General features: G+C 47.5%; 3 non-coding genes across 3 annotated transcripts; 2 read left to right on the top strand and 1 right to left on the bottom strand.

The window, feature by feature from the left end:
* The first annotated feature begins 18582 nt into the window (after positions 1 to 18582).
* On the top strand, positions 18583 to 18654 carry TRNAQ-UUG (transfer RNA glutamine (anticodon UUG)). Its single transcript has one exon. It is a non-coding gene; the product is annotated as a tRNA-Gln (tRNA).
* A 1583-nt stretch (positions 18655 to 20237) lies between these two features.
* TRNAQ-CUG (transfer RNA glutamine (anticodon CUG)) lies at positions 20238 to 20309 on the top strand. The gene has a single exon. It is a non-coding gene; the product is annotated as a tRNA-Gln (tRNA).
* Positions 20310 to 29086: 8777 nt separating this feature from the next.
* Positions 29087 to 29158, bottom strand: TRNAQ-CUG (transfer RNA glutamine (anticodon CUG)). The gene has a single exon. It is a non-coding gene; the product is annotated as a tRNA-Gln (tRNA).
* Positions 29159 to 53732: the final 24574 nt, after the last annotated feature.

The following is a 53732-nucleotide window of genomic DNA, read 5'->3' as shown; positions in this document are numbered from 1 at the left end:
AAAGTCCCCCCACACCCCTCCCCTCCAAGACTCTCCCTCGCTCCTCCCCTCCTAGACTCCCCTCTCACCCCTCCTCCTCAAAGCGTCCTCCCCGCTTCTTCCCCCTTCCAACTTTCACCTTCATCTCCCCCAACGTTCTGCCTCGCTCTTCCCCCTCCTCAAATAACACCTCACTGTGCCTCACCCAATCACCATCAAACCTTTTGTCCGCACCATTCTTCCCTTTCTCCAAGCTATTCTGATATCTCTGACACACCTTCAACAGCTCTCCCTACCTCTTACTCCTCTTGCACATCTTACCCTACCCCTCCCCCCCTGTTCTGTATCCGATGCTGCCCCTTCCTCTTCATTAACGGTATGGACCGCAAGCATCCGGGGTCTTCGCTCAAACTTGACTGATCTCTCCATACAGGTTGCTTCTGACAAACCAGACGTGATCTGCTTAAGAGAAACTTTCCTCCTTCATGATGTCTCTGATTCCTTGGTATCTCTCCCAGGTTACTCCCTCCTCCGGTATGATAGACCTGAGCCTCATCCTGGAGGTGGGGTTGCTATCTTTATAAAAAACTCTCTTCCTCACTCGCCCTGCACTGCCCTCTCTCCACCTCAACCCCAGGAATACCTTTGGCTACGGCTTCCCCTTCGCTCCCACTGTGGGAGATTTCTATGATTATTAGGGTCGGTGAGGTTTGCAAATGATTAAAATGTACGTCAATATAAACTTTGTTCTTATAGCATGCAAGAACGTGGAGAAACGAGCCTGGACCCATTGTTAAAAGATAGAATGTGTTTTACTGTGCAGTTTGGCAAAGCCTTGGAACCGAAGTGATGAGGCAACATCTGCAAATAGTTTCCTTGACCCATAGATGGAGAACACCAGGCTCGAGTGTTTACTTAAGCCAAAGGTGGAGGCATTAGTCAGAGAGTGGAATTGTGTAGGACAGAGAAGGTTGACATAAGCAGGGATAAGTGACCTATGGTATGCCTTGAGTGACTGTTAATGAAGAGCAGATGGGTTTTGGCGCCAGCCGTTCAGTTCTGTGTTGATCTCTGAATTACAATTCCACCACATCAAAGGAGCTCCTTGCTACTTAAGCACCATGCTCCGAGGGAGAAAAGGAACTGGTCATCAGAGGAAGCAAGACGGGAAGGGAGAGATTTCTTCAACCAAGCGTCGCGTTATATCTTAGTTCGATTTTGTGTAACAAGTTTTCCCTCTAACTTCGGAATAAATCTCGGCTCGGAGCTCCTTGAATCTGAGATTCGTCTTGAGTGATTTCCTTAGATCAGGGTTCAGTAAAAGTTCCCTGACAGTTTGGTGGCCCTACGGCGATATCAACTGTGAAGTTCGACGAGAAGACCATTCCAGGTCCAAGGTGAGCGTGCTTCTTGTTGGTCTTTACAGAACGATTTAAAAAAAGGACCTACTTAATTACTGTTAAATATTTATTAGCTCAATTATTGTTAATATTTATTTTAAAATGTGGTCGATGGGCAAATCCACAAGGCACACCTGGTGGGTAGCTCCATTCAAGGTGTGCAGAAAGTCCTGTTGCATGTATATCCATATAGAAAGGGTGCCATGGAATTTTTTTTTGGTCACAAATATCCACTAAAGATTTTTGGTCTTTAGAAAGGGTGCTGTGCCCTCGTCATCCATGAAGAACCACTGATATGGTGTACTACAGTATAATTATGTAAATAAAGGTCGACCTGAGGTGTATACTGTACATACATATTTTATATATAGATTACGATTTTTTGTTACGATTATTCGATATTTTTACGACTTTTTGTAAATACGTATACTAATCAGTCAGGATGTGCGTGGCTTGATAGCCCCGCGGGCGGTTTTGATGCGCGTCTGCATTTTACGCACATTCGTGTGCGTGATTGGTCAGATCTGCACAGAACTATTGCAATTCGAGTGGACTAGACTCTTACGATGTTCTGACAGAAGACGAATGATGAAGTGCACCGTCAATTCATTTTTTGGACAGTCATGTGAGGTCTGTCTGTCAGTCTGTATGAAATATGCGAAGTAGATGGGTTTCGGTGCGAAGTTTTATCATTTCGCAGCGTTTTGCATACATAATTTGTGAAACGAACAAGTTTGGGAAAGCTGTCTGGAGTGATGTGTGAAAGTGAATGTGCAGAGTATTGTGTGTGCATGGCATTGTATGAGTGAATGTACCTAGATGAATTTGCTAACCTTGAAAGGATGACAGGATGAGACAACCCACTGGGTGTTAATTCAACGGCATGACAGGGATTTGAACTGGGCTCACGTGCGTTCGTACTCACATAAAACTACTGATATCTTTGAAACGGCTGGTTCGATTTTTATAAAATAAATTTCCTTTTGTAGAGCAGGACCGTGAGCCAACAAAGATATCCATCGCGACTTTGATAGACTTATTTTGCGCCAGTAAATGCAATTTTACATAGCGATGGCCATCGTGCTGCATAAATTATCCGCAGCACGTATCATGACGTCACTCCGTGATGCTCAAACAGGGACGCAAAGTGCGTTCGCACGTACCGTCAAGCTCAGTGACCGCTTCGCGGGTCGAAGGGTGGGTAAACGCTGAGCACACGTACATGGTGCGTGCGGGTCGCACGAATCAGTGCGGGCAGCATGAATCAGCACAGGTAATGCACGTGAATCATTGCTCCGCGGTTCATTTGACGCGGACGGGACATTTCGTGCATGCACCGGCACATACATAGGTATCCGCGGCACGTACATAGCACACGTACATAGGCGCACGAACCTTGCACGATTGACATGCCCGTTTAACGTGCACGAGATGCGTGGTACCTACGTATACATATAGATATTTTTTGATAAGTAAATAACTCTATGCGATATAATTTAATGTTCTCTATTAAATGGTGTGTATCGTGTGTGCATGTGTCAATGCAGAGCACGTACACGGTACGTGCGGGCGAAACGTATGTCAATCATAGTACACGTACGGCTTCGTACGCCCCCCCCTCCCCCACCCCCGCTCTTTGTGTAATATGACACTTTGACCTGTAATCATCCCTATATCTGAATCCCGATTAGGAAAATATACATTTTTTTGAGGGTTTTATTCCAGCGGCCATGTTGGATGACAGTTAAATTTTACCCGATCGGTATAAAAATTGAAATTCCATAATTTTTTTTCCTTCTTCGTCATAAGTCTCTCTGTCTGTCTCCACTCATTGCTACATTAATTCATTTTAATTCAAGGTGATGTTTGTGATATCATTACGTTATCACACCTGTCACACAGGTGTCACACACAGGTGTTATCACACCTGTCTTTTGTCATCAGTATTATTAGAGATCATCTCTCCTGTTCTTTTTTTTCCTTCTCTCTCTCCTTCTTTGTTTGCCCCCTCTCTCCCTCTCAATCTTTCTGTCTCCCTTTATCTCTCTCTTCATTTCTCACTTGAACTCACTTGGGTTGAGGCTCATACAAGAGCTAATGAAATGAAGTGTTGACCCAATAATGTTTGGTATAATGTTTTCAATCCATGTTTTGAATGCTTCCTGGGATGCAAATGATTCCTGGGGTTGAATGCAAATGCTTTCTAGATCTTGTCTTTGTCTCTTTCTCTCTTTCTTCATCCCTTTCTCTTCTTTTTCACTACATCTCTCTGTCTGTCTCTGCCCATTACTCCATCACTTCATTTTTCCTTCTCTCTCTTTCTCCTTCTTTTCCCCTGTCTCACTTTCATCAATCCTTCCCCCTTCGATTCACATCCCATATCCACCTTTCATCTCCCCTCATACCCATCTTTCCCCCTCCTCTCTTCCCTTAATCTCTTTTTTTCTTCCTCCTATCTCTCCCTCTCTGTCTGACCCCTCTCCCCCTAAATTTTAAGTAGCAAATGTTTTTAAGGATGTAAATACAGATGTCTTTCTCCTAGCGACGTTTTTTTCCCCTCCTCCTCCCTGTCTCTCTCCCTCTATCCCTTACATCTCTCCATCCCATTTCATCCATCCATCCCATCCCATCTCTCTTTCTTTGTCCCAGCTTGGTATGTTGTATGGAGATTGGAAACACTCCTTTCCCCCCGCCCCATCCTCCCCCCCAGCCTCACTCCTCCCTTGCCCTACCCCTCCTCCTCCATTGTCCCATCCTCTTCCCCCCTAGCTTTCTCCTCCCCCATTTCATCCTACCCCTCTTCCTATCCCTCCTCCTACTCCTCCACCCCACCCTTTTTCCTCCCCTCTTCCCTCCTCTCTTCCCTTGCCCTTCCTTCTTACCTCTCTTACCTGTCTTCTACCTGTCTCTCCCTCCCCCCTCTTCCTTCCTCCCCCCCTTCCCTCCCTCCCACCCCCCTCCTCTCAAACCCTTACACTTTTTCTCTCCTGTTTTTTTTTTCTATCCATTTTTTTCTCTCTCTTTGTTTTTCTTGATTGTTGTAGTTTATACAATTGTTGATTATACCACGTGGATGTAAAAAAATATAATGCTTATACAGGAAATGTTTGTCTTTTCAAATGGATGAATATTGTATGATTATGATAATGATTTTAAAATCATGACATTGTTATGATTGACAGGAATGAGATCATGAAGTTTTCGGTGTAAAATGATTTCACGGGCTTAAAGGACAGCTTTTAAGCCCTGTAGGATCAATTGTGCATTGCAAGTAATAGAGTTAAATAGAGTTTCAAAATTTGAGCATGATTGGATTAAAATTGGCAAATATTATGAATTAATTGTCATTTGTTGGTGGAACATTTCAGGAGTTTCACAAAATTTTAATTGTCAAGAGGTTTGGGTACCATTCATATTGAGACATTTTTTTCCCCAATGAATTGTTCCATATCTGTCTGATCAATTCTGGCTGACTGTCTCACGAATGAAGGATGAGTTGCCTTTAGTGGTTGCAAAAGTCGAATTTTGTGATGACCAGGCAAAATTGAAAAAATATGTCAGATATGACCCTAGGACAGAACAGTGATTCGTCAATTGACATGAGGTATGGGTCAGAGGTGACGACCAATGATCATAGATCTCAGTCAACAGATAAAGCTATTCTGACACCATTGGGGAAAGGGCTTATGCATGGAGTCATCTAAATGATTCATTTGATTTATTGATGAATATTGATAAATTGATTGATTGATGTAAGTGAGGTCTCAAGAAAGAAAGAAGCTTTGATATATTTGTGAGATATTATCAATGTGAAGAAAACCTTGGAAATTGAGCAAGGTGGTGAGTCTATATATAGATATATATATGCGGTTACTATTCTGTGTGATTTCCCCTTCAACAGAACGGGATATCTGCGGATTCACCCATTTGATACTGACCCATTTGGCTCATCTGCAATACCGATCTGTGAGATTGGGTTGTGGAAAAGCCACAGGTGAGAGAGACTCTCTGGAAATCAACGATTGAACAGGTGGAGAGAACCTTCCTGGAAGTACGAGTGGAGCTTATAGGAACAAGCTAGGCAACAACGCATCCAACGCTACTTTGATAAAAGGTGGAACAAACCCAGTAGATTTTATTTATAGTACACATAGTACAGGTGTATACAAGTGTATTCCAAAGTGCAGATCCTAGTCATTTACCTGGTACATTGAATGAATACTGAGTGTTATTCACATACAGGCAGAATAGGGAATGGAGCCTGTAAGAATACACAAGGACAACCAGATATTCCACAAAAAGGTACTTGTACATATTATATGTACGACCATTATGGTGTAGAGGCCATTAGGGGGGCTGAAAATTGGTATTTGTGGACAAAGGGACATGCTAAGGAGTTTCCAAAAGATGGTACATTTGAGCGAAGTCGATTGGAGAGATTAGGACAAGATTTGAAAGCCAGGAAGAGACAGAATCTAACGGTAGACTGGCTTGCATTCCATCATTGGGATGTTTAATCCAGGAAATGGGAACAGCAAGAAAGGATAACGAACCTAGAACTTAAAATAAAAAGGATACAGGATACATTGGAGGGGATAAATGCACAACTGCCCTCGAATGTAGGAATAAAAGTGACAGTTGTCCCATCTGATTCCCACTTGTCTCCCCAAAAAGAACAGTACAGAGAATTTTCTTATGTTTCAGGAGATAACCAGAGATCGCAGTGGCAACCCAGGGATCCAGAGATGCAGCCCAGCAATACAAGTGAACAGGTGGACAGACCAGGCAATGACAGAAACCGATGTTTTAAGTGTGGAAATATGGGACACTGGAGACGACGTTGTCCATATTCAAATAGGAAGACTAGTTCATAGGGCAAACCAAGATCAAGGGTACCAGTGCTTACCGGTACCTCAGATAACTATTAGGCCTTCATTGCTGCAGATCCCAAATGACGACTGGCCTCAACAGATTAGATCACTAGACCAACATGAATAACTGTCGACGTTTCTTGTGTCTGAAAAGTTTTCGGAGCAAGAATGATTTTTTGCTTGTTAGCAAAAAAATAATTAATTGATTGAATGCCGAAATTGGATACTTTTTGGAACATAGAATTAAAAGATCCAGGATTAGAGTTAATTCTGGAAGTCTCATATTTGCCAAATATAAATGTGGGTTTAGGGAGCATTTTGGGCAAAACAATTTTTGAATTTACAAAGTTTGGAACAATTGCTTTGCAAATTTTTGCAAATTTTGCAAAAACATTTTTGGAAACTAAGTGACAAGAGACACATGATGATCAGGTGGGAATTTTGGACTATTGTTTTGCATAATTGATAGGTCAGTGGTCGACTGACATGTAAATGGGTGTGTTGTCAAATTTGGATAAATTATTGTGGGAACCGAAAGGGTAATTTCAATGTGACATTATAGGGGTTTTCTAAGAATAAACTTTTTTGTCTATTTGTGTATTAGCGTTTCTAAAATTAAAGGACAAATTTTATGAAATTGAAATAAAATTGACACCCATCTTGGTCTGCAAATAATGGTTCCAACACAAACAAATATACATAATGCATGTGTGTGTGTATTTTTTGTGTGTCAGTCTTACAAGATTGTTGAAACCGACAATGTGCTTGTCTGGAAATAGATAGTTTCATGTGGATGGGATCGGATATCCAGAGAATCCGTAAAATAAAATAGAAATATAATTTGATTATGAAAATTATCTCTTTTGTCAAGGGAGATGGAATATAAAGATTTGATGTGCTGAGTTATGAGCAGCCATTAATTAATAGTAAAGAATAATTGTGAGTAATTTTGGGATTCCATTTTTGATAGAATTTATATGAGAATAAAAGCTATTTATGGATATGAGCTTAATACAAAATGTGCGAGTAAAAAATTAGCCAAATTTGGAAGAGGTCTTATACTGAGTTACCAGAGTACTCTGTTCACGGATTTTTGATATATATATAAACTTGAATTTTATCAGCATATAAATTGTGCTGTATGTATGGATGTGTATTAGGCATAGATGATCATAAAATAAAATAAAAATATCGTAAAGAAAATCTGGCTGAGTTGATCTATTGTGAGTTTCTATAAACGGAATGCATTGTGAATCTTAGACCAAGGGGCAGACATGAACGCGCTGTTACGTCATTTAACCTCAGAACGCGATGTTACGTGTATCTGCAACTTATTTTGATAATCTGCAACACTTATATTGGCATACTCGTGTCAGTAGTACTCACTAGTTGCATAGAAAAAGATTAGAGATAGTTAAGGGGGCGTAAAAACACTTACTTGGATATTTTCTACAACATAAGAAGTAGGGGTTTCAATAAGTGGTGGCTGTACACATGGGATTCATCAAATTAAGTTTTGGAGTTTAAACAAAGTCACTGGTTAACAGATGGGAATGGATAGTAAACAATTCTTAGATGCTGGGTAAATTAAGTACGATATTACTAAGACTTATAAGAGCTATTGTTCTTCCTTACAGCAGTGGAAAAAATTAGATCCAACATAATGAATCTATAAATGAATGTGATAGGGATAATATCCTCAATTTGTATTAATTATTTGATTGTGGGTAAAGGAATTAATTTATCGTAGTGGATTGTTAACAGCAGCCTGAAATGCCCTGAGGGTGTGCATCCATATAATCAGAAATCCCAGATTTGTTTTTAAAACAAAATTTTGGTAGAGGTCTTATGTGGACGAATACTTGCTTGGTAGATAAAAACGGTACTGCATGTTGGCAGCCACTTCTGTGGACATTTAGGCCAAACGAATTGAGAGAAAATTGTAATTCAATATCTAATTTACAGATGGCTATTTGTAAAGTGAAAAGGGAATTTATTAATATGGGAAACATTTTTCGAAGGTTTATTAAAGTATTATAATATGACATTTGGTAAGAAAAACTATTGGGAATTTTTTTTTTAGATCTGTTTATAAAATGAATTTGTTGACCCTTTGAAGTTAATTCTTCGAATCATTGTTTCACTAGCATTTTGAGTTCAAATTGGAAATAGTTTGGTAGAGTTTTGGTTAAAACCTTTGGTTGCGGTATTTTGGAACAAAGTGATAAACCATAGGAAGTTGATAAGAATAGAAACAAATATGGACCCAAAATAGAAAGACTTTTATGATGATATGAATATCGAGATTAAAAGATTGAATCAGGTAATGTTGCAAATGAGTACAGTAGAGTTAAGATAATGGCATAACGAAAATGTTATGAATTGTGTCAGTTTTACAAGATCAGTGAACTCATATCACCATAAGCTCTTTAAAAAAAAAAAAAAAAAGTAGGGAGGACTATGATAATGATACATTATGCATAGTTTTTTGTTAAGCATAATTTGTTGGGAATTAGACATTCCTGTTTGTGATTTTAATCATATACATTCATTTATTAATGCTTTTTTTTTTGAGTCGTGTTAAAATAACTGCATGAGTTTAATTTTTCAAATTATATTGATCTGAAAGCAATTTTAAATGCTATTCTTAGTTTAGTAGTTAAATACATACCTGATTTGAATATTATTTGTGTGAAGCATATAAATGAATATAACTTTTTTGAATGTTTTAAGGAAAACAACAAATTGTTGAATGTGAACTGTTATAAGAAATACATGATTAGTTAAAATATGGTGAGTTCATATTAAGATGTACTCTATCTGATTCAGTGTGTGTGGAAAGCAGATTCAGATGTGGCTGAGTAAAAGGATAAGACCAGATCACATCTCAAAGGGAGTGCTAACGGAATTGGGAAGAAGTTCGAGAAAGAAAATTTGTGGCTAAAAATGAAGTTAATCTTGGCATACACCCTCCTTCTTAAAGAATGATGAAGACATTCTCCTTTGTAAAATTGGAGACAGACGCTTACCTTCACCAAAGAAAATTTATGTGACCATTTGCTTGGATCACACTGCAACATATGGAAAAAAGGCGATCACTTATTTTTGTTCAAATGCCTCAAACATTCATCAAGTCAGCAATTGCGGGACGGCGACATCTGGCCTGCGATTTCTACTGGATGCGGTGACGTGTGTCATTACTCCACCAACATCCGGAGAGCCAGTGTGGAGCTGTAAGTGGACGGCTGTGCTTTTCTTCCACAACAGCTGTGCACGATTCTGCTGGAGGCTCCTGGTATGAACAATGGACAACTTGAACACCATGGTCCTAACATCGTTGTGGATGCATCCGGCATCTCTGTTCCACATTTGCTGGTCAACCAACATCACATCAACACTTGCTCCATGCTCATGATGAGGGAGGAGGCAAGTCGACTACAACTGGACGAAGGCCTTGTTCAAATCTACATCTACTATGGCTCACAGCAAGAGTGGCAAGGATGCTACATGCAGAGCAGGGTCAGTTTGTGACTCCGCCCAGCTATCACAACAGCGGAAAATCCTACGCGAAATAGTGTAGGTGCTATGAAGACACCAGAAGAAAATGTTTCATACTTGAATGTCAAACAAGTGATCAGCCTCTTCTCTTCTTTTCAAACACAAAGTCAATATTTGTTTGAAGCAAAATGTATTACCAAATGTTGCAGATGCCTTATTATTTTTAATGGTGAATTGAAATTGTTGTGGTAAAGGTGAAGTGTTGTATGCTTTATGCAAATTAAATGAATTGCATTATCAATATGGAAAGAGTCAATGAACAAAGAAATGTTTTGTGATCAGATTCTTCCAGGATGACGGTGTATGCCTCATGTATGGAAAAATTGGATTACCAAATTTATGGTTAGAATATTTAATAGGAAGTTGATTAAATTGTTAATTTAACCAAAATAAAAATTGAGGGAATGTAGGAGATTTCTATGATTATTAGGGTCGGTGAGGTATGCAAACGATTAAAATGTACGTCAATATAAACTTTGTTCTTATAGCATGCAAGAACGTGAAGAAACGAGCCTGGACCCATTGTTAAAAGATAGAATGTGTTTTACTGTGCAGTTTGGCAAAGCCTTGGAACCGAAGTGATGAGGCAACATCTGCAAATAGTTTCCTTGACCCATAGATGGAGAACACCAGGCTCGAGTGTTTACTTAAGCCAAAGGTGGAGGCATTAGTCAGAGAGTGGAATTGTGTAGGACAGAGAAGGTTGACATAAGCGGGGATAAGTGACCTATGGTATGCCTTGAGTGACTGATAATGAAGAGCAGATGGGTTTTGGCACCAGCCGTTGAGTTCTGTGTTGATCTCTGAATTACAATCCCACCACATCAAAGGAGCTCCTTGCTACTGAAGCACCATGCTCCGAGGGAGAAAAGGAACTGGTCATCAGAGGAAGCAAGATGGGAAGGGAGAAGATTTCTTCAACCAAGCGTCATGTTATATCTTAGTTCGATTTTGTGTAACAGGTTTTCCCTCTAACTTCGGAATAAATCTCGGCTCGGAGCTCCTTGAATCTGAGATTCGTCTTGAGTGATTTCCTCAGATCAGGGTTCAGTAAAAGTTCCCTGACACCACCTTTTGTTCATATGTGTGTTGAACCATCCACCAAACAGTGATGACTCCATCTACATCTCGCTGTCTGATAATATGGACTAACTTCTATCTACCCATCCCAACTATCTCTTCCTCATATGTGGTGATTTCAATTGTCACCATGCCAGACCCACACAACCACTGTGTCATATGCAGCAGCGTCTCTCTCAGCGCCAAGCCACCATCGTCCAGTCGCTCGATCATGAGTTGTTCTTGCATCCTTTTACCAAGACACGTTTGCATAATACTTGCAGCCAACACAGAGCTGTCACCAGAGTGAGAGAGTTTTCATCTTTCCTTCACGAAAATCCCACTCTGTCTGTTCTTTCACTTTCTCCCTCTCGAGTGTGTCTTGTCTCACCCCAAACCAAACATATTGGAGTACTCCCATTGGTTGCCCTTGCATGGTCACAGCAAGCTAGCGGATGTGATTGGCTACCTGTTGCTCCCCAACCGTTTGTCTCAATGAACGGACTGATATATTCAAGCTATTCTCATGAAATCGTTCACCTTAACCTCTGTCTAACTATTGTATGAAGCATCACCCTTCATACAATGCACATCAAATGAGGCAATTCTTAACCCCCCAAACAGTACTTGATGCACAAAATCCTTGTCTAAATCAGAACACGTCCCACGCTATGCAAAACTGTCTGTCCATTAAAAAGGCAATTTCGACCATCCCCCTCTGACATAACAACACCTGCAGCACACGTGTATACATATATATTTTTTCAAACATGTTTCATTCTTAATCGGGAATTCACTTTGGAACTGGTGACGTTCCGTCGTTATCTCTTACAGTGCCACTGGTGTCACAGTTGCTTCCGGATTCATACAGTCACATCATTCCAATCACATTATTTAAAGAAATTACTTCTTTTTTTCACACAATAAAGTCGAGTCTCGGCAAGAGCGACAACACATATCATGGGGACTGAAGATTGGAATCTTTGAAGGATGAATGTGAATGAGGAAACCACCAACATTAGTGGTTCCATGGTGTAATGGTTAGCACTCTGGACGTTGATTCCAGTGATCCGAGTTCTAAATCTCAGTGGGACCTTTGTTAATCTTATGTCATCTTTAAAAAATTGATGGGAGCGCCCTGAAGCAGAAAGATCTTCAATACATTTGTTGCAGCAGATTCTAATTTGTTGGATGAGGGAACTGCATGGTGGATGTCGTTTATGTCGAATTTCAGAAGGCATTTGATAATGCACTGTCACAGTATAATTTTCCCTTTGGTTTCTTAACATCTGAAAACTTTTTAGCTTTGGTTTGACATGGTTTCCCACCTGAGGTTTTGAGAGCTTTTGCCATTGAGGTTCAAAAAAGAATGGAATCCGAATCCGAAAGGCTCAGATGTCTTTTCTTCCACGCCAAATTGGAAACCCCGACTTGATTCAAATGCACGGACAAGGCGATGCAAGCACGCAACCATTCACCGGGAACTATCAACCAGACATTCTCTTCCCGGACACACAGCCGGCTTCATCAGCGGCAGCAGTTTCAATCAAGCTGCCGCCATTCTGGCCGAATGTCCCGCAGCTGTGATTTACACAAGTCAATTCCCAATTTGACACCTAAAACAGAACTACCAAGTTCACAGAATTCAAATCCATTGTTGGCTCCTTGTCACCAGAGTATGCGATGGATGTGAGACATTTCACACCAACCTCCAACCAATGCTCTGTAAACAACTTTGAAGGTCGTGCTCATAAAGCGTACAACTCCCTCTGAGCACTGCTGGTTTCAACAACTCCTCATAAGCTGAGCATTTCAGAGATCAAGGACCCACACAACCACTGTGTCATGTGCAGCAGCGTCTCGCTGAGCGCCAAGCCACCATCGTCCAGTCGCTCGATCATGAGTTGTTCTTGCATCCTTTTACAAAGACACGTTTGCGTAATACTTGCAGCCAACACAGAGCTGTCACCAAAGGGAGAGAGAGTTTTCATCTTTCCTTCACTAAAATCCCACTCTGTCTGTTCTTTCACTTTCTCCCTCTCGAGTGTGTCTTGTCTCACCCCAAACCAAACATATTGGAGCACTCCCATTGGTTGCCCTTGCATGGCAACAGCAAGCTCCTGGACGTGATTGGCTACCTGTTGCTCCGCAACCGTTTGTCTCAATGAACGGTCTGATATATACAAGCCATTGTCATGAAATCGTATACCTTAACCCCTGTCTAACTATTGTATGAAGCATCACGCTTCCGACAATGCACATCAAATGAGACAATTCTGAACCCCATGTAACGCTACTTGATGCACATAATCCTTGTCTAAAACAGAACACGTTCCACGCTATGCCAAACTGTCTATCCATTAAAAAGGCAATTTCTGCCATCCCCTCTGATGTAACAACACATGCAGCACACGTGTGTACATAGATATTTTTTCAAACATGTTTCATTCTCAATCAGGAAGTCACTTTGGAACTGGTGACATTCCGTCGTTATCTCTTACAGTGCCACTGGTGACACAGTTGCTTCCGGATTCATACAGTCATATCATTCCAATCACAATATTTAAAGAAATTACTTCTTTTTTCACACAATAAAGTCGAGTCTCGGCAAGAGCAACAATGCATATCGTGGGGACTGAAGATCGGAATCCTTAAAGGATGAATGTGCATGAGGAAAACAACAACATCAGTGGTTCCATGCTGCAATGGTTAGCACTCTGGACTTTGATTTTTGTGATCCGAGTTCAAGTCTCGGTGGGACCTTGTTACTCTTTTGTCATTTTAAACAAATTTATGGAAGCGCTCTGAAGCAGAAAGCACTTCAATACATTTGTTGCAGCAGATTATAATTTGGTGGATGAGGGAACTCCATGGTGGATGTCGTTTTTGTCGATTTTCAGAACGCATTTGATGACGCGCTGTCACGGTATCATTTTACCTTTGGTTTCTTAACATGTGAAACCTCTTTAGTCTTGCGTTGGCATGGTTTCCCGGCAGGGGTTTTGAGCGTTTTTACCATTGAGGTTTAATGAAGAATGGAATCGGAATCTGAAAGGCTCAGATGTCTTTTCTTCAACGCCAAATTGGAAACCCCGACGTGATCCAAATGCATGGACAAGGCGCTGCAAGCACGCAATCAGTCACTGGGAACTATCAACCAGACATTCTCTTCCCGGACACTCAACCGGCTTCATCGGCGGCAGCAGTTTCAATCAAGCTGCCGCCAGTCTGGCCGAATGTCCCGCAGCTGTGATTTACACAAGGCAAATCCCAATTCGACACCTAAAACAGAACTGCCAAGTTCACAGAATTCAAATACATTGTTGGCTCCTTGTCACCAGCGTATGCGATGGATGTGAGATATTTTACTCCAACCTCCAACCAATGCTCTGTAAATGACTTTGAAGGCTGCGCTCATAAAGCGTTCAACTCCCTCTGAGCACTGCTGCTTTCAACAACTCCTCAAAGCCGAGCATTTCAGAGATCGAAGACCCACACAACCACTGTGTCATATGCAGCAGCGTCTCTCTCAGCGCCAAACCACCATTGTCCAGTCGCTCGATCATGAGTTGTTCTTGCATCCTTTTACTAAGACACGTTTGCATAATACTTGCACCGAACACAGAGCTTTCACCAGAGTGAGAGAGAATTTTCATCTTTCCTTCACGAAAATCCCACGCTGTCTGTTCTTTCACTTTCTCCCTCTCGAGTGTGTCTTGTCTCACCCCAAACCAAACATATTGAAGCCCTCCCATTGGTTGCCCTTGCATGGCAACAGCAAGCTCGCAGACGTGATTGGCCACCTGTTGCTCTGCAACCGTTTGTCTCAATGAACGTTCTGATGTATTCTAGCCATTCTCATGAAATCGTTCACCTTAGCCCCTGTCTAACTATTGTATGAAGCATCACCCTTCCCACAATGCACATCAAATGAGACAATTCTTAATCCCATGTAACGCTACTTGATGCACATAATCCTTGTCTAAATCAGAACACGTTCCACGTGATGCGAAACTGTCTATCCATTAAAAAGGCAATTTCTACCATCCCCCTCTAACGTAACAACACTTGCAGCATACATGTATACATATATTTTTTTTCCAAACATGTTTCATTCTTAATCGGGAATTCACTTTGGAACTGGTGACGTTCCGTCGTTATCTCTTACAGTGCCACTGGTGTCACAGTTGCTTCCGGATTCACACAGTCATATCATTCCAATCACATTATTTAATCAGTCAACGGTCTGATGTCACAGTTGCTCCATCTCAGTCAACGGAGCACTTCTGAGACTCACTGGGACTGACACAATCTGTCAATTTCCCGACCCGGATCTCAGTCAACAGAGCATCTTCTCTTCTGGACTTGGTTATGACTAACTTCCCTGAAAATGTCTATGCTCTTCTTCTGCTCCAATCGGCTCATCTGATCATGTGCTTGTTAAAGTGGACATCTCTCTGACCATTCTCAGAGAGCCTCCTCAGCGTCGACGGGTCTGGCATTTCACTCAGGCCAACTGGCACGGTCTTCAAGCAGCCATCAATAATCTGAACTGGTCTCCCATCTCTACCGCCTCTGACGTCAACTCATCCTGGGAATTTTTCCAAAGTAAATTGCTCTCTCTCATGCACAGATTTATCCCATCTCGTCTTCAATTGTCATACGCTTCCTCCCATCCATGGTACACAGAATCTTGTGGTGAGGCTGTTGCCCAGAAACAACTTGCTTTCGTCTCCTGGAAAGCAAATCCAATGGAAGGAAATCTCATTTCCTTTCACAAAGCCCGAAACAAGTGTGTGTCCACCCTCAGGAGAGCCAGGAAACAATATCTCTTCGTTCTCCAGACCGAACTCTCTTATCTGTCTCTCTCTTCCAAATCCTGGTGGTGTCTGGTCAAATCTGTTTCTGGTTTTTGTTCCCCCTCCATCCCCTCCCTCACCTCAGACGGCTAATCGGCTGACTCCGCACGTGAAAAAGCTGAATGCCTCAACTCTGTGTTTGCCTATAAATCTTGTGTCCCAAACCCATCCCTCTCTGTACCCACCGTACCCAGTCATACCCAGCTGCTCCTGGACTCTGTGTCCTTTCCTCCTGACAAAGTGGAAAAGTTTCTGTCAACCCTCGACTCTGATTCTGCAACTGGACCTGAGGGCATCAGCCCACGGGTCCTAAAATCCTGTTCTTCCGCTCTTTCACTCTCCCTCTCTGTTCTCTTCACACTCTCTTTTGCTCAAGGTCATCTGCCATCTGCTTGGAAATCAGCTAACATCACCGCTTTGCACAAAAAAGGTGCAAAAACAGATCCTAACAACTACAGACCAATCAGCCTTCTTCCAATTATCAACAAAGTCATGGAATCCATCATTGCTTCAGATATGAAATCTTTCCTCTTCTCCAATGGCTTGATCTCTGATCATCAATTTGGTTTCAGACCTGGTCACTCTCCTCTGGAGATGCTGCTTCTGCTTTCTCAACAATGGATGGAGGTCCTCAATGCTAAACAGGGAATTAGAGCTGTCTCCCTTGACATATCACGTGCCTTCGATATGGTCTGGCACCCCGCTCTGTTCACCAAACTCTCCTCCTTTGGGGTCCATGGAAATCTCCACGTATGGCTGGCGGACTTCCTCTCTCGTCATAGTCAACGTGTGGCCCTGAATGGGTTTCTCTCATCTCCTCTTCCTGTTCAGGCTGGGGTTCCCCAAGGCAGTGTTCTGGGCCCTGTGCTTTTTCTGGTCTTCATCAATGATCTCTCTGACTCTCTTGAAAATCCTCTCTGTCTCTTTGCTGATGACTCTACTCTCTGTCGCTCCATTCCTCATCCCCCAGATCGGCAGTCTGCAGCCTCCTCACTCTCTGCAGACCTGGACAAAATCACAGACTGGGCAAACAAGTGGAACATGTCTTTCAATCCTGACAAATCTCACACTCTTACGATGTCTCTCCGAAAAGACCGACTGGACAACCCTCCCATCCACTTTCTGAATCATCCTCTCCAAGAAGTTCTGTCACTCACGCTTTTGGGTCTCACTATCTGCCATGATCTTTCCTGGGAAAACCACATTTCAAATCTGGCCTCCAAAGCCAGTCGCCGACTGGGCATCCTACATCGTGCGAAGTCCTTCCTTGGCACACCTGAGCTCCTCTCCACATACAAGGCTTTCATCCGCAGCTCAATGGAATACTGTTCTCCCCTCTGGGCTGGTGCTCCTTCCTCACACCTAGCTCGTCTTCACGCTGTTGAAACCAAAGCGTTCAGAATCATTGGAATCTCCCGCGATGAAGCTAACTCCAAGTGCCTTTCACTCACTCACCGCAGGCAGGTTGGTGGTCTTTCCGTCTTCTACCGACTCCTCTCTAGCCTTGCCCCCCCCCCCACCCCCAGCTCTCTCTGGGCTCTGTCCCCCAAATATTCCTACAGGTCGCACAAGATCTGCCTGCAACCCTCTTATGGTTAAACTGCCAAAATCAAGACTCTCTGCTCACCTTCACTCCTTCATTCCTCTTTTCTCCCGCCTCTGGAACTAACGCCCTCACTCTCTTCAATCCCACTCCACCCTCCAGGTCTTTAAAACAGCTGTTCACCACCATCTCTTATCTTCCCCCATCCAAAACCTTGATCTTTTCCACTGAGGAAGAATAGATAAATATATAAGTCATATTTGTTAGGGTGATTGGATTGTACTGCAATGTAACGGACCTTAAAATCATGCAAGAAGGGGGTGCCATGAGCTTGGAGCAAGCGTTCAGCCATCTGGGGAATGGCCTTATGACCTTGGACAATGCGGGAGGCGGTGGAATGTTGACTTGGCTCAGAGATAATTGTTCCAGATGTCCGAAATGGCGCCGGGAAGGCTGGCGTTGGGGTGACCTTTGCATTCCACTGGAGCGAGATAGGAGGACAGGGTTCTATTTAACCAAGAACTGATCGAGAAACAAGAGAGAACTGGACTGGGGATCATTCGGAGGGTAAAGTATAAGTCTATCTTCGTATAACTATTTCGTTGCAAGAGTTTAATAAACGATATTTAAACTGAGCGAGTTTCCATGTGTTCAATGAGTGTCCAAAGGAGGCCATAAACAAAGTTCTGTGACACCACACACGCTAATTTCACCCCAAATCCACTTTTTTGAAATACCAACTTCTGTCCTGGAAGTCCTTGGTGTCCTTGTGTTTTATACTTCCCACGCCTCCTCCCCCCAAGCCCTCTCCCTCCCACACATCTCCCTGCTCTCAAATGTTGTGGTTGTGTGCTTCCCCTTCTCTCCCCATCTTGTCTTCCGCTCCCTCTTTTTATATATTTTGTTTGTCTGGTTGCTTTGTTTGTGAAATAAATGTTAGCTCTTTCACGAGCCTCGATTCAGTATACAAAAAAGAAAGAAAAAAAAGGCAATTTCTACCATCCCCCTCTGACGTAACAACACATGCAGCACAAGTGTCGACATATATTTTTTTTCAAACATGTTTCATTCTTAATCGGGAATTCACTTTGGAACTGGTGACGTTCCGTCGTGATCTCTTACAGTGCCACTGGTGTCACAGTTGCTTCCGGATTCATACAGTCATATCATTCCAATCACAATATTTAAAGAAATTACTTCTTTTTTTCACACAATAAAGTCGAGTCTCGGCAAGAGCGACAACACAAATCATGGGGGCTGAAGATCGGAATCTTTGAAGGATGAATGTGCATGAGGAAACCAGCAACATTAGTGGTTCCATGGTGTAATGGTTAGCACGCTGGACTTTGATTCCAGTGATCCGAGTTCAAATCTCGGTGGGACCTTTGTTAATTCTGTCATCTTAAAAAAATTGATGGGAGCACCCTGAACCAGAAAGATCTTCGATACATTTGTTGCAGCAGATTCTAATTTGTTGGATGAGGGAACTGCATGGTCGACGTCGTTTATGTCGAATTTCAGAAGGCATTTAATAATGCGCTGTCACAGTATTATTTTCCCTTTGGTTTCTTAACATCTGAAAACTCTTTAGCTTTGGTTTGACATGGTTTCCCGCCTGAGGTTTGGAGAGCCCTTGCCATTGAGGTTCAAAAAAGAATGGAATCCGAATCCGAAAGGCTCAGATATCTTTTCTTCCACGCCAAATTGGAAACCCCGACGTGATCCAAATGCACGGACAAGGCGCTGCAAGCACGCAACCAGTCACCGGGATATACCACCTAGACATTCTCTTTTCAGATGCTCAGCCAATTTCATCCGTGGCAACGGTTTTGATCAAGCTGTTGCCTTTCTGGCCGAATGTCCCGCAGCTGTGATTTGAACAAGTCAAATCCCAATTCGACACCCAACAGAACTCTCAAGTTCAAAGCATTCATTGTTGGCTCCTTGTCACCAGAGTATGCGATGGATGTGAGATATTTTACTCCAACCTCCAAGCAATGCTCTGTAACCGACTTTGAAGGCCACTCTCATAAAGCGTACAACTCCATCTGAGCACAGCTGCTTTCAACAACTCCTCAAAGCCGAGAATTTCAGAGATCGCAGACCCACACAACCACTGTGTCATATGCAGCAGCGTCTCTCTCAGCGCCAAGCCACCATCGTCCAGTCGCTCGATCATGAGTTGTTCTTGCATCCTTTTACCAAGACACGTTTGCATAATACTTGCAGCCAACACAGAGCTGTCACCAGAGTGAGAGAGTTTTCATCTTTCCTTCACGAAAATCCCACTCTGTCTGTTCTTTCACTTTCTCCCTCTCGAGTGTGTCTTGTCTCACCCCAAACCAAACATATTGGAGCACTCCCATTGGTTGCCCTTGCATGGCAACAGCAAGCTAGCGGACGTGATTGGCTACCTGTTGCTCCCCAACCGTTTGTCTCAATGAACGGACTGATATATTCAAGCCATTCTCATGAAATCGTTCACCTTAACCCCTGTCTAACTATTGTATGTAGCATCACCCTTCATACAATGCACATCAAATGAGACAATTCTTAACCCCACGTAACGGTACTTGATGCACAAAATCCTTGTCTAAATCAGAACACGTTCCACGCTATGCTAAACTGTCTATCCATTAAAAAGGCAATTTCTCCCATCCCCCTCTGATGTAACAATACGTACAGCACACGTGTATACATATATTCTTTTTCAAACATGTTTCATTCTCAATCGGGAATTCACTTTGGAACTGGTGACGTTCCGTCGTTATCTCTTACAGTGCCACTGGTGGTACAGTTGCTTCCGGATTCATACAGTCATATCATTCCAATCACATCATTTAAAGAAATTACTTCTTTTTTCACACAATAAAGTCGAGTCTCGGCAAGAGCGACAACACATATCATGGGGACTGAAGATCGGAATTCTTGAAGGATGAATGTGCATGAGGAAAACAACAACATCAGTGGTTCCATGGTGTAATGGTTAGCACTCTGGACTCTGAATCCAGTGATCCGAGTTCAATTCTTGGTGGGACCTTGTTACTCTTTTGTCATCTTTAACAAATTTATGGAAGCGCTCGAAAGCAGAAAGAACTTCAATACATTTGTTGCAGCAGATTCTAATTTGGTGGATGAGTGAAGTCTGTGGTGGATGTCGTTTTTGTCGATTTTCAGAACGCATTTGATGACGCGCTGTCATGGTATCATTTTACCTTTGGTTTCTTAACATGTGAAACCTCTTTAGTCTTGCTTTGGCATGGCTTCCCGGCAGGGGTTTTGATCAAGCTGCCGCCTTTCTGGCCGAATGTCCCGCAGCTGTGATTTGAACAAGTCAAATCCCAATTCGACACCTAAAACAGAACTACCAAGTTCACAGTATTCAAATACATTGTTGGCTCCTTGTCACCAGAGTATGCGATGGATGTGAGATATTTTACTCCTACCTCCAACCAATGCTCTGTAAACGACTTTGAAGGCCGCGCTCATAAAGCGTACAAATCCCTCTGAGCACTGCTGCTTTCAACAACTCCTCAAAGCCGAGCATTTCAGAGATCGAAGACCCACACAACCACTGTGTCATATGCAGCAGCGTCTCTCTCAGCGCCAAGCCACCATCGTCCAGTCGCTCGATCATGAGTTGTTCTTGCATCCTTTTACCAAGACACGTTTGCATAATACTTGCAGCCAACACAGAGCTGTCACCAGAGTGAGAGAGTTTTCACCTTTCCTTCACGAAAATACCACTCTGTCTGTTCTTTCACTTTCTCCCTCTCGAGTGTGTCTTGTCTCACCCCAAACCAAACATATTGGAGCACTCCCATTGGTTGCCCTTGCATGGCAACAGCAAGCTCGCAGACGTGATTGGCTGCCTGTAGCTCCCCACTCGTTTGTCTCAATGAACGGTCTGATTGTTACAAGCCATTCTCATGAAATCGTTCACCTTATCCCCTGTCTAACTATTGTATGTAGCATCACCCTTCATACAATGCACATTAAATAAGACAATTCTTAACCCCACATAACACTACTTGATGCACATAATCCTTGTCTAAATCTGAACACGTTCCATGCTATGCTAAACTGTCTATCCATCAAAAAGGCAATTTCTACCATCCTCCTTTGACGTAACAACACATACAGCACACGTATACACACATATATATTTTCAAACATATTTCATTCTTCATCGGGAATTCACTTTGGAACTCGTGACGTTCCGTCGTTATCTCTTACAGTGCCACTGGTGGTACAGTTGCTTCCGGATTCATAGTCATATCATTCCAATCACATTATTTAAAGAAATTACTTGTGGCGGGCACAAGGGGTAATAGTTCCACGCACCAGTGGATGGCGCGAGCGTCCAGGCGGGGAACTGAAATGCATGCCCCGCTTTTCCGCCGATCGGCCACGCCCGGGGGCAAGGCGTGGCCTCGGGACATATATGCGGGCTCTAAGCTCGAGCCCGCCCAGTGCTGATATGCGAGCTTGAAATAAAGACACTTGTTTGTATCCACGTGTTGTGGCCTACCTCTCTGGCAATCGAGTCGTATGTGCACAGCACCACACTGGTGACCCCGATTGGTTCAGCCGTTGCTGACCCCCGAACGCGCCATGGCTACCAAGTTTTGGGAAACGCAAGCCGACGTTTGGTTTGTGCAAGCCGAAGCTCAGTTCCAACTCCGGGGCATCACGGCGGACGAGACCCGGTACTACCACGTGGTCGCCGCCCTCGGGCCCGGCACTGCCGCCCGCGTCGTGTCCATCCTTCGGCGCCCGCCGGGTGACCACAAGTACGAGGCGCTCAAACGTCTCCTCCTCGCCACGTTCGGGCTCACGGAGGTCGAACGTGCCGACCGCCTCCTGGACCTTCCCGCTCTCGGCGACACACGACAATCCATCCGGATGGATTTCATGCTGTCCCTGCTTGGAGACCAGCGCCCAGATTTCTTGTTCCGCGCACTTTTCCTCCGCCAGCTACCAATACAGGTGCGCCTCGCGCTGGCCGGTTCCAACATCACGGAACCCTGCGCCCTGGCCGGAGAGGCCGACAAGTTTTTCGCGGCCTGCGACACGCGGTCGGTTTACGGTGCTGCCGTAGTGGATCCCGGTGCAGAGGCTACAGCGCCACCGGCTTCCCTCGTGGCCGCTGCTGCGCCCCGCCCACTACCGCCGCCGCCACCACCACCGCCGCCGGCACGGCTGACGTGGCCGCCACCGCCGCAAACCTGGTGCTACTATCATGCCAGGTTCGGCCGCAAGGCTAAAAGGTGCCGCCCGCCGTGTTCTTTTGACGGGTCGGGAAACGACCGGGCCGGCGCTCACTTGCGGTCCTGAGCGTCGGCAATTCGGGCAGCCTCCTGTTCATCATGGACACCTTGTCCGGGCGCCATTTTCTTTGCGACACGGGAGCGCAGGTAAGCGTTCTCCCTGCCTCCGCATCCGACAAGCAAGCCGCGGGCCGGGGCCCCACTTTGCTTGCCGCCAACGGTACACCCATCCGCACATTCGGGAAGCATTGCCTCTCACTGCAGTTCGGAGAGCAGCGCTTTCAATGGTCGTTCGTCACCGCCAGCGTGCCAATGGCCCTGCTCGGCCCGGACTTCCTATGTGCGCATAGGCTGTTGGTCGACGTTAAGCGCAGACGTCTCGTCCAGGCCGAAACCTTCAGCTCGCTCGCTTGTTCGCTGAGCGGCTCGTTGAGCAGCTCGCTGAGCGGCTCACCGAGCAGCTTGCCAAGCGGCTTGCTGAAAGGTTCCGTCCCGGCGAGGTTAGTCTGCACGCTTCCGGCAGCGGACGTGTTTACCCGCCTCCTCGCCAGTTTCCCGGCCCTCACGCGGCCCACCTTCTCAGTGGTGGCCGTCCAACATGGGGTGGAGCACCATATCCCCACGGTCGGGCCACCGGTCTACTCCCGGGCACGCCGACTCGACCCCACAAAGCTCGCCGTGGCGAAAGCGGAGTTCGCCACACTGGAACGGCTGGGTATCGTACGGCGCTCCAGCAGCGCTTGGGCCTCTCCTCTGCACATTGTGCCGAAGCCCGGCAGCGGATGGCGGCCGTGCGGTGACTACCGCCGGCTCAATAATGCCACCACCCCCGACTGCTACCCGGTCCCGCATATCCAGGACTTTTCCACCCGGTTGGCAAACACGACCGTGTTCTCCAAGGTGGACCTCATCCGGGGCTACCACCAGGTCCCCGTACAACCGGACGATGTCCCAAAGACGGCCGTCATCACCCCTTTCAGCCTCTTTGAGTTCCTGCGGATGCCTTTCGGGTTGAAGAATGCGGCCCAGGCGTTCCAACGGCTCATGGACAGCGTCTTGCGCAACTTACCTTTCATCTATGTCTATCTGGATGACATCCTAGTCACGAGCGTGTACCGGGAGGAGCACCTGCTCCACCTCCGCACGCTTTTCGAATGCCTGGGCCAGCATGGCCTGATCATCAACCCCGCAAAGTGCCGTTTCGGCGTCGCCGCCATCGACTTCTTGGGGCACCGCATCACCAGGCATGGGGCTGTCCCTTTACCGGCCAAGGTGGAGGCGGTCAGGGGTTTCCCGCGCCCCCGCACGATCAAGGGGCTCCAGGAGTTCCTGGGCATGGTAAATTTTTACCACCGCTTCGTGCCCCTCGTCACCCAGCTCCTCCGCCCCCTGCACGAGGCCCTCCGGGGCAAGCCGGGCAAAGGTGACATTGCCTGGTCGGAGCCGATGGCCGCGGCGTTTGCGGGCGCAAAGCTGGCCCTGGCCAATGCCACCATGCTTGCGCACCTGGCGCCCGATGCACCGATCGCCCTCACCACCGATGCGTCGGACTACGCGGTGGGCGCGGTACACGAGCAGTGGGTGCGTGGTGCTTGGCAGCCCCTGGCGTTTTTTAGCCGGCAGCTTCGCCCAAACGAACGCTGCTACAGCACCTTTGACCGCGAGCTGCTCAGGCTCCACCTAGCGGTCCGACACTTCCGCCCTCTGCTTGAGGGCCGCCCGTTCACGGCTTTCGTTGATCACAAGCCCCTTGTGTTCGCGATGGCCAAGGTCGCCGAGCCATGGTCGGCCGGGCAGCAACGTCACCTCTCTGCCGTGTCTGAGTACACGACGGACATCCGTCACGTCACGGGTAAAGACAACCCAGTGGCGGATTGCCTTTCCAGGTCCGTCGCGCACGCGGTCCACCTCGGGATCGACTATGCCCGGATGGCGGAGGACCAGACTGCCGACCCCGGCATCCAGGCCTTGCGGACCACCGTCATGGGCCTCCGCGTCACTGAGGTGCCGTTCGCCGTCGGGTGCGCGGCCCTCCTGTGCGACGTCTCCCTCGGCCGGCCTCGCCCCATCGTGCCCGCTGGCTGGCAGCGCCCAGTGTTCGACACCATCCACGGCCTGTCACACCCGGGCACGAAGGCCTCCCAGAAGCTCGTCGCGGCGAAGTTCATCTGGCATGGCCTCAGGAAGGACGTCCGCGACTGGGCCAAGACGTGCCTCGCGTGCCAGCGCGCAAAGGTCCACCGCCACACCCGGGCCCCGTTGGCCCCGTTTACGGTGCCCGAGCGTCGGTTCGACCACGTCCACGTCGATTTGGTCGGACCTCTGCCCCCCTCGCGGGGGTTCACCCACCTCCTCACCATGGTGGACCGCACCACCTGGTGGCCGGAGGCCGTGCCCTTGGCGGCGACGACTGCGGCTTACATCGCACACGCTTTGATCACCACGTGGGTTGCCCGGTTTGGTGCCCCCTCAGACATCTTGTCCGACAGCGGCCCCCAGTTCACCTCGGAGCTCTGGGGTGCGGTGGCACAAGGGCTCGGCGTCAAACTTCACCGCACCACGGCCTACCACCCCCAGGCCAATGGCCTGTGCTGACGCTTTCATCGCTCCATGAAGGCCGCAGTCCGGGCCAGCCTCCGCGGAAGTGGCACCTGGGCCCATCAATTCCACCCCCCCCCCCCCCGGATCGTCAATGCCGGACGGATACCACCCCATACAGGCGACCAACCACCCGCATGGATCGCTCGGCCCTCCGAGGCCGAGCCGCGACCAAGAACCTCCATGGATGGGGGCTCCATAATGTAGAGGACTGGGGGAAGTATTGTACCCCACGTGGGGGAATGGTATTGTGACCATTCCTCACACCGGGGGGGGGGGGGGGGGAGGGGTGGGTATGAGCACCAGTTTAGGGGGATGGCAGTGTTAGGCCCATGGAAGGGCCAGCAATGGTTGTCTCCATGGGGGACCAAAACTAGCCGAGGGAGGGCTAGGATAATCGTTTGGGATTTAGAGAGACCATAGGGACTGAAAGTTAAGTAGTGACACTGAACTTATAGAGGGGACGTAGAGAGTTTCGGTGGTTGTTAAAAAAAAAATGTTGTGCATAGTTTAAAGGGACGACGAGGGAAGCACGAGTTATAGGGGAAATCAGTTAGGTAGATGATGCAGTGTGGTGATGTGAAAATAGTTGGTGTGGAAATAAATGGTGTGGAAATAATTGGTGTGGAATGCATGGTGCGAAGGATTGAATGGGGGGAGTGGAACCCATTCACGCATCTTGCTGCCAAACATCCCTCCACCCATCACCTTATGGACCACAAGCCTTGTGGCCCCGCACCGCTGCTGTGGTAGCTTTTGGCTGCCCCCATCACTTTGCACCTTTGGACCACCTGTTGGGTGACATTCTGGCCATATGGACCACCTGTTGGGTGGCACTGGCACCACACACACATGGATCACCTGTTTGAGTGGCACTGACGCCACGCATTTGGACCACGTTTCAAGTGGCCCTGCTTGTGAATAAAGAAAGTGATCCATGTGTGCAATCGTGAAGATTTAGATGGCCCTGATCTTCAAATGGCCTGCATGCCGGTCAGGGCCAGCCGGTTTTTGTTAGCCCGCAAACCTCTCAAAACAAGAAGCCACAAGAAGATAACTCAAGCAGCAAGTGCCTTCATTTCCTTTCTCCATTTCTTCCCTCGAGTCCAGGTCCTGGGTTATAGTGTTTGTAAATAAAGGTGAAAGTTTTGTGAATGTAAATATAAGAATTTTGCGCACCAGCTATGTGTTTAGTTCAAAAATTCCGGAAATACGCGAACCGTTGTGGGTGTGAGTCTGTTAGTCAGCTGCTCAACGCATTAGGAGGGACATATATTGTGTAAATGATGTCGCACACATGGAATTAGAGTTCAATGTTAGGGGGATTACATCTATGTGTCACACTAATGGTAAGAGTAAAAATTGAATACGGACTCTACCGGTCGCTCTGCCTGAGGTCGACTCAGGTCGAGTCTGGTCGGAGAGGGGGGTCGTGTTGCGGTTTTGTGAATAAAGGCAACCTATCCCCCCCACCCCCCATAGTTAGTTACACCACAACATGTAGCCTCGCATAGTTAGTTATTTCTTATTAAATGTAAAGCATAGTCCCCTTCCCGGTGTTAGGTTGCGTTGATATGCGTTGAGGTAGGCAGGATAATAGTGGGCTCATCGAAGCCTAAAGTGCCTCGTCATGGGACTAGGCCAGGCCTTGCAGGCCCGAATGGGAGCTAAAGGGAGTGGCCGAGGGCGTGGCCAATGAGCTGTCACCAATGGGAGCTAAAGGGAGTGGCCAAGGGTGACCAATGAGGGGCTGTCACGACACGTGACCCCAGGCGGCTAATGGAGGCCCGTGGAACATTCGAGTGGGGTTTCGGGGGGTTATAAAACCCGGCCCAGACTCCCCGCTCCAGATCTCTGACGCTGGCTCACTCTCTCTGGCAGTCGCTGACTCTCTGACTCTCTGGCTGGGCTCCTGCTATACTCTCCCTCGCTCACTTGGCTCCCGCAGACTGAGCGCTCCTCGGGTTCCTGCTATGTGCACGTTATCGATCGTCGTCCCTGCCGCGATCATCTCCGGCTGTGGTGTCCCAGGTTGGAGCGATTCTCGGGGCTTTCGTCCAATGAGCCCATCCGGGCGAGCTGCACAATGAGCCCATCCGGGCGAGCTGCATGAAGCGGCCGCGCTTTGTGCGCAATACCCTCTTCCTTCCCTTCCCCGAACGAATGAGGGCCCTTGTCTGGGGACCTAGGTAAGGCCGTTAAAATTCTTTATCCATGATCGCTTTGTCCATGTTCTGTAAATACTGTGAATTGTGAATAAATCCTGTTTGGTTTCCAACCTGGCCGTCATCGTCCTTTCCATATTGACCTAGCATCGCCCCGAATTAAAACCGCTCAATCGGGTTCGATAATGTTAACGGAAACGAGTTACACGACGCACAACCGCTCGGGCGTCCAGGATCAGCATGACTCGTGTGGTGTTCAGTCCTCGTTCTCGCAGCTGCGTGTGTCTGAAGGTATTCGGGTGGTGACAGTTAACCCTTCAACGCGTAGCTGCGGGCTTGGCGGCTGGAATTGCTTAGCAATCCGCCCACCACGAGTGTAGTTGTGGTTGGCGGCCTCATGGACTTGGAGTTTGGGGGGGAGCAGGGCTTAACCCCCCCCCTTAGTACGTCGACAAACCCGGGATCCGCAACAATATATATGTATATACGTGTGCTGTATGTATTGTTACGTCGGAGGAAGATGGTAGAAATTTCCTTTTTAATGGATGGACAGTTTAGCATAGCGTGGAATGTGTTCAGATTCAGACAAGGATTTTGTGCATCAAGTAGCGTTACGTGGGGTGAAGAATTGTCTTATTTAATGTGCATTGTATGAAGGGTGATGCTTCATACAATAGTTAGACAGGGGTTAAGGTGAACGATTTCATGAGAAGGGCTTATATATATCAGACCGTTCATTGACACAAACGGGTGGGGAGCAGCAGGTAGCCATCATGTCCGCCAGCTTGCTGTAACCATGCAAGGGCACCCAATTGGAGTTCTCCAATATGTTTGGTTTGGGGTGAGACAAGACAAACTCGAGAGGGAGAAAGTGATAGAAGAGACAGAGTGGGATTTTCGTGAAGGAAAGATGAAAATTCTCTCTCACTCTGGTGACAGCTCTGTGTTAGCTGCAAGAATTATGCGAACGTATCTTGGTAAACGATGCAAAAACAACTCACGATCGAGCGACTGGACGATGGTGGCTTGGCGCTCAGAGAGAAGCTGCTGCATATAACACAGTGGTTGTGTGGGTCTTCGCGCGATCTCTGAAATTCTCGGCTTTAAGGAGTTGTTGAAAGCAGCTGTGCTCAGAGGGAGTTGTACGCTTTATGAGCGCGGCCTTCAAAGTCGTTTACAGAGCATTTGTTGGAGGGTGGAGGAAAATATCTCACATCCATCGCATACTCTGGTGACAAGGAGCCAACAATGTATTTGAATTCTTTGAACTTGGTAGATCTGTTGGTTGTCGAATTGGGATTTGACTTGTTCAAATCACAGCTGCGGGACATTCGGCCAGAATGGCGGCAGCTTGATTGAAACTGCTGCCGCCGATGAAGCCGGCTGAGCGTCCGGGCAGAGAATGTCTGGTTGATAGTTCCCAGTGACTGATGGCGTGCTTGCAGCGCCTTGTCCGTGCATTTGAATCACGTCGGGGTTTCCAATTTGGCGGGGAATACAAGACATCTGAGCCTTTCGGATTCCGAATCCATTCTTTATTAAACCTCAATGGTAAAAACTCTCAAAACCCCTGCCGGGAAACCATGCCAAAGCAAGGCTAAAGAAGCTTCACATGTTAAGAAACCAAAGGTAAAATGACACCGTGACAGCGCGTCATCAAATGCGTTCTGAAAATCGACAAAAATGACATCCACCAAATTAGAATCTGCTGCAACAAATGTATTGAAGTTCTTTCTGCTTTCGAGCGCTTCCATAAATTTGTTAAAGATGACAAAAGAGTAACAAGGTCCCACCGAGAATTGAACTCGGATCACTGGATTCAGAGTCCAGCGTGCTAACCATTACACCATGGAACCACTGATGTTGCTGTTTTCCTCATTCACATTCATCCTTCAAAGATTCCGATCTTCAGTCCCCATGATATGTGTTGTCGCTCTTGCTGAGACTCGACTTGAATGTGTGAAAAAAAGAAGTATGTGGTGCTGTGCACACACGACTCGATTGCCAGAGAGGTAGGCCACAACGCGTGGATACAAACAAGAGTCTTTATTACAAGCTCGCATATCAGCACTGGGCGGGCGCCGGGCTCTATCTTAGAGCCCGCATCTATGTCCCGAGGCCACGCCTTGCCCCCGGGCGTGGCCGATCGGCCGAAACGAAAGGCGGGGCATGCATTTCAGTTCCCCGCCTGGACGCTCTCGCCACCCACTGGTGCGCGGAATTATTACCCCTTGTGCCCGCCCCCCGCGCCCCCCCCCCCCCAGAATACCCGCGCACCTGAAGGGTGAGCTTGCGGGGAAGCCGGATGACCCGGCCAAAACGCCCCCTGGCGATGCGTGCAGGGCTGGGGGGTAGCGGGACGGCGGGGCTGGGGGTGCCGGGAGTCTGACCGCCGGGGGCCGGCCTCGACGCAGAGACAGAGCTATATATATATATCCAAATATATGTGCAGTTCTCCAGCTTTCAATGAGCGCAAGTAATGACGTCACTGCCATGTACATACGCTCTGCCTGTCAAGCTCTCAAGAGAACCCTCTGACAGAGCAGAATTTTGATCTTAGTTCAGATACTGTCATAAGTGCATGTAAAACTCACAGTTACCGACCTGGTTTCGCCCTTTTGGGGCTCATCAGGGCAACGCAGTGAGTACTGCATACTCTTATGACTCTGAAAACCTTTCGGTTATATACCAGTCACTTTGCGATTTCATACCATCAGTGGTGAACCGCCATTAAGGTATCCCATCCAGCTATGCTGTACCTTAATGGGAGCGATAAGTGCCATCTGCCACATGGCACATTACCTCTGGTATCCACTCATTATATGGAATCCCCTGGATGCAGCCGGGAGCAAACCAATCCAAATATATGTGCAGTTCTCCAGCTTTCAATGAGCGCAAGTAATGACTCCCCTCCCCTTCCCTCCTCCCCCTCCCTTTCCCCCCTCCCCCTCCCCCTACCCTTCCCCCTCCACCCTACCCTCTCCCCTTCCCCCCTCCCCTTTCCCCTCCCCTCCCCCTCCCCTCCCCTCCCTTTCCCCCATGCCCCTCCCTTTCCCCCCTACCCCTTCCTTTCTGCCCTACCCCTTCCCCATCCCCCTCCCCTCCCTTTCCCCCCTACCCCTTCCTTTCTGTCCTACCCCTTCCCCACCCCCCTCCACCTCCCCCTCCCCCTCCACCTCCCCCACGCCCCTCGCCCTCCCCCTCCACCTCCCCCTCCTCCCCCCACCCTCCCACTCCTCTCCCCCTCCCATCCCTCCCCCTCCCCCCTCTCCTCCCCCTCCCCCTCCACCTCCCCCACGCCCCTCGCCGCCCCTCCCCCTCCCCCTCCTCCCCCCACCCTCCCACTCCTCTCCCCCTCCCATCCCTCCCCCTCCCCCCTCTCCTCCCCTCCCCCTCTCCCTCCCCCCTCCCCCCAACCTCCGACTCCTCTCCCCCTCCCATACCTCCCCCTCCCCCCTCTCCTCCCCTCCCCCTCCCCTCCCCCCTCTCCTCCCCACCCCCCTCTCCTCCCCTCCCCCCCGTTCCCCTCCCCTCCCCCCACTCCCCACCCCCCCTCCCCTCCCCTCCCCCTTCCCCCTCCCCCCTCCCCCTCCCCTTCCCTCATCCCCTCCCCCCTCCTTCTCCCTCCCGCTCCCCCTCCCCCTCCCCCTACCCTTCCCCCTCCCTTCTCCCTCCACCCTACCCTCTCCCCTTCCCCCCTCCCCCTCCCTTGCCCCCATGCCCCTCCCTTCACCCCTACCCCTTCCTTGCCCCCATGCCCCTCCCTTCACCCCTACCCTTCTGCCTTACCCCTTCCCCATCCCCCTCCCTTTCCCCCATGCTCCTCCCTTTCCCCCTACCTCTTCCTTTCTGTCCTACCCCTTCCCCACCCCCCCTCCCCCTCCACCTCCCCCACGCCCCTCGCCCTCCCCCCTCCCCCTCCACCTCCCCCTCCTCCCCCCCACCCTCCCCCTCCTCTCCCCCTCCCATCCCTCCCCCTCCCCCCTCCCCTCCCCCTCCCCCCTCCCCCCCACACTCCCACTCCTCTCCCCCTCCCATACCTCCCCTCCCCCTCCCCCTCCCCTCGCCCCTCCCCCCTCCCCTCCCCCCTCTCCTCCCCTCCCCCTCGTTCCACTCCCCCCACTCCCCTCCCCCCTCTCCTCCCCTCCCCCCCGGTCCCCTCCCCCCACTCCCCTCCCCTCCCCCTTCCCCCTCCCCCCTCCCACTCCCCCCTCCCCCTCCCACTCCCCCTCCCTTTCCCCCCTCCCCTCCCCCTACCCTTCCCCATCCCTTCTCCCTCCAGCCTACCCTCTCCCCTTCCCCCCTCCCCTCCTCTCCCCCTCCCCTCCCCCTCCCTTGCCCCCATGCCCCTCCCTTCACCCCTACCCCTTCCTTTCTGCCCTACCCCTTCCCCATCCCCCTCCCCCTCCCTTTCCCCCATGCTCCTCCCTTTCCCCCCTACCCCTTCCTTTCTGTCCTACCCCTTCCCCACCCCCTCCCCCTCCCCCCTCCCCCTCCCCTCCCCCCCTCCCTCTCCCCTCCCCCCCTCTCCTCCCCTCCCCCCTGTTCCCCGCCCCTCCCCTTCCCCCTTCCCTCCCCTCCCCCGCCCGGCAATGCCGGGTACTTCTGCTAGTATATATATATATATATATGTATATATATATGTATATATATATATATATATATATATATATATATATATATAATATGTATATATATATATATATATATATATATATATATATATATATATATATATATATATATATATATATATACTGTATATATATATATATATTGTTACAGATACGACTTTGATGGTATGGTGGGCCGAGCGGGATGGCCGCCGTATCCGTACAAGTTACCCGATTGTACTCGAACGTCGACGAAGCCGCGCTATGCTGGCTCAATAGGAAAGAGAAGACACCCGGCTGGGTTATAATGACACAATACGACACCAGGGGTTCAGTTCTCAAGTATATTCGTACGGAAAAAGGTTAGATTACAACTACAAGAGGGACAGCATAGGAAGACAGGCACTTAGACACACTCTTATATTAACCCTAGACAGACCACAGATAAACGGGACAACGCTGACTCACACGGGATTTGATGGCAAGGAAAGCGGCAGTCGATGGCTCAGGTGCACCTGGCTCAGGGACAGAATCACGTACGGTGGTGTCCAGCAGATGCGGGGAGGTCGCTCAGCGCTCGTGGGTCGCGACTTTGGTGGAGATGCCGGGGAGGTCGCTCAGCGCTCGGGAGGGTGGCGTCTTGTCCTTCCAAGCTCGGGGCGCATCTGGCGTCACGTCCGGCGCGGGGCCGCGTATATCCGGCGGGGAGTCACGCCCTCGCTCGTTAGCTCCGCCCCATATGGCATCGGCCCATGGCTTCTCATTGGGTGCGGGGGTTACCGGCTCCGCCCTTGACGAGGGGCCGACAGGGAGCCCCCTTCTGGGTAACCCCGTCGAGCACATGTTCAATGGCGGCCAACCGAGCCGGAGTGAGGACGCAAAGCCGCTGTTGTTGTGGTTGTTGTTGGAGCTTGAGATGATGGGAAGAGATGCGGGGAGGTATGGGAAGGTCCTAAACTCCTACTGGTGCCATATCATCACATTCTGGTGCAACGAAGAGTCATAATTAATGGAAACAAGTCCTTAACTGACATAGATTAAGAATAACTAGCAAGATGTCCTATAATTGTCTACGTGTGGTGCGGGGGACCTGGGCACGACATTTAATGGGGGAATGAAGGGGAAGATCGGCTCTAATGGGTGTTGTTTACAGACAATGGGACTAGGGAATGGGGTAAGGGGAGAGTTGGGGAGTATCGGAGAAGATAGGGGAATATTTACAAGCGGATATGGAGGTCAAATTCCATATTCGCAACATTGCACCCTTCTCTACCCTCGGGGCGTCCCGACCCGATAAATTTTTACCTACTTTAGTGTGGCACGCAATGTAGTTCCCTCTACTATTAACTCTACCCTGAGTGCGACAGTTTTATAGATATTCACAAATGAGTAAATATGTCCCCCTGCGACGTTGCACCCTTCTCCTCTCAGAAACACACCCACAGGATAACCGAATCCGGAAAGAATCCTCAAACTAAACATACAGCCGGTAGGGAGCATTATTTACAAGACTACGCTGATATTTACACTACGATCCAGGACCTGTCTTTGGAGGAACACATGCAGATGTTATGCATAGAGAGAGCGCGCTTGCCAACATCGATACACCAACCCACGAGTGCTCTGTGGCCGACGGCCTTTAATAACGTGCAGAGCACCCTTTCCGAGCATCAACAGCACCACCCCACCACCAATCGGTGCAGTCACCATTGTTCAATGATTAAAAATAAATGCGACAACCCCTAACCCTGCAGGTGTCTCTTGCTCTTCTTGTGGTGCACTTGGTGTTACTTAAAAGTGGTTCACCTGTATGGCATAGGTGCCACGTTGACCCATAGGTCCATCCCCGGGTGGTGCTTGGCCGCAAACGAACTGCGGTCCATCGTGGGTGGCCACAAACATTGCGGTCCATATGGTGTATCGATCCCGGCAGCAAGCAGCGAAAGTGCAGGCCCACAACTGCGTCGCCAGCACCTCTCTCTCCTCTCTCTCTACCCCAAAGCCAGATCCTCGGAGGTGGGAGACAAAAACAAGACAAGTGAGCAAGGTGGTAAGGGCGCAAAAGTGCACGCAATGCAAGGTGATGCACACTGGGGGCACATGGGAACCAGGTGAGACAGGTACGTTCCTACCGTACGCCCCCCCCACCAGGTAACCTACATGGCCCCTCCCTTACCCCTTACTGTATCAACAAAACACAACACTACCCATAAACATCTACTTTACAAATCCACAAACATCCCTACTGTCTTCCCCGTTCCTCCCATATACCAAATTCGTCTTCTCTCCCTCCTAACCAATCAAATTTGCCATTTTCAACTCTCATCAAAATTTGCCATTTCCAACTCAACATCAAAATTTGCCATCACCAATTCATCATCAGTCCCTCCTAGGGAGGGAGAGATGGAATCACCCCAATGTCTCATCCACGTCGTGATGCGTCTCACAAATCCAACAGCAATTCTCATTTTCTGCAACATTTCTGCAACACAAACAAAGAAAACACAGGTGTGGAGTCATCATCATCACCACAGGTAAGTGGCTGCGTATGGTGCGACAGGTTCATCAATCCTAACTATCTCCTAAATGACTTTAACAACTTTACACTACCCGGGGTCTCTCTCCGGCCAAACCATTGGCCCTCTTACACTATGGGTTCTAAAAACCAATTCCCATTGGCCAAACTGTGGTGCTCTTCAATTTGGGGTCTCACTCCCCCGATTCATCTCCCGGTGCCCTCGCACAATTTCTGGGCTGCGGCGTGTACCTCTCCCAGTGGGTCTACCCACCTGCACACCTCCACCACTGCAGTTGCCTCCGAGCTTACCTGCTCCTTGCCCTAACCTAACTACCTGGGGAAGGCCCTCTGGCACTCTCCCCACTCGGTGCCCTCTCTGGCACTGGGCTACCCGGGTCCATCCTCCGGATCCTCGGGCCCCATCCACAACTCTACCGGCTCCCAGAGCCCACCTGCGGCCTCACCTGGCCGACATCCTCACAGTGGTGGAGTGCCCAACCAACTACACACACTAACAGGCTACACGCCCAGCCATTTCCACAACACTAATGCACCCATTCACAACACCATTCTGCAACCGCACCACAAATGCCAATATTCAACCACAATTTACCTGCACCCTCTACCTAACACTTACACTACCCGCCCCGGGTGCTCGTGAAAGGGGGTCCACTCTTCCCCCATCCACACCTTCGCACCATGCACACCACTCCGTACCACTTACTCCAACTCTCTCCACACACCTGTACTTGCACACCTGTGCTCTCACACCTGGTGCCACCTGCACCCTTCTCTCCCCAAGCGCATTCGCGCTGATCCACACACTCACTACTCATACACTGCTCCACACACCTGTCCAGTTGCACACCTGTGCAATCACACCTGTTCAATTCTCACAAACACGGCATCATCTCAGCTAACTACTCCCTTCTGAAACTTGCGCTTCCCAGTCGTCCCTTTAAACTATTGCGCTCCCACGTCATTATCAACCACACTAAACTACCTGCGTCCCCACTACAGGTATCAGTCACTAACTAACCTTAACGTTACCTACTGTCATCTTCTAGATCCCTACACACCATATCCTAACCCACCCGGGCTAGTTTTCACTGCCATACACCCCATAAGCTATTGCGCATTTGCCCCACCATGGGAAGGATGGTGGATTTGCCATCCCACCACATCGGGGTCTCTCACTACCAATTTTGCACATCAAATTTCAACAAATCAAAAATTTGGCCAATCACTGCCCATCATCTGCCAATCACTACTGCCAATCATCAAATTTTGTTTTTCTCCAATTTTGGGGCCAAAACACTAACCTCATCACCCAGTCTACTCACTAATACCTCTCGGTGCGCCAATTCCCGTCCAAAGCCCGGCTTCGTAAAGCCAAACAATGAATGCTGGTTGTTTTGTGCCAGCGGCTAGATGCGTCCGGCACTCGGTGCAGGGACGGGGGCTTACCCGGGCCGAGATCCCACGCATCACCTCGGCGTGGAGCCATCCAATGTCCCGATCTCGACCTGCCGGCACGCCTCAACAAAACGTGGTCGCCATAACGACCCTTCCTATCGGGCTGCCCGCTCCGCCTAGTGGAGCACGGACGCGGCCGTTCAAAGCGAGGCCCAGCACGCACCGAGGGCCCGATTCGGCTATAAGTCGTTCTAAACTCTACCCCGTCTAACGTCGATGCTTCACCTGGACGCTTACACCCCGCAGCCCGTTCCTTGCTCACACATCCAGTCGTGCCCATGCTCCTCGTACCGTTCCTTACACACCCAGGTACACCCATTCCACTCACAGCCTTGGTCACACACCTGACCACCGAACACTTTGGCACACATTCGTTGGTCGCACACCTCACCAATACACCGCTTCGCACCCCCTCCTCGGTCACCTCCTCTGTGACAATCACAGGTGTGCTCTCATTCGCACACCCAACCACGTGCCTCACCACCAACTCCAGCGTGCATTCCCACTCACGCTCTACCATTCCAGGTGTGCATCCTTCCATCCCAGGTGTACATCCTCGCTCACCTGTCACAACTAACTCACGCTCCATGTCACTCTCACTACTTTCACCTCCACTCGTGACAACGCACTCACCCTTACTCTTGACAGCACACTCTTTCCCCATGCACCTGTCCGTCACACACCTTTCTCGCGCACACTCTCCCGTCACACCCTCTGTAACACTCACCACAGGTGGACACTCTTCCTTACTTCTGACAGCGCACTCTTTCCTCATGCACCTGTCCGTCACACACCTTTCTCGCGCACACTCTCCCGTCACACCCTCTGTAACACTCACCACAGGTGGACACTCTTCCTTACTTCTGACAGCGCACTCTTTCCTCATGCACCTGTCCGTCACACACCTTCCTCGCGCACACTCTCCTGTCACACCCTCTGCAACACTCACCACACCACGCTTCCATGTGCTCCCTCGCACACGCGCTACGACCGACTCATTCTCGCCAGCACCCTCACTACTCCTTGGCACGCACTTTTTCCTCACACACCCCAGAGTCGGACTTTCTCGCACACCTCCTTTTTCGCACACCAGACCTGTCGCACACTTCACCAACGGCCTCTCACGAACACCCGGGTCCATCTCGACCCCCAAGCTCCTTAAATCCCCTGGCGCATCATACGCACGACCATATTGGTCACCACTTACACCGGGTCCTCTTCCTCTTCGCTTCTCCTCCATCACCTGCGAATCCCTCATCCGGTTAATGAGCACATCATCACGATCCAAACACAGACTTTGGACCAATTCTTTCATCTCCTCTTTTATCTCTTTGTTATCCCCTCTCCGTCGCTTCTTAATTTCGCTCACCCCTTCTTCCACTTCTTCTAATTTGTGCCTCACCTCTTTTATTCCCCGGTATGTCTCCTCAAGCTCGTCCTCCAAGGCTACCTTGACCGTTTCCATGTGCGTCCTCACCTGCCGGTCCTTCGTCTCCATTACCTCTATCACCTCGTCCAACCTCGTTGTCAGTCCCTCACGTACCATCTGACATTCCCTCTTCGTCGCTACCAAGTCATCTTTGAGTTCTTTCTGTGTCGCCTTTAAACCTCCTAATACCGCAGTGTTCCTTTGAACCTGCTCCACTAACTCCGTCTGTCCCACCGTCAGCTGCTCCACCTCTTGCGTCAGGTCCTCTATGCCCCCTTGTAACTTTACAGTCGCCTTTCTCACCTCCTTTTCCATGTGCTCCTCACAGTGCCTCACCTCCTCGCGCACTCCTCCGACTTCCTCACTCACTCCTCTTCTGATCTCTTCTCCCATCACTTGCATCTCCTGCCCAGATGCCACCCTCATCTGCTCCATTTCCTCCCTGTGAGCATCCAGTTTGGCTTCTACCCCCATTCTGACCCCCTCTATCTGCTGCCCCATTTGGTTAACTTCCCTTTCCGCTTGGTCCCTCATGTCCCTCAATTTGCCTTCCATGGTGTTTTCTAACCCCTCTAACCCATTTTTCACTCCCTCTATCTGATTCTCCTGGGCAGCCATTCTATTTTCTACCCCCTCTAACCCCTTTTGCATCCCTTCCATTTGATTCTCTTGAGCGGCCATTCTGTTTTCTACCCCCATTAACCCATGTTTCACCCCTTCTATCCCATTGTCTAACCCCTCTAATTTCTTGTCTAATCCCTCTATTCTACTCCCTAACCCCCCGATCTGCGCCCCCATGTCCTCCCTCAATTTCTCGCTATTGGACCCCATTTGGCCCTCCAATCGCTCACTATTCTTTTCCATAAGGGCCGTCATTTGTATAAAAAACAAATTCCAATCCACCGGGGGCGCTGCCACGGTCGCTGGCGCGGTGATCAGCGAGGCGCCATTTTGCGCGCCCGCTTCTTCGTGCGTGACGGCGCTATTTTGCGCGTCTGCTACCCCCGCTGTTTCGCTCTCCTCATGTCCCTCAATTTGGTCCTGGACCGACCCTGCTTCACTCTCCCCTACCGGACCCCAGCCGTCTTGATCCGCCATAGCGCGACTTGCAAAATTCGAGTTTCGTAAAACAAAACAAATTTCGGCCGCTCCAAATTTTGACCAAATTTTTTTTTTTTTCGTTATAATTTCGGCGAGCACAGTAAATGCGCTCCGCTCCGGATCGATTCTCCCTCCCAAAATTTGGGCCTAACTAATTTAGTCCCGGGTCTCCGAATCTCACTCCTCGACACCAATTGTTACAGATACGACTTTGATGGTATGGTGGGCCGAGCGGGATGGCCGCCGTATCCGTACAAGTTACCCGATTGTACTCGAACGGCGACGAAGCCGCGCTATGCTGGCTCAATAGGAAAGAGAAGACACCCGGCTGGGTTATAATGACACAATACGACACCAGGGGTTCAGTTCTCAAGTATATTCGTACGGAAAAAGGTTAGATTACAACTACAAGAGGGACAGCATAGGAAGACAGGCACTTAGACACACTCTTATATTAACCCTAGACAGACCACAGATAAACGGGACAACGCTGACTCACACGGGATTTGATGGCAAGGAAAGCGGCAGTCGATGGCTCAGGTGCACCTGGCTCAGGGACAGAATCACGTACGGTGGTGTCCAGCAGATGCGGGGAGGTCGCTCAGCGCTCGTGGGTCGCGACTTTGGTGGAGATGCCGGGGAGGTCGCTCAGCGCTCGGGAGGGTGGCGTCTTGTCCTTCCAAGCTCGGGGCGCATCTGGCGTCACGTCCGGCGCGGGGCCGCGTATATCCGGCGGGGAGTCACGCCCTCGCTCGTTAGCTCCGCCCCATATGGCATCGGCCCATGGCTTCTCATTGGGTGCGGGGGTTACCGGCTCCGCCCTTGACGAGGGGCCGACAGGGAGCCCCCTTCTGGGTAACCCCGTCGAGCACATGTTCAATGGCGGCCAACCGAGCCGGAGTGAGGACGCAAAGCCGCTGTTGTTGTGGTTGTTGTTGGAGCTTGAGATGATGGGAAGAGATGCGGGGAGGTATGGGAAGGTCCTAAACTCCTACTGGTGCCATATCATCACATTCTGGTGCAACGAAGAGTCATAATTAATGGAAACAAGTCCTTAACTGACATAGATTAAGAATAACTAGCAAGATGTCCTATAATTGTCTACGTGTGGTGCGGGGGACCTGGGCACGACATTTAATGGGGGAATGAAGGGGAAGATCGGCTCTAATGGGTGTTGTTTACAGACAATGGGACTAGGGAATGGGGTAAGGGGAGAGTTGGGGAGTATCGGAGAAGATAGGGGAATATTTACAAGCGGATATGGAGGTCAAATTCCATATTCGCAACAATATATATATATATATATATATATATATATATATATATATATATATATATATATATATATATATATATATATATATATATATATATATATATATATATATATATATATACACACCACATGTCTATGTCTATGTACAGTCGTGGCCAAAATTGGCACCCTTGCACTTTTGTCAAATACACAATTTCTTCCAGTAAATTATTGAAATTAAAAAATATTTTGGTATCCACATACGTATGTATTGTTTGGTTTGCAGTGGAACAAAACAAAAAAAGCTGAAAAAATTACGAAATATTAGCTTATTCCACAAAGAAATCCTAAAATGGCCAGGACAATATTATTGGCACCTTTTAGAAGTTGTTAGAAATAATTACATTTCAAGCAGGTGATTCTCCTTTACTTTAGAATTGAACTCACCTACGGTGAGTTGCAGGTGCCTACAATATAAAAATCACTCATTCAACCAGTTTCAATAGAGAAAAGGAGTCGTTCCACTGTTTTGTGTCACTGTGTCTACCACAATGAGCATGGAGAAAAGAAAGAAAACCAGGGAATTGTCTGAGGAGGTCAGACACAGGATTGTAGCCAAGCATGGACAATCTCAAGTCTACAAGTCCATCTCCAGAGACCTTGGTGTTCCTGTATCCACTGTACGCAATGTTATCAGGAAGTTTAAGGCCCATGGCACTGTAGCCAACCTCCCTGGACGTGGCCACAAGAGAAAACTTGATCGAAGATTGCAACGAAGGATTGTTCGAATGGTGGAGAAAGCACCTCGATCAACTGCCAAACAGATCAAGCTGACCTTCAGACACAAGGTACGACATTTTCAACTTGCACCATCCGTCACCAACTCAATGAAAGGGAGTTCTCTCCTCTCACTGCTCTCACTGCTGTGAGAGAGACAAAGGAAAGCCCGACTGGAGTTTGCCAAAACATACCTGAACAAGCCAAAATCCTTCTGGGAGAATGTCCTGTTGACAGATGAGACCAAATTAGAGCTTTTTGGTAAAGCACATCATCTCTGTTTACAGAAAACAAACAGAGAAATGAAGCCTTCAAAGAAAGAAACACCTTCACTTCAGTCAAACATGGTGGAGGTTCAGTGATGTTTTGGGGTTGCTGTGCTGCCTCTGGCACTGGGTGCCTTGAATGTGTCCTTGGCATCATGTAATCAGGAGATTATCAAGGCATTTTGGAGTGCAATGTTCAACCTAGTGACAGAAAGCTGGGTCTCCATTGAGGGTTGTGGGTCTTGCAGCAGGACAATGACCCCAACACACTTCAAAAAGCACCCAGGAATGGTTCAAGACAAAACGCTGGACTGTTCTGAAGTGGCCAACAATGAGTCCAGATCTAAATCCCATTGAACACCTTTGGAGAGATCTGAAAACAGCAGTTGGGAGAAGGCACCCTTCAAATGTGGGAGAACTGGTGCAGTTTGCACAAGAAGAGTGGACCAAACTGCCAGTAGAGAGGTGGAGGAAGCTCAGTCAGGGCTTTAGGAAGCACTTGACTGCAGTTATTTTGTCCAAAGACTGTGCTACCAAATATTAAGTCGTGTGTCAATAATTTTGTCAATGCCATTTCTTTTTATTTTCTGATTTAAATGGATTTAGTTCTGAATCAAAAACGAAGGTTCTGTAATATTAACAGTGAAATAACGAATTGTGGAGACCAAATACTTTAGTCAATTTCAACTTATTTTTGGAGAAAATTGTGAGTTCTTTGAAAAACGTGCAAGGGTGCCAATATATTTTTTGGCCAGGACTATGTATATGTATACTGTACTGTATATGTATATGTATACTATATATGTATAATTGTATATGTATACTATATATGTATGTGTATACTATATATATATGTATATATATATATATGTATGTATATATATATATATATATATATATATATATATATATATATATATATATATATATATACAGTGCATTCACAAAGTAATCAGACCCCTTCACTTTTTTCACATTTTGTTATGTTGCAGCCTTATGCTGAAATCGTTTAAATTCATTTTTCCCCTCATCAATCTACACTCAATACCCCATAATAACAAAGAGAAAACAGGATTTTAAAAAGTTTTGCAAATTTATTAAAAAGAAAAAACTGAAATATCACATTGACATAAGTATTCATACCCTTTGCTATGACACTTTAAATTTAGCTCAGGTGCCTCCCATTTCTCTTGATCATCTTTGAGATGTTTCTACACCTTGATTGGAGTCCACCTGTGGTAAATTCAATTGATTGGACATGATTTGGAAAGGCACATACCTGCCTATATAAGGTCTCACAGCTGATGATGCATATCAGAGCAAAAACCAATCCATGAGGTCGAAAGAACTGCCTGCAGAGCTCAGAGACAGGATTGTGTTGAGGTACAGATCTGGGGAAGCCTACAAAAAAATTTCTGCTGCATTGAAGGTTCCCAAGAGCACAGTGGCCTCCATAATTTTTAAATGGAAGAAGTTTGGAACAACCAGGACTCTTCCTAGAGCTGGCCGCCCGGCCAAACTGAGCAATCCGGGGAGGAGGGCCTTGGTAAAAGAGGTGACCAAGAACCCGATGGTCACTCTGGCTGAGCTCCAGAGATCCTGTGTGGAGATGGGAGAAACTTCCAGAAAGACAACCATGACTGCAACACTCTACCGATCTGGGCTTTATGGCAGAGTGGCCAGACGGAAGCCAAACAGTTCAATCTTGGTTTCATCAGACCACAGAATCTTGTTTCTCACAGTCTGAGAGTCCTTTAGGTGCTTTGTTGCGAACTCCAAGTGGGCTTTCATGTGTCTTTCTCAGAGGAGAGGCTTCCGTTTTGGTTTGGAGGCGATGAGCGACCGACCGGCAAGCCTTACCAACCATTTGGAGATGCAACGCTGAGTGCCGGCACTATACAAAAGGCCATTATTAATTTTATTTTACCATTCCCTTGTCTATATATGAGTCAGAGTGGAGGATCCTCAACCTAGGAATTTTAGTTTTACCTCGCATTCATTTTAATTGCTTGCATGTATTTTCATAAAATCATTATTTTGTTGAATTTGACTTTTCTTGTCCTGGTTCGTCTTTGTGTTTGTGGGGATCAGCTAACCCCTGCGTGTGTTGTGTTTCCGATCAGATAAGGCCTCGAACCATCTCGCACGCACAAAAACATAATACCACCAAGTTGGGTATATGCCTCGGAGTAACGCTTATTTTGGTCATTCGTCCTCTTGGGGTCTTGACCCCAGGGACACGACAATATTCTATAAATATAAGTTTGTGTCTGTCCGTGCGTCAGTGGCTGCTTTCAGTGCAGCTTATTTAGCCTTAGTTTGAATCCCGACCCAGCTATATACTGTCATCCAAGTGTTGTATAGACTGGGTGATTCATCAATGTGTGTGCCGGCCCACCAATGGATGTTAAACTGGGTGTCCCATCACCAGCATTAGTTGATGGACATGTTAAAAATCCCACGGTGTCCTTCGCGAAGAGTCGGCAAGCCATTTCCAGCACCCTGGGCAAATTACAAAATTCCTGCCCTAACCTTAGTCAAACGTGGCGCCTGACCAGCCGGTTCGTGAAAGACTTAAGCGAAACTTCCCCCAGCCAACCCCGTAAGAGCATGGGACTTCAAACAAAGCATAACGTGATCTATCACCAGCCATGACTCTTCAATCATGTAACAATGAGGAAGTGAGCTGACGAGGGATTTCGCTATACTGTTAAAAAAATTTTTACAGGACAATCTTGGGCCTCTATGAACATAGAGGCAATGACCCCCTGTTGACTCTCCCTCTCATTGGCCCTGATACCACCTACCATCAGTCCCAATGAATCAAATACAATCACAGTCCCACTGGCTTCCATCCAATCAGTAATGTTGACAATAAAAGCCGCTCGGCTTACCGAGTTGTAGGCCACCGATGCAAGTCTGAAATGAAGCTTGTAATGGCTGAATACGGATCATCATAGGAATTCTGAATAATCTTTACTCATTTGTGGAAGCTTCGACTGCGTTCTTTTCCCCCGGCTTGAAAAAATGAATAACATTCACCCCCACTGCTGCTACGCGACTTCCTAGAAGGCGCCATCATAATACATATTCCAAGATGGCCATCAGAAATTCTGTGCGAAATACCAGAAATGGTTTCAATTTAAATCAGGAGATTGACTCTAAAACCTTCCACTTTTCCCCCTGATTAACTCCTTGGTTGTGTTGGCAGTGTGTTTTGGGTTATTGTCTTGCTGCATGGTAAAGCACTGCCCAATAAGTTTGGAGGCATGTTCTTGTACATAGGCAGATAAAATGTTTCTGTACACTTCCAAATTCATTCTGCTGCTGCCATCATTAGTTACATCATCAATAAAGATGAGTGAGCCAGTTCTAGATGCAGCCATGCAAGCCCAAGCCATGACACTGCCTCCACCATGCTTCACAGATGAGGTAGTATGCTTTGGATCATATGCAGTTCCTTTCTTTCTCCACACTTTCGCCTTTCCATCGCTTTGGTAAAGTTTTATCTTGGTCTCATCTGTTCATGAAACTTTGTTCCAGAACTCACTGGCTCACCTCTGTACTCTTTGGCAAATTATAATCTGGCTTTTCTATTTTTGGTGCTGATGAGATGTTTGCATATTGCAGTGTAGCCTTTGTAATTATTCTGTCTTCTGTGAATGGTAGATTGTAACACTTTCACCCCTGCACTCTGGGTGTTGTTGGTGATGTCACTGACAGTTGTTTTAGAGTTTGTCTTCACAGCTCTGATGATTTTTATGTTATCAACTGCAGTAGTGTTCCTTGGCCAACCTTGCCATTGTATATTGCTAAGTACCCTAATGGTTTCTTTCTTTTTCAAGATATTCCAAATTGTAGTATTTGCTATGCCAAATGTTTGTGCTATGGTTCTAATTTAATTATTCTGTTCTTTCAGCTTCCAAATTGCTTGCTTTTCTTTCATAGACAGTTGTGTAGTCTTCATGTTGGTTTATGCCTACTGACTCCAAAGGCAAAAGCAAAGTCTGAAACCAAGACTAGACATTCACAGCTCTTATATGTATGAACGATCATTGCACCAAGAAACACCTGAGCAACAGGAAACACCTGTCAACCATTTGTTCCAATACTTATGCTTACCTAAAATAAATAAAAGCTGGTGTTCTGTACTCTTGCCTTATATGAATCTTTTGATCTCAAATCAAAATTGGAGTATATAGCAATATTAACAAATTTGACTTCACTGTTCCAATACTTATGGAGAGCACTGTATTTCTATGGTTATAAATATTGTTTGTTTGGTTCCAGGGCCTGTGGGGGATATTTTCCCTACAGTAGTATGTAATATATGAACCAAGAAATTCAATGTCCATCAACTTGTCAGAAGAACGTCACAAATTTAATTCCCGAGGAGGACAACACTTTCTGTCTTCAAAAATACACAGCAAGAAAACAATTACCCTTATTAAACCAAGAAGAGCAAGATACAATTCACAAAAACACACAAGGAAGGTTTACAACAAATCTTAGATCAAAGTCCAGGGTGAAAATCCTGGTACAGTAGGGATGCGCAAGGAAATATCATACCAAACACCAACATGCACAGTATACAGTAACATACAGAATCAACCAGCCAAGTGAAGTATCCTGGCTATTTAGTCATTCGTTCTGATTTTTTATACAGTTTCAAGTGGGAGGAGCAAGAGGAGGGGGGGGGGAGGAGTGAAGAGAGGGGAGGGGAGCAGTAGGACTGGTTGGGCAAAGTTTGGGTGGGAGGGGACAAGTGGAGGGGGGAGGAGCGAAGAGAGGGGCGGAGAGCAATAGGATTGGTTGGGCAAAGCTTGGGTGGGAGGGAGTAGGTGTCGAGGATGAGGTTGCCTCCTGCTGATAGTAGGTTTGCATCCCAAATTCTTTCTGCTTTCCCATTGTCTCCTGCAAAACACCTGGAGCCCTGTCTCTAATCCCTTCAAAAACACCTGAAGGTCATTCTCAGTGAAATGGATATGTCTTTTACTCATTTTAAAAGATCACTTACTTTATTTCAAAGTACATTTTTAAACAATATTAGCCTTAGTCACAACCAAATAATTACAGCGCCTCCATTATTAAACTATACCAAATGATTTACCATTCTGTGGGTTTATCTGTAATTCATTCATTGTTCGATGCAAGGGTGAGTATACAATGTTGCAAATTAACACACTAGTAACATGAGTTTTAATAAGTCATGTTTAAGACTTGTAATTAAATAAGAAAAGTCCTTATTTAATAAATAGGTATTTACTTCACAATTTGCCGCACTAAAACCCATCTAAAAACTCAGAAGTTCAATTTGTTGCAGACGGTTCGTTCTTGGAGAGATTTTCCCGAGAACGCTGGCAATTAAAGAAAAGGCGTCCGCTGACTCTGTTTATACAACGGTCAGCGGAGGGAGGATTATTTCAGCGCAGAGGGGATTGTTTTCCTCCATTGTTTCAACTCTACAATAATTACCAAGTACAATGTTTACCTTTGACTTCATATTGAGTCGATTATTCACTAGTTTCAAAAGCACAAAGGGATTTGTAAAGCAATTCAGTGGATGCTAATTACTCCAGGCAGCTGGTCAGACATGGTGTTTATCAGCTACTAGTTTTGCCATTATTTAATTTATTTACTAAGAAGACAATATCTTTTCTCCAACTTACTTCCATCATCACATTATTTTCCAACAAAACATCCCATCTGTATTACATATTCCCTTCAGTTAGAAAAATGATTTTGCCATGGCAATATGCGATCTGCCATTGCCTTACACTAAGAGTTTTACATTTTCTTGAGCAAATGATTCTGGGCAGTGTCGGAGATAACGTGCCAACTGGAGGAAATCCCAAATAGACATGGGAAGAAATAAAAAAACACCTGCAGACTAGGAATGCAGGGTTGAGGCTCATAAAAGTTGCTTGCTTTATAAATTTACACTTCCACAGGCCACAAGAGAAATTATACTAGATTTTTGCATCTATTGGTAAAAGGACACGCGTCCTTCCGTGTGTGTGTGTGTGTGTGTGTGTGCGTGCGTGTGTGTGTGTGTGTGTATGTGTGTGTGTGTGTTATATACACGGCTACTGCTCACTTGTACTAACAGGAAATGTTACGAACCCGACCCCTCTCATCCACGGATATCCCTCGTATTCCTATATTTTCACGAGTCTGATTTGCATTTAGGAGCAGAACTATTATGGTTAACTATCTTGAAATTGCCACTATTTCATCTAAATGCTGAAAATAATTCTGAAAAGACGATTTGAATTACAACGGTAGGTTAAAAGTGCCCGACAAACAGAACCAAGTCAGTGTAAACACACACACAGTGCATACGCAAAAGCCCTCATTTAGCATTCACACATCATTTCAAAATGTGGCGGATTACCTCATGCTTACTTTATTACATTTACTATCGGAATAACTAAGCCACATTAAGCAATGTTACCCCTAGAAGCCACTATTTACATCCAGGGCCACCAAGAGCCAGAATTGGCCCGGGGAAATACGCAGTCGGCCTCCTTTCATCCGGGCCCCCTTCAAAAAATAATTCTTCCCATCAGCCTATAGCTACGGAGCTTTCCATATTCTAGTCAGAACAAGCACACGCCATGTTTAAGGAAAATTGGGGTGTTATTCTTTTATTCCTATATGCAGATTCGTTTCTTATCCCATTTCATGCGGATGTGGTTTGGCTAACATTCCTGTGTTAATTTACGTCATTATGTCATTACCACGATTATCGTTATGTAAATTGTTCCCACAGTAGTTTATTTCATTTGGAGGGTGTTACTCCCCATGGTAATGGTATGCCAGGGAATCACGCTGAGTGGCTTGGAGGGAGACACAAAATAAAGCTGCCCACGGTGTTTTATAGTCACAAAATCATTATATGAAACCAAAATAAATTGAAGGAATAATTACGGGCCCCTTTTAGGTCCAGGCTCCGGAGTGGTTACCACCCCATCTCAGCGCCCCTGCTTACATCCTCCCAGCTAGACATTCTCCCACTCACAGCCACTCTTTGCCTTCTATCACTAAGCCAGTTTTCAATCCATTTAGCTACCTGACCAGCCACTCCACATGTTGCCACCTTGGCTAGCAACCTCCTATGTGGTATCTTATCAAATACCTTCTCATGTCTAGATGTATTATGTTCACAGCACTTCCCTCATCCGCCCAATCAGAAACTGCTTCATATAATCCTAATAATTTTGTTAAACACTATCTCTGTTTTGTAAATCCATGCCTTTAATTAGTTTGTATTTATTTAAATGGTTCCTCATCTGATCCTTAATTAATGTCTCCAAAACCTTCCTTACAACTGAAGTCGAAATAAGAAGTCTATAGTTCCCCTCTTTCATTCCTCTTTTCTCCCGCCTCTGGAACAAACTCCCTCACTATATTCAATCCCACTCCTCCCTCCAGGTCTTTAAAACAGCTGTTCACCACCATCTTTTGTCTTCCCCCATCCAAAACCTTGATCTTTTCTACTCCCGTTAATTCACCCCAGATCCACTTTTATGAAATTCAGACTTCTTTCCTGGAAGTCCTTGCAGTGTCCATGCGTTTTATACCTCTCCCACCGCCCCCCCATTCCCGTGCCTCCTCCCCCCAAGCCCTCTCCCTCCCACAGATCTTCCGATGTCCTTGCTCTCAAATGTTGTACTTGTGTGCTTCCCTCTCTCTCCCCATATTGTCTCCCGCTCCCTTTATCTTATGTTTTATGTGTCAGTTTGTTGTTTTGTGATTAATGTTAGTTCTTGCACGAGCCTCGATCTTGTATACAAAAAAAGAAATAAAAAAAAACTTTGAGATTTCATGTGATATATCGGTTTTAGCCATATCTCGTAATGGTGAAGATTTACTTTAAAATATTCTCGGATCTGAGTTTGGATTCAAATCTTCACCAAAATGGAATCAATTCTTCCTTGTCACACATCCAATCTGTGATCCAAGTTTCGTACGAATACGTCAATAACTTTTTGAGATATCCTGTTCACACACTTTCGGTGATCGAGATAATACATCTTCGCTTTTAATGCATATACCGCATTCGGGCGTCCAATCATCACTAAAACAGTTGACGTCACATAGTGTAAATAAATTATAAATCGGTTTGCATTTATTATATACAAGAGCAGAAGTACCCGGCGTTGCCAGGCGGGGGAGGGAGGGGAGAGGAGGTGAGGAGGGGGGAGGGATGGGAGGGGGGCAGGGGGGAGGAAGGGGAGAAGGGAAGGGGGATGCAGGAGAGGAAGGGGGTTCATATATATATGCTGGTGGGTGAATGTGGCTCACGTTTCTGAGTTGGACATCTGTTGTTGATGGTAATGATTAATTTCTGTCCTCATCGAGAGTCCAGCCCCAACCCTCTGGAGTAGGTGCGTGTTGTTCAATCTGCTCACTGGTGCACCATATTCCTGCCTGATATGCAACTCGCTTTGTGTGCTGCAATAGTGCATCCTGTGTTGGGGGAAGTCTCTCCATTGTCTTCCCCTTCTGGCAAAACAGCTCCTTTCTAGCTTCATCCACATGTTGCAGGTCACCGGTCTTATCATACAGGATAACAGTGAAGCGCTCCAGCAGCTGGAAATGTTGAGCACCAACCTCTACTTCTGTGTAAGGATGAAGTGCCATGTAGGTAAAGGAACATGTCACATCGTGATAGCAGTTCAAGCCTCCCATGCTGACTTCTTGCCTCTTCCAAATAATGCAGAGGTAGTATCTGTAAGGTATCTCGACAAACTACGATCAATTGTCGTACACGTTTATTCACTCTGCAGATACAGGCCCGATTCACCTCAGCGCCATCTGAGCTGGGGCGTAGGGATACAATGCGGTCACAGTGTAGGGATACAACGGTGAATATTTGCACTTCATACATGACATCCTCCCCTTTAAGTCCAAAATTACCAAGAGCAATACGTGCTAGATTTCAAGAATTGACATTTCAAAAGCAACATTTCCAAAACATGTGAAAATATGTGTGCAAACGATTATGAGAATAATGAAAATACGTGAAAATATAACATGTGTCACCGTGAAAATAGAACGTGTGTCACCGTGAAATAAACATCTTCAAAGATTCAACCGGTCGGGTGCTTTTCTCTCACGCATTGAGCGTCGCGGTGTACCAGTGGATACAGAGTCCGAGGTGATTCCTTTGGGTCACGGTGTACCAGTGGATACAGAGTCCGAGGTGATTCCTTTGGTCTCCACGAAGGGTGTAGCGTTCGCAGAGGTTTTCGGGGCATCCGAGCCGGCTGGAGCGGCCACGACGATCTCCGGCAGTGGTGGGTCGAACTGTTGTCCTGACTGACGATGCTGCGGGCTCTATCGACTCACAGTGATGGTAGGTTATGTGGTCCTGATGTCGACGAATTTCGCGGCCGTCCTGCAGGCGAATCACGCAGGACAGTGGACCTGGCTTCTCGACGATGTCCTCCGGTAGCCACGTTGCACCTGCACCAAAATTTCGGGCAAACACTGGATTCCAATGTTGATACATCGACTGTTGGACGTCTTATCGTGCACCAACTTTTGATTAAGCTGGCTCTGATAAACATTTGCTGATATGTCTGGTTTGAGATTGTCAAGTGTCGATCTCACGTGTCGTTTCATCAATAACTCAGACGGAGCTGCACCGGTTGTTGCTTGTGGCGTGATGGGGTATTTGAACAGGAGACGAGACAGCTTTGTTTCCAGGGTTCCCTCCTGAAGTTTCTGCAATCCGGATTTGATGATTCCCACGGATCGTTCGGCCAAGCCATTTGAAGCCTGGTGATGTGGGCTGACAAACTTATGTTTGATGCCGTTCCGACGTGTGAACTCGGCAAACACAGACCTGGAAAAACACGAACCGTTATCACTCACGATCATCCTGGGCAGACCATGAGTGGCGAAACAGCGTCTGAGTCTTTCGATGACAATGGCTGACGTAGTACCACGCGTCACATAGGCATCAATCCATTTTGTGTGCGCGTCCGTAATTATTAGAATCATGCTGCCGTTAATAGGCCCGGCATAATCGAGATGTCGGCGATGCCACGGTTCGCTGGGCCATTCCCAGGGATGCAGTGGCGCTTTCGCAGGTGTATTCCGGGTGCTCTGGCAGGGGTAACAATGTCGAACATTAAACAAGAATGTATCAATTGAATGCAGGTTTATTAGCAACAACGATGAACAATCAATCTGCAAGACAAAGAAAGCGATGGTAGATATTAGAATAAGATAATAGATACAGAATATGCAAATAACAATGCGCAGTATTACACAAGATGAGAACGCAATAGAGAACAGTACCATACAAGAGTTGTCTATCTCCCTTTCCCAAAAACGTTCAATTGTGACACAGAATAGAACGAAACTGGAGACCGAGAAAAAGGATCACATGAGTTTATAATTGATATTCTTCTGAATTGAATCGGGCTGGTGGTTTGATAATTCGCTTCGGGCGGCCCGTCACCACCCGATCAATCGTCGGAGTCCTCTGAGGGCAGTTCGTAATTTCCTGGTCCATTGTGGGAGTCTCCGGTGGGTGGTTCACTATCGCCCTGTCCGACGCCGGAGTCCCCTCCAGCTGGTCCATCATCACCCGAACCGTCAAGGGGGCAGAAATAGGCAGTGACCGTGGAGGTGTGGCGGTGGTCTGCACATGTGGTTGGTTAGCGACTCTCGCAGGTGGTGTCATCGCGGTGATGGAGCGGAGTGTCTGTGATGGTAAGCCCGGCGCAATGACATGTTGGGGTTCACCCTTCTGGGGAGTGGTAACAGGATTGAGACAGACTCTTGGAGCGGCGATGGGTTGGGTACCAGACATTAAGTATTTCGGTACGATTGGCATAACACTTGGCATAACGGTTGGCAGCATGCCACTTTTGCCAGTCGTAGTGGGGGTTGTCATGCTGAAAGGCGTAAAACGTCGCAGGAACTTACGATTCCGGAGAGTGATTCTTCCGGAGCCATCCACCTTGACAACGTATTGATCGAATTGTTTTACCTCAATCACGGTTCCGGTCCGGTCCCATTTTCGTGGTTCCAGGCCGGTCTGGTTCTGGATCCGGACATGGTCCCCGACGGCCAGTGGAGGTAGCTTTGTCGTGTGTTCAGAGAGTCTTTCGATCTCCCTGGCATGCCGAATGCGCAAAGCTTCCTCACGATTGTTGCGTGTTTCCCGCCAGGTGTCCGATGGCAAGTATCTGCCTGGGATGATGGGTATGAAGTCCTTGACTGGCCTCTTGAAGATGATCATGGCTGGAGACAACCTAGTGTCCTGATCCGGTGCATTCCGGTACTGGAGTATTGCACGTTGGAACCGATCAGTGTCTAGTTCACCATTGGAACCAGTGTTATCGGTGATCAATCTTTTCGATGTTTTGACTGCGATCTCGGCACGACAGTTGCTGTGTGGGAAGGCAGTGGATGACAACCGATGGTTAACGCCCCACCGACGCAAGAAGTCTTGGGTGTCATGTGCCGTGAATTCTGGCCCACAGTCAGATGCCAATTCGTCGGGGATACCATAAGTGGCGAAGTTCGACCGCAGACATTTCACTAGGCCTTGTGCCCCGCCAGTTGTTAGCTGAATGATTGGCCAATTAGAGTAACGATCAACGGTGACCAAATAACTCCGACCCTTGTGATGAAAGTAATCTGAACAAACGTACTGGAAAGGGTAGGCAGGTTCAGCTGAGGCTGTAGGTGGAGCGCTTGGTTGCGATGGGGCCATCCGATTGCAGTGTGAGCAGCGATTGCGCATCTCATGAATCTGGGGAGTGATTCCAGGCCAAAAGATCGAGCTGCTGGCCCGGGTGGTCATAGCCGTGACTCCTTGGTGAGCAGCATGAAGATTCTCAAGGACAAGCTTCCGTAGCTTCGGTGGGATTATAATCCTCCCCTTGTAGACCACTATGCCATCAATAGTGTAGAGGTGTTCACGGAAGGGAAAGTATTCCAAAATGGACACAGGGAAATCGTCCCGACTGGCAGGTAGACCCTGCTCAATAGAATTGAGTAACTGCAGCATCTGAGTGTCACTTGCTGTTTCGTCCCGAACATCGTCCCAAGTGACGGACCGCACAGAATCGAGTGTCTTGATGGCTGCCATAGAAATAGCCATTTCCATGCCAGTGTCGTCATCTGTGGTCCACAGCCCAGTCAAGGTGTGCTGTCTTAGTGTAGTCGATGTGGCCACATCCATAATGGAGGAAATGTCATCCACCAGTGGCAGTCGTTCCGATGGTCTGGCACCCGACGGATGTCGTGAAATCGCATCTGGTACGCAGTGTCGTTTTCCCGGGATGTGGATAATTCGGAAACGATATGCTAGGGTCCTTTCTTTCAAGTTGGCAAGCCGCGTGTTATGGATGTCCTCTAATCGTCTGTCACCAAGAAGCTTGATTAAGGGCTTGTGATCGACGGCAATAATCAGGTTCTTGCATCCCAACACAAAATACTTTACTTTTTCCAGGCTGTCCGCCACTGCTAGAGCTTCACCCTCTATCGGAGCATAGCGCGACTCCGCTGCATGGGTGAAGCGGCCTCCAGCAAGGGTGATTTTCCAGCCATCGGGGCAGCACTGTGGGGTTTCACCAGGGCATCTGCAGTGTTTTTGGAGGAGCCAGAAGCCAATCCCATCCTTCGACCAGTCAGTTGCGAGACATGTTGTCCGTTCCTTGTCAAAGATCCGGACCCCATTTGCGACTTCAGATATGATGAGTCGTTTTGATTCTTCGAATAGGGATTGTAGTGTTGCATCCCAGTAGAAGGGGGTGCATGGTTTTAGGAGGTCCCGAAAAGGTCGCATCCTCTCGGTCATGCTGAAGCAGTATGTTACCTGATTGACTAGCCCAAACCAGGAGCGAATGTCAGTAATTGTTTTTGGTGTGGGGAAGTCCTGTATCGCTTGGAGATACCTTTGGCATGGTCGTACACTGTCCATGGTGATCTCGAATCCAGCGAATTCGACCGTGTCCTGACCAAAATGG

This window comes from Myxine glutinosa, chromosome 7 (genome assembly GCF_964187855.1).
Source record: "Myxine glutinosa chromosome 7, kmMyxGlut1.1, whole genome shotgun sequence".
NCBI lineage: Eukaryota > Metazoa > Chordata > Myxini > Myxiniformes > Myxinidae > Myxine > Myxine glutinosa.
The sequence above is the reverse complement of the archived record's forward strand: the minus strand, read 5'-3'. Positions and strand labels throughout refer to the sequence as shown.